The following is a 72,089-nucleotide window of genomic DNA, read 5'->3' on the forward strand; positions in this document are numbered from 1 at the left end:
TTTGCCTGGAGGAGAAGTGGGAAACCACAGAAAACCACTTCCAGGATGGCCGAGGTGGGAATCGAACCCACCTCTACTAGTTGACTTCCCGAGGCTGAGTGGACCCCGTTTCAGCCCTCGTACCATTTTTCAAATATCGTGGCAGAGCCGGGAATCGAACCCCGGCCTCCGGGGGTGGCAGCTGTTCATACTAACCGCTACACCACAGAAGCGGACCTTGTTTATGTTTAAAAAAAACCTTTTTGTAGCTGGGGTAGTGAATATGTTCACCGCACGCCAATGATTCTCTTCTCGTCCTACCATTTTCAGCTAAGCAGCTCACTTTCTCATATACTTCCCACCTGTTATCGCGAAAAGGAGCGGTAAAGGCGTGCTCGGTTCGCCCGGAAGGACGTGGGTTCGAATCCCCTTCAGGAAGTCGAAAAATTTAAGAAACGAGATTTCCACTTCTGGAGGTGTACATGGCTCTGAGGTTCACTCAGCCTACACCAAAAATGAGTACCAGGTCAATTCCTGGGGGCAAAGGCGGCCGGGCGTAGAGCTAACCACTCTACCCCAGCAAGTGCCGAGGTTACGTATAGTGGAAGCCTCCAAGGGGTACTTTACTTCGTTATCGCGAAAGGCTTTTGCAATAAGGCCGCGAATTGGGTGATGGACAGTAGTCCGCAGCAATGTTCAAATTACAAAAGCAAATAAATAAATAAATAAATAAATAAATAAATAAATAAATAAATAAATAAATAAATAAATAAATAAATAAATAAATAAATCATTTAAAGTGATATTTGATGGTAGATGTATGCATTTGCATTGACAAAATCCATAAAAATCATAGAGATTTGTGGTGGAATTTTAGTTTCAAATGAAAATTAACCATGCATACACTAATTATAATGTGTGTACTCTAACTAAAACATTGTGGGATGGTTGCATGATGGACATTGTAGAGAAAATTATCTCTCAGAAAAATGGTAAAAAATAAACAAAGAATTAAAACTTGTAACAACTTTTAATAGACATTGCTACTTTTTTGGTATACAAATAAATGGAAACATGGTAATAAATACAGAAAGGTAGAGAGGAGAAGGGCACTAGAGACGGATGCCGGGATTGGTAGAGGCTACGTATTGCAGCAGCTCGTCACTGTCCTCGCAGACGAAGGGCTTCTCATGGTAGCAAGCGACGTCGTGCCATGCAATGCCATCGTTGTACACGTTGTTGAGGACAGCCATGCAAGATTCGTTGGTCCCATTGATATCGAACTCAGCATTGTCAGGCTGACGGAATTTCTTATGACCTGTTTGACTCCAAGGGTTGAAGTTAAATCCTGATGGTACCTGGTTGGTGGGGGCCATCTTCTGACGAGTTGCAGACCAGAACCAACCATAAACACTCTTGGGTTCAAGATCACGGCGGTTTTCGCAGCCCTTGAAGTCGCACAAGCGGCCACTGGTCCAGATGTAGGGAACATCCTCTGTAAAGTATAGAATATTTTAGAGGCGAGCACAGGTTTAATAGTACATTGATTGTTCTGCGATTTCTTAGAGACTCGTATATGTAGGTTTTCCAACTAAACAAAGGAAAATTAATTGTGATTAACAGTATAAAGGCAATAGTGATCATGTCTAAAGAAATGAAAGAATGTTTGATGATGATGATGATGATGATGGTTGTTGTTGTTGTTGTTTTGAAGAGCCAAGCATTGAGCTCGTAGGTTACTGCATGCTGCAATATGCTGCATGTTCCTCCTTGTGGCTTCTAGAGTTATTGATCAATTAGATGTACAATAGACGTTTTCTGCAGCAGTACAATCCATGTTTCAAAACAAAGAGAGCATATGTTCTCGTTTGACTAACAGGTTGCAGTATTTGTGCCGTGCTGGGTAACTGCTTAGTTTGACACAGGCAGCCTAAGTGAGTTAAAAGAAGAACAAATACAATCAATAGTTCTTCATAGGGGATTTGGAGTTACGACCCTGCCTCTAGTTTATTACACCTATGAGCTATCCTAAATTCAGTTCTGAGCTGAGTAGCTCGGATGATAGGGTCCAATGTGACACGTTTGATTCTGGCTCAGTCCTGTGCTATTTGAAGGTGCTCAAATATTTCAGCCTCGTGGCGGTAGATTTACTGGCACGTAAGAGAACTCCTTCGGGACAAAATTCAGGCACTTTGACCTGACCTTGCACGTAAAACAAATAACGTTATTATTCATTTTTTCATAAAATTGAATCAGTTTGTGGAACATGTTGATATGGTGCCGTCAAGGGAACGAAGTACATCATAAGATTCTAGAACAAGAAGAGGCTGTTGATGCTCATGAAATGGGAGACCTACTGAGAGATCGACATAGGAACAAAGCGCCTGACTGGCTCAGCATGGCGAGGTTATTCCAGAGAAATGCCGTCGATTTTGGACAGATTGTTGTTATACCTATTCCCAAGAAAGCAGGTGCTGGCAAGTGTGAGAACTACCGTACTATTAATTTAGTATCTCACGCTTACAAAATGTTAATACCTATTATTTAATCTAGTATTTATTAGATCTACTTGTGTAATGAACACCAAATTTATTGATTCTAATTTCATGAAAATATGCTTTACGTATAAACCGTCCGTTTGTTGAGCTCTTCTTCACAAGACATTACTCGTTTACTGCTCTGTTCTTTGTATGATTTTTAATTAGTACTTTTGAATGTGAAAAATGAAAACCTACAACCTGTTTTCCAGTCATTGACCGGGTCAGGGATGTAATGAATGAAACATATATAGGCTGTTATTACAATGGGGTCGCCACTCCCAAGGTGATTTATTAATGAGTGATAAATGCTATGAAATGAGAATGAAGAGTCTTGCTGGAATGAAGGATGACAGGGAAAACCGGAGTACCCGGAGAAAAACCTGTCCCGCCTCCGCTTTGTCCAGCACAAATCTCACATGGAGTGACCGGGATTTGAAACACAGTATCCAGCGGTGAGAGGCCGACGCGCTGCCGTCTGAGCCACGGAGAGTTACTTTTGAATGTATTCGTTTTCAAAAATGTTAAATCAGATAAAGTTAAAAACCTACTGATATCGAAATGTCATCAGACAGGAGGAAAAGGTTTGGTTGAGATCTTGTGTTGCAGTTTAAATATATGACATTAGTTCACTTTAATTTGTGAAGATCTGTCCATAAACACTTTTACGCCTTAACTATTTCCAGTATTATTTGTTGCATGCAGGAAACAGAATTTCCAAATTCTAAAAATCATGAAATAAGGCAATAGTTTGAACTACTGGAAGTTATTTACAGCCAGAATTTTCGAAATACCTACCGAACTGTGTAAATAAGCTATTTATTACTGATTCCATTGCTTCAGTAAAGCTTAACTCAACTCGGTGACTCTAAGGATATAGCAACTAGTTTACCACTTTGGATGAGCCGGAAGATCATGTTGTTCTCTTCTTGAGTCTCCATGGACACCAGATCCATACAATGCTCTCGGCAGATGTTACGGCAGTCTAACCAGTCCAGACGAGAACTGCGGTACTGCGGCTGATGGCCACTGAAGAAATAATTGCGCCCACGGAACTGCCACTCCTTTGGTCCTGCAAACAGCATCAGGTATTGGTGTATCACATACAGATTTGATTAGAAGCGAGTGCAACTAAAACATACATTGTGACATAATAAAGATAACAGGAAGATTGCCATTTTTATGATGCTTATTGTTTAAAGGGCCTAACATCTGAGGTCATCGGCCCTCCTGTCATTTTAAAGTGACGAGAATGCTAAGGGAATTATCAGAAAACGAACATGTTTTCTCGAAAAACTCTCTACTCTTTACTAAAGGAAACTATTTTGATAGCAATATTTCTTTTGTTTGATTTTGCAGCCATTGAATTTTCAGTTGTAGTCAAGTAAATAATTTGGGCCTTAGTCTGATAGGATTTCTCGTTAGTTTCACATTAATAGTAGGAGATTAATCACTCCCAATATCTTATTTGCTTGTTGTTAAAGGGGCCTAACATCTAGGTAAATGACGTACTCCCAACATCTAGGGCATATTGTGTAGACTATTGCATGTCTGAGTATGAAGACCAAACCTTTAGGTGAAGCAGTATTGAATACTACAACCGATTATAAATGATTCGGCCGAGCCTGTTTATTTTTATGAGTTATTTTTCAATTTTTAATTCCTATTATGCACAAGAAAATAATTTTGTCTTAATGATTATGCAGTAGTGATTAATTAATATATCTGTTAACACATTAGGATTATATTTAAAATATACACAGTGCAATATTTAACCCTTTGGATCCCAAAAGTCGACGAAATGAAAAAGAAAATGTGCGCGTTTTGCATGTTGTAATTGTTGACCTTGCAGTTAAGGTTGCATAGCTGTGAGCTTGCATTCAGGAGATGGTGGGTTCGAATCCTACCGCCCGCAGCCCTGAAAACGGTTTTTTGTAGTTTCTCATTTTCACACCAGGTTGTACCTTAATGAAGGTCACACCAGGCTAAGTAGCTCAGCCAGTAGAGCGCTGGCCTTCTGACTCCGAGCACCTGGCTCAGTCCGGTGGTATTTGAAAGTGCTCAAATATGTCAGCCTCGTGTCGGTAGATTTACTGCCACATAAAATAACTCCCGCGGGACTACATTTCGGCACGTCGGTGTCTCCTAAAAACGGTAAAAGTAGTGGGACGTAAAGAAAATAACATTAATTACAGTATTTATTTTGCCAGATTGGTTTAAATATCACATTAAAAGAAAGAAGGGAGGTAACAGGAAGGCGGTCGGTCGAATCTTCGTAAAGCGTCCCACTAAACTACGTACATACATCAGGAGGAAACAACCAACGGCGTCTACAAGGAAATCTGATAATAATAATAATAATAATAATAATAATAATAATAATAATAATAATAATAATAATAATAATAATAATAATAATAATGGCGTGGGGCCTGGTGCAGGTATAGGCGACCTATGCGTACGTGAGAGTGGGACCCTACCTAAGGTGAAGTCTAATGCTGAAGACGTCACAAACACCCAGTCCCCGAGCCATACAAATTAACTAATGAAAGTAAAAATCCCCGACCAGACCGGAAATTGAACCCGGGACCCCTTGAACCATAGGCCAGAATAGGAGTCGGAGATGGAAATATGATGAGGCATATCGTCATAAATTCCAAATTGCTCCCGTGTGAAGCCGTCTGATAGACATTCTGAGAGACTGTGCCCCTGCTATTTATGCACACTTTCATACACAACCGTGGAGCGGGTGAGTGTACCTTGGCGTTAAAGAAGTTCATCCGTACCTCCTTCAAGCCTAAGAATTCGCATTCTGCAAGTGATCATACGCTGTCCATCTCCCTACTATTAGCTGCCGTCCTCGAAGGCCCAGCTTCGATTCCAGGTACCAACAGAAATTTAATGTTAACAAGAGGGCTGGTACGTGGTGGATGTGGCCAAAAAGAGCGTCCGGGCGATAATACGATTTTACATTTTTTATCATAAGCTGCGGGAGCTACATATTTTTGTGGAATACGAACCACGGGTTGTCGTTTTTCATTTCAAACATTTTACTTCCATTAGCCTGGGTTCGAGTCACGGCCTCCTTTGTGAGGAACTAGCTATCGCGCTTAAACATAGAACAGCGAGTAAATAAATGACCGTGGAAGAATTGGTCATAATAATAATAATAATAATAATAATAATAATAATAATAATAATAATAATAATAATAATAATAATAAATTTTTTTATTGCGCACAATGTGCATAGAGGTTCACAATTAGATAAAACAGCGTGGCGTCTAATGCGCTCTGCATAAGTGTTAGTCCTTAATAAATTCACTAATCGAACAGGACCTCGAGGAACACTTCTGGATATGATATCTTTCACATACTTGGTCACATAGCCTACACACACGGTTTATGTGTGGAATCCGTGCACAGCCAATCTCGTAACTATGTGTCTCGTTTGGTAGCCCGTTTCCATCCATTTCCGATACGTCATGGCCTCCGTTGAGTAGAAGTCTTCCCAAATGTCCCTCTTTTTTTCTCTAAGTTTATGCAACAGGTTATCGTATGCTGCGCCTCCTGGTAAACAAGATTGTATCTCAGGTCCTCAATCAGGAAAGTTTCTCTCGCGAGTTCATATACAAGCGGAGATTTTGTAGTCTTTGATACACTCAGGACTCGCTTCAGATATAATTTCGACGAAGTTAGTATAGAAACCTGATATCTCCCGAATTCAAACTTACAGCTAAACGACCTGTAGCACGTAGCCAGCTTACTCGGTCATGAGATTGTATAACCAGTGAGAGAAATCGAAAAATGTAATGTAAAGGGGATGGTTGAATGATAATAACACTGGAGACGAGGTGAAATACGAAGCTTGTATCTTTTATTTTCCTTTCTTGAATATCTGTTAGTTTGCTTGTGGGAGTCTGTAGTTATTACATGAGTTCTCTAAGCCTACTTACATGGAGTGAAGTGATTAATACGTTCACGTATTTTTGAATGAATTGCTATTACACACCTGATAATAAATGTGGAATACTAGTGTAGATTATTTTGACTATCGAATAGTACAACAAATTCTAAGTCCTATTTTACTAAACCCTTTCAAACCCAGTGTCCATTATGAAGTGCATAACTTTTGGTTCCTGTTCTAATATTACATCTCAATTTACAACTTATTGAAGGGCTTGTTCGTATTCATGGAATCGTCCGCGTCTGCTTTTTATAACACAGTGCTATACGAGTACATAAAGTGAAAGAGTAAATTAACAAGAGATTGCACCAGGCGAGACAAGCCCGACCTCATGAGTTTATAAAGATACACATATCTTAGATGATGTAAGTTACTTTCTTTACATCATACTGTCAAAAATGTTATGTTTATATCACATCTTGTACGTGAAAGTGGACATGAAGGAAATTTAATCAAAAGTTGAGAAAATACTTTCTTTAAGAATGGTATTCTTTTCGAGTCCTCTCAGAAGAGCAAATGTTATAAATCAATAATTTTTCTTCGTTATGCGAAAGAATTCAGGTGTAAAAGGGTTAAGTCCGTATTGACAAGTATGTCTTATGGATGGAGCTCATCTGAAAATTTGCGATACACAATGTGTGACGCGATGTTACGTAGCAACCGTGCAGGCTGTGATGTGAAGGATGGCCATGACTGAGAGACATATAGACGGCTCTTTTATCAAAGAGGCCACATCTCATCAAACTCTAGAGAACTGCTTTTTTATTCATAGACCTGGGGTAAGTTCCCCGCTTCCGATGCGCTGAATCCCACGCTTATGGACCTTAAATTCCATGTAGATGTCTCCCGAAAGGTATTCATTGTATATAAATAAATAAATAAATAAATAAATAAATAAATAAATAAATAAATAAATAAATAAATAAATAAATAAATAAATAAATAAATAAATAAATAAATACATTTAACATTAGGCAGGCAAAATAGATCTCAAAGTATCAATTGAAAAAACGAAATGTAGGACCAATATTAAGAACAGTCCATTTAAGATAAAAACAATACAGGGTGATGTTCAAAAGGTTGGAGTTTTCAAATATTTAGGAAAGTGGTAGATATGAAGAACAACGAAAACAGGGTGTGGAGGCGAAATTAATGAAAATGAAGGCAGCATTCATGACGAGTCGAGACATACAATAGGAGAGCATTATCAAGGGGAGCTACGATCTGACACTACCAGACAATTGTAAGACCAGAAGTTTTATACGAATCAGAAACACTGAGCTTGAGAAATAAAACCTCAAAACGATAACTGGATAATCTAGGACGAAGGACAGGGAGAAAGATCTTAGGATCCATTAAAAAGGAAGCAACGTGCAAGCTCAGAAAAATGAAGAAGAGCATAACAACGAGGGCAAAGAACGTGGAGGCTGACGTTCTCCGTATGTCTGACGAAACAGAGCCTAGCACAAGTAAAGGTAAATCGAGATGGCACCAAGGGGTGGCTGACGATTTGAGGGTGAGCGGGATACGTGAACAAGATGTCCTAGACAGACACGTCCTTAAACAACAACTCCAGGATCGGCGGGTACCTGAAGATGAGGTCAAACCAGCGAAACGTTTTCCTGGTCAGAGGACAGAAAAACCGCTCACATTAAGAGATTTTTTTCGTGTGGCTATTTCTAGCCGAGTGCAGCCCTTGTAAGGCAGACCCTCCGATGAGGGTGGGCGTTATCTGCCATGTGTAGGTAACTGCGTGTTATTGTGGTGGAGGATAGTGTATGTGTGCTGTGTGAGTTGCAGCACAAACACCCGGCCCCCGGGCCATTGCAATTAACCAATGAAGGTTAAAATCCCCGACCCGACCGGGAATCGAACGCGGGGCCCTCTGAACCGAAGGCCAGTACGCTGACCATTCAGCCAACGAGTCGGACATTAAGAGAATGAAGGACATGTGGGCAAGGATACGTAAACATGGTCGAATGAGGCCTAACATATTCGTTATCAATTTGACTTCCATTTATTGAAAGACATACTTACGATTATTTGACGAGTGTTTTCTCACGTATGTTGTTCGAGAATGGAGAACTGTCATGTCACGTATTGGGCTGGCGATGTCACAGGTCATGCTGTTGAGGACAGGCACGTTGCGAATTACTCAATAGCATCCATTGCCTCATCACAGTCGTCTTCTCGCATTGCTCCATCATATTCCTACTCTGTCTAATCGCCATTAATTACGCCAATAACTTACGGGAAGGATGGAGAAACTTCTCATAGTCGTCTGTTGCAAAAACTACAACATAAGCTCCTATTTTCGGCGTGTCAGACAATTCCGTGCTAATTTCATCAGTATTCTTCACTGTCTAACGCTTCCCGTATCAGAGCAGATGTCGAGCCATTGCGGGTCGTTCTGCGCTCACTAATATCTCTCCACCGAGCAAGCGGCGGTGAGGTGTGGGCCACGCCTTCCCGAGATAGTGGATTCGAATATCTTATTTCAGTTTGAATTTAGTGTAACCATGCTATTTCAGAAAGAAATCATCAAGTAGTCTTCTAACCAGAAAATCACCCGACTTCTACGGCTTCAAGTTAAACCTCATATTAGTCAGTCGGACTGTGATATGCGGCCTGACGTGGCAGCTGCGGGGTAGCCGCGATGCCGACGAGAGGAAAAGATCGAAAACATGTGAAGAGTTAGTGTTGAGTTGCTGATTATAAATGTCCTTTTAACCTGTAACATAACACGTATACCACCGCCATTTGCTGTGGAGCAGGCACACCAAGGACGCCGTGACGTACTTTGTCCTGGGCCGGTGTGCTGCTGTACACACGCACTTTTCTCTATCACCTTGGGATACTTAAAATAAAAGTAGTTTCGTTCATTTCATATTGCAGGTAAAATTAAAAAAATAATGTTGGTTCACATTTGAATAGATTTCACTTAATTTAATGTGATGTGAATAATAAGCATCCTTATTGCATAAATAATTTATCTCCCTCAAAATAATTACGGATTTAAATAAATACAAGATCATTTACATATTACTGTGGAGAAAGAGATGGGAAGACGAGAACTTGTGTATAAAGATACGTGTTTAAAATATTAAATTATATTGATCATACATCAGTAACATAAATATTTTATTTTACATACATTCAAAAGACACATCGTAAAGTTTCTCTTAACAAGCCATTAATGAATAAGTGGATTTCGTGAATAACCAATAAACAAGAGTTAAATTTGATTGAGAGTCATGTAATGGAAAACTTAAGTTAATAAAATATAATAAGACGTTGTAAAGATGAATAAAGAAAGTCGTGGTCTCGTTGCGGGCACACTCCCAACGGAGATGACCTGAACATACGAGTTGGCCGTGCAGTTAGGTTCGGAAGCTGTGAGATTGTTTTAAGGGAGATAGTGGGTTTGAACTCTAGTATCGGCAGCTCTGAAAGTGGTCACACCACCCAAATGCTAGGGTTGTGCACGGCTGTTTACTTCCCTGTCTGTGTCGGTGGGACGTTAAGAAAATTGTAAAAAAATTAAAACATTAAAAATTTCCTGTCAATCTTAAAGTTCTGACAGTACCGGAAATCGAACGCGCACCATCCAGGATGGCAGCTAATAGTTATGTATTGTTATTTTACATATTCAATTTCAATTGTTTTGACTCCATAAAAGCTGGCACCTTCTTGTCCCAATTCGAGCTGCCTATCATCCAACCACAGCACGGTTCAGTTTGTTGTAGGCTATCGCTATTCTAACTGATATGGCTCTTATATCTCCTTTAACGACAACTTATAAACACTGGAAGTTAGTGTTTTGGTACTAAACCACTCCATTACTCGCAACGAAGTCTTATCAGTCACGGAAGAGAATACTTGTGAATGGTAACCTCGGGAAGAGGACACTCGACAGAGATCCTCGAGGATCCCATACACTGTACGGAGACTGAGCCCCGCACCTTGCATCACGTGCTTGTGGGAATCGGCACGCGAGACGTCACACTGCATTGACTTCTAGCATTGAGGCCACCTTGCTTCCTCGACGATAACAACAACAACAACAACACTCTGGCGCAACAGCCCCGAAGGTCCATCGACTACCAAGCGACCGCTGCTCAGCCCAGAGGCCTGCAGATAATGAGGTGTCGTGTGGTCAGCACGGCGAATCCTCTCAACCGTTATTCTTGGCTTTGTAGACCGCTTCTGAATTGTAATCACGTAGGCTGAGTAGACCTCGAACCAACCCTCTGATCCAGGTAAAAATCGCTGACCTGGCTGGAAATCGAACCAGGAACTTGCGGATAAGAGCTAGGCATGCTATCCCTACACTGCCGTGGCACTTGCATATCTGTACCTAACGTACACACAGCACAATGAACTCCGAGCTCATGGGTGTTCCAAGAATTCGTGAGCCGAGTGCTCCTGACTCGCGTTTAAAGGTTGCTACGGACATGTACTGTACATTTTATGTATGAATGTTCTACTAATCGCTAATAGGTTGTTGAACAACCACAAGCATAGGGTTAGCAGGGAAGTTTCTAACAAATGCCATCATCGCGAATATCTCCGATATTATTCCTCGTACGGTAAAACGCTTGGAACATAAAAGATAAAACATTAAATTTTGCACAACTTTTATTATGTACAGATTTTATATATAACCGATAATAGCAGAGAAATTTGACATTTCCCACTCTAACCCTTTTACTAGTGCTACATCACTGTATATTAATCAAAGAATGGGGTATAGAATATCGCTGAACTTACATATCGAGTTTCAAGAAATTATTTTTAGTCGTTTTCCCATGATGTACCGACAATCAATCAATCAATCAATCAATCAATCAATCAATCAATCAATCAATCAATCAATCAATCAATCAATCAATCAATCAATCAATCAATCAATCAATCAATCAATCAATCAATCAATCAATCAATCAATCAATCAATCAATCAATCAATCAATCAATCAATCAATCAAACCTAAACGCAAACAGACCTGCAAACAAACAAATAAACAAGCAAACAAACAAACAAACAAACAAACACACTTGAACTGAATCTATTTTCGACCTTTGTACACCTGTCTGGGAAAGAATACGAAGTATGAGGCAAAACATGTGAAGTGCACAGACAACATTGTGATTTTAGGTTCGAGTATTCGCACTCATTTACAAATGTAAGGGTTACATTAGACAGTAATTAACCCATCTGTCACTTTGCAGACAAACTTACACACTGAGACTGCAAAAATAGCCTTCATTGACTTATCGACGCTATTAATTCTTTTAAACCCGAGTGAGTTGGCCGTGCGGCTAGAGTCGGACAGCTGTGATATTGCATCCGGGAGACAGTGGGTTCGAATCCCACAGTCTGAAACCCAGAAGATGGTTTTCCGTCGTTTCCCATTTTCACACCAGGTATCTTAATTAAGGTCACGGTCGCTACCATCCCATCCGCCCGTCGCCGAAACCCTTCGACGTGTTAGTGCGACGTTCAACTAATAGAAAAAAAGTGAAAACCGAGCCTAATTATCAATAGCTTCTTACTAAGGTGACCGTAGTTCAAATCCCGTCCAATATACTGTATGTGAGTTTTTGAAATGAAATAAACATGCCCTCGTGGTTTGGATTCCACGTAAAACCGCGAGCTACTTTCATTTAGAACGTTTTCCGCACAGTTCTAGGACAAGTGTTCGGCACTCCATGTACGGCAGCATGTCCATAATATGGAAACGAACTCAAGACTTCTGTGATAACAGTAAATAAATACTTAATAGTCCTACTCTGTAGTGTAGTGATTAGCTGCCACCCCCGGAGGCCCGAGCTCTATCCCTGGCTCTGGCACGAAATTTGAAAAGTGGAACGAGGGCTAGAACGGGGTCCACTCAGCCTCGAGAGGTCAACTGAAAAGAGGGGTGTTCGATTCCTACCTGAGCAATCCTCGAAGTGGTTTCCCGTGGTTTCCCACTTCTCTTCCAGGCAAATGCCGGGATGGTACCTAACTTAAGACAACGGCCGCTTCCTTACCTCTTCCTTGTCTATATCTCCTATCTTCCCATTACCTCATAAGGCCCCTGTTCAGCATAGTAGGTGAGGCCCCACCTCGGCGAGGTACTGGTCCTCCTTCCCAGTTTTATAACCCAACCGAAAGTCTGACGCTCCAGGACACTGCCCTTGAAGCGGTAGAGATGGGATCCCTCGCTGAGTCTGAGCGATAAACCAAACTTGGAGGGTAAACGGATTGAGAAAGGAAGAAATACTTCCGAGTGAATTTTATCTGTTCATCACTGTTCAAAAAACTAAAATTAAACCGTTTATAACAGTTCCTATTCCCACATGTAACCACACATGTTACGACAGAACCCGTCCTCAAGGCTGTATAACCAGCAATACGGAAGATCAATAGACTGCAAGAGGTGCCAGGGGCACACCCAAAGCTGAATGTTGACACTTCCGCATCTCTGCTAATAAATGCTAAAGGTCTTCCTTGTCAAGCACATCACCTGCCCAAACAGACTGATACCAGCGTCTCACGCTATCGTTTCATCTTACAGCGAATGTGTGGGCGTTCAACAAGAAAAGGCAGCGATAGCTTCAAGGATGAGTGAGAGGAGGAACAATGCCTGCAATTAGCATTTCAACTTCTCTGGGCGATCTGATACTAACTTCCTGTATTCAGAGGAAACGAAGAACACTGTATGTTTCGTAACCACCGGGCGAGTTGGCCGTGCGGTTAGAGGCGCGCAGCATCCGGGAGATAGTGGGTTCGAGCCCCATTCTCGCCAGCCCTGAATATGGGTTTCCGTGGTTTCCCATTTTCACACCAGGCTGTACCTTTATTAAGGCCACGGTCGATTCCTTCCCACTTCTAGGCGTTACCAATCCCATCGCCGCCACTAGAGCTATCTGTGTCAGTGCGACGTAAAGCAAATTGTAAAAAATGTTTCGTAACTGTGATAATAATAATAATAATAATAATAATAATAATAATAATAATAATAATAATAATAATAATAATAATAATAATAATAATGTGAATTTTAACGAGCGGCGGAAGGTCCGGATGGGGCTGGGATGATTGAGCGCAGATGTTTACGATGTTACGTTGCTGATAACATACAGGAGGGTGGCCAAAAGGCACGGGAAGCGGTGTCCCATTAGAAAATGACTCCTGAGCGTTGCGGCGTAGCTGAGTAGTCGGTCACACACAATAGTGTCTGAAGATGGCAACACGTCGCGAGTTAACCGATTTTGAACGTGGGGTGATCATCGGCGCACGGGAAGACCACTGGTGTTTTGGGCACGAACATGCCGGATAGATTACTCCTCACTCCTTTCTCTTCATACAGGAAGCTGAGAGACACATATTGTACTTCAATAGTGGCGTTCATGCCGGCACTTCACTCAACCCTCGTCCCTCAAGAATCAAATCAGTTTGATTTTGGAGCGATGTGCTTCTTGAGTGCTGTCCTGTGATTGGTTTCCATGGTTCATTGGCGATGTTCGCGGGCCAATACACGTCGTTGAGTTCTGTGTCGAGGTGTGAGCAAAGGCACACGAGTTGGGAGCGTAGGTTGCCTAAGTCCTGGCATTTACTTGTGTCAGGCTCCTCACTTTCATCTATCCTATCCGACCTCCCTTGGTCAACTCTTATTCTTTTTCGACCCCAACGGTATTAGAGCACTCGAGGCCCAGGGAGTCTTTCATTTTCATATCCTTCATGGCCCTTTCTTTGGCCGATACCTTCATTTGTAGAAGTGTCGGGCCCCTTCCATTTTTCTCTCTGATTAGTCTTATATAGCGGATGATTGCCTATTTGTACTTCCTCTTAAAACAATCATCACCACCACCTTTTAGCAAATATTGAAATATGTGCATCCTTCTTTTTCTAGCACCTTTTCGCACACCTGTGGGGTCGCGGGTGCGAACTGTGTCGCACATGTGAATTTGGTTCTGTTTTACGGCGGAATGCCCTTCCCGACGCCAACCATATGTGGAGGGATGTAATCACTATTGCATGTTTTTGTGGTAGTTGGTAGTGTAGTGTGTTGTGCGAATATGAAGAGGTAAGTGTTGGGACAAACACAAACCACAAGTCCTCGAGCCAGAAGAATTAATCACACACGATTAAAATCCCCGACCGGGTCGGGAATCGAACCAGGAACACTCTGAACCGAAGTGTGCATTGACATTCTTAAATTGTTGTGTAATTTCTGTGAGTCTTCACTTCCTGTTATAAATGGTGGAATTCACCGAATTTCTGCCTTCTCTTATTAATTGGACCCGCGCTGTGCCTTCTGTCAGAACTTGAAATTAAGTACAATTTGCTTGCTACCGTAAGTTCATCGTCACTGTATTTAACCATTATGTACACACATAACCACCCACATTTGCATTAAGACAAAATTAAATTTAAAGAACACAACGCGATCTTCTCGTGAATGATGCACAATCATTACTGGATGGAAAACGTTCCCTCTTTAATGAAGAGGGAGCGAGGGTCCCCACCGGTTGTGTGTGCCTGTGAATGAGCTCGGCATGTTCGTACCGTTACCAACGGACATCACGTCGCCTCCACAGAACCATACCGGGCGCTCGATGGGCTACTGTGAGTCAGATTACCGCGCAGTTGAATGTTGGTAGTCAGAAAACAATTTCTCCACGGTAAGGGGACTGCCGCACCGCATAGGCTTCACCAGTCGGCGACCAGCTCGTGTGCCTTAGCTCACACCTCGACACAGAACTGGGCCCGCGAACATCGCCAATGAACCATGGAACAGTGGCGCCATGTGGTATGGTTCAATGAATCCCGGTTCGAGTTGTCAGAGTGTGGCGTATGCCCCATGAAGCTATGAAGGGTTGTGCCCAGGAGGGAAGTGGCTCGGTTCTGGTCTGGGCGGCATTGTCATGGTCACAATTAGGCAGCATTGTCCGGCTGCAGGAAGCGCTGACAGGTGCACGTTAGCTGGACATTCTTTCAGACCATCTTCTGACTCTAGAGTACCCTGATGGAGATGCCATGTCACCGCTCTGTGGTGACACGAAGGTGGCTGGAGGAGCACTCCAGTGAAGATAGACCATGGATTGGCTCTCCAGATCCCCGTACTTGTGGGATGCTGTCGAAGCTGGTGTACGATCTAAGACCAGCTGCAAGATGCGAGGGTCCACATCCCTCCAGAACGCTTCCAACACTTTGTAGATTCGATGCCTCGCCGTATTGCAGCAGTTTTGAGGTCTCGCGAAGGAGCAACTCGTTATTAACATCACATTCCGTGTCTTCCCATGACGTGTGGCCACTCAGTGTATCTAGGCCTTTTCTGACCAACATATGCTACAAGAATTGCTCTTTGACAGAGCCATGTGTAATTGGTGAAAAGCTGTGGCCACGAATGTTAAAAGTTTCAGATCTGTGCGTGTTTATAATAATGTAATCTTCTTTACTGTAGCCTATATTTTCTCTAAATGAAATAATAAAACATGAGATTGAGTTAGTTGAAAGAAAACATGGTGTCGGATCATTCTTGTGAGTGTTGCTTATTGATGTCGTTGACAGTTTCATGTCTTGGTGCAAGAATTGCTCTTAGCCATGCCATACCAAAAAAGGCTTCCTACGTCCTGGACGTAAAATGGCTCCTTGAATTGTGTTCTCTACCTACCTTATGTACGTTGCCTAGCGACAGCGACTCTATGGATATAATCTTGGTAACAGCACGTTGGATTGTCATATCCCAATACACGTTTTCCGATAGTTTTTCGTTCATAACTCACCAACGAAAGTGAAAATGAAAATTCCGGCTTCGAAGTGCATTCGGACCCCCTTCCATCTACATATGTTCAAAATTTCAGATCTCTGTGTGCTGTAGATTTTACTGGGCATCGCGCACAGATAGACACACAGTTCCTTTTATTATTATATAGATTACGAAACATCAGGGGATGTTTTTACCCTTTGCTTTACGTCGCATCGACGCAGATAGGTCTTGTGGCGACTATGGGACAGGAAAGGGCTACGAGTAGGAAAAAAGCGGCCGTGGCCTTAATTAAGGCACAGCCCCAGCATTTTGCTGGTGTGAAAATGGGAAACTACGGACAACCATCTTCAGGGCTATCGTAGAGCGGAGCACCCTATGAGGAGTATCTGCCACCTAGGCGTCTGCTCTAAATGCAGACTTTACTTTCATTTATACCCAGATGTACTATTCCTACCCTGAATGCCAGCAGCTTCCGTACTGTCACTGCCGTTCAAGAATGACACGGCCCTGTCTTTGTGGTGTAGTGATTAGCGTGATTAGCTGCAACCCCGGAGGCCTGGGTTCGATTCCCGGCTCTTCCACGAAATTTGAAAAGTGATACGAGGGCCTGCACCGGGTACACTCAGCCTCGGAAGGTCAACTGAGTATAGGGGGGTTTGATTCCCACCTCAGTCATCCTGGAAGTGGTTTTCCGTGTTTTCCCACTTCTCAATCAATCAATCAATCAATCAATCAATCAATCAATCAATCAATCAATCAATCAATCAATCAATCAATCAATCAATCAATCAATCAATCCTGATCTGCATTTAGGGCAGTCGCCCAGGTGGCAGATTCCCTATCTGTTGTTTTCCTAGCCTTTTCCTAAATGATTTCAAAGAAATTGGAAATTTATTGAACATCTCCGTTAGTAAGTTATTCCAATCCCTAACTCCCCTTCCTATGAATGAATATTTGCCCCAGTTTGTCCTCTTGAATTCCAACTTTATCTTCATATTGTGATCTTTCCTACTTTTAAAGACACCACTCATACTTATTCGTCTACAAATGTCATTCCTCGACATCGCTCCGCTGACAGCTCGGAACACACCACTTAGCCCAGCAGTTCTTCTTCTTTCTCTCAATTCTTCCCAGCCGAAACTTTGCAACATTTTTGTAACGCTACTATTTTGTCGGAAATCACCCAGAACAAATCGAGCTGCTTTTCTTTGGATTTTTCCAGTTCTTGATTCAGGTAATCCTGGTGAGTGTCCCATACTCTAGTTGGGGTCTTACCAGAGACTTATATGCCCTCTCCTTTACATCCTTAGTACAACCACTAAACACCCTCATAACCAAATGCAGAGATCTGTACCCTTTATCTATAATCCCATTTCTGTGGTTACCCGAATGAAGATCTTTCCTTATATTAACACCTAGATACTTACAATGATCTCCAAAAGGAACTTTCACCGCATCAACGCAGTAATTATAACTGAAGAACTTTTCCTATTTGTGAAACTCACAACCTGACTTTTAAACTCGTTTATCATCATACCATTGTCCACCGTCCATCTCACAACACTATCGAGGTCACCGTGCAGCCGCTCACAATCTTGTAACTTATTTATTACTCTGTACACAATAACATCATCTGCAAACAGCCTTATCTCTGATTCCACTTCTTTACACATATCATTGATATATATATAAGAAAACATAAAGGTCCGATAATACAGCCTTGAGGAATTCCCCTCTTAATTATTACAGGGTCAGATAAAGCTTCACTCTAATTATCTGAGATCTATTTTCTAGAAATATAGCCACCCATTCAGTCACTCTTTTGTCTAGTCCAATTGCACTCATTTTTGCCAGTAGTCTCCCATGATCCTCCAGGCAAGTGCCGGAATGGTATATACCTTAAAGCCACGGCCACTTCCTTCCCTCTTCCTTGTCTGTCCCTTCCAGTCTTCCCATCCCCCATAAGGCTCCTGTAGAGCACAGCATGTGAGGCCGGCTGGGCTAGGTACTGGTCCTATTCCCAGTTGTATCCTCCGACCCAAAGTCTCACGCTCCAGGACACTGTCCTTGAGGCGGTAGAGGTGGGATCCCCAGTGAGTCCGAGGGAAAACCAACCGTGGACGGTAAACGGACTAAGAAAGAAAGAAAGAAAGAAAGAAAGAAAGAAAGAAAGAAAGAAAGAAAGAAAGAAAGAAAGAAAGAATGAGACCAGTGAAAGCTATATTTTGTTTTGGTTTGAGCCAAGAGATGGATTCCAAAATACTGTATGCATCAATAAATTGCAATAGGCGACAAAGAGAAGCAGTAATATTACATGTTCAGCATCGCAGAGGAGAGGTCTTTCGGTGATAACTGAGGCTCAAGTTCATCTCCTTGGCCTACTTGTCGGCTTGAGGGACCCCACCCAGACTCGGATGCCAGCAGGTGCCATCAATTTGTCCAAGGTAGCTTTCCTCTCCAGCGTGCACTGCATGTCATTAGGAGTCAGCTCACCTAGACGAGGTATCACATCCACTTTGCACCTCTCCGTGTCCACGTGGGGCTGCGTGCTTTCTCATTACATAATCATGCACTATATCTTCTGGTATGGGACTTCTTACTTTCCTTTTCTAGTCTCATCCTTGCCTTTGACGATATGAAAGTGACTGATGTTTGAGCGATACTATCAACACCATTCATTGCGCAGTCAGTCCCTCTGATAAATGGTGTCAAAGTGCCGTTGATAAGCTCGGTTAAAGTATGCATTTCAATGCGCTTAGCAGGTCTGCACTGGCTAGCTCGGTGAAGAAAGCAACGGGAAATACTCCCATTGCTCGCTTTCATATTGTGCCTCTTCAGTGACGCCTCGTGTATCTGTGACAGCTAATGGTGAAGCTGTCGTGGATCCAACCAACCTTCAGTCTGAGGCTGCATAGAAATCACAGTGTAGGAATATTATCTAAATATAATGTAACGCTCTTCCTAATGAATCCTCTCCTCCTACCCGGAGTAAAAGTAGTAGTCATCAGTTGATTCTGAACGAGTGCTAAACAAGTAGAAATAGTTCTACTCTTAATCTGTTTACCCTCCAGGGTTAGTTGTTTCCTGGGACTTAGCGAGGGATCCCACCTCTACTACCTCAAGGACAGTGTCCTGGGTCGGGGGAAACAACTGCGGAGGAGAACCACTACCTCACCTGCTGTGCTGAAAAAGGGCCTTGCCGGGGGATGCGAAGACCGTTAGGTACCATTCCACCATTTGCCTGGAGGAGAAGTGCGAAACCACTAGAAGATACCTGAGGAGGGAATCGAACCGCCCTCTACTCAGTTGACCTCCCGAGACTGAGTGGACCCCGTTCTAGCCCAAATACCACTTTTTCAAACTTTTTGAACCCGGGCTTCCGGGGGCGGCAGTAAATCACACTAACCAGTACACTACAGAGGCAGCGGAATGTACGTGACGTTGCGGTGCTTGTTTCACATGTCGCACCGACACAGAGAGATCTTATGGCGACGATGGGATAGGAAAGGCCTAGGAATGGGAAGGAAGTGGCGTGGCTTTAATTAAGGTACAGCCCCAGCATTTACCTAGTGTGAAAATGGGAAACCACGGGAAATCAAACATCTTTAGGGGTGTCGGCAGTGGGGTTCGAACCGACTATCTCCTGGAAGCAAGCTCACATCTGCGCGACCCTAACCGCACGGCCAAGTCACCCGGTAAGATTATGTGTGTTAGTGTGATTGAGGGGTGGGTTGAATGTGGTCTGAGTTGCGTTTATCTTGGGGATGGCATAAACAGCAAGTCTCCGAGCCAAGGGAATTAACCATTTAATGTTAAAATCCCTTAATCTGATTGGGAATCGAACCCCGGGCACCGAGGACTGAAGGCTAAGACGCTGACCTGTCAGCAACCGAGCCGGATAATCATGCAGTGAAGTTCTACTCGGATAAACTGATACAAGACCCCTAAATGGTACTAAAATATTATTCGAAATCCTAGCTCCATAGCTGAGTTGTCAGTCCTCGGAGTCCTGGGTTTAATTCCTGTCTGATTTCTGGACTCGGGACCTAGATATTTGTGATGTCCCCAACAGTTTTAGCTCCCATACAACATTGTTCTCCACCACATTAACAACCAGTTTCCCATACATAGCAGACGCTGCCCACCCTCGCCTAAGGGTCTACCTTACAACGGCTGCAAGTGGTTATGATATCTGCACGTAATTATTAATTGCTGAATATTTTAAAGAGAATCTGTGATGTTGCTTTTAAACATCATGAAATGCCACCGACCTCAGTCAGAATCGAACCTGCTATCTTGGGAATAGAACAGTGAGTGTTCCTGTCCTCGCAATCAATTGCTCTCTTTACACGCCAAGGCGGTAATTTGATTCCCATAACAACTGTAACCCGCCTCTGAGGTGTAGTGGTTAGCGCGATTAGTTGCCACCCTCAGAGGCCCGGGTTCGATTCCAGACTTTGCCACGAAATTTGAAAAGTGGTACGAGGGCTGGAACGGGGTCCACTCAGCCTCGGGAGGTCAACTGAGTAGAAATGGGTTGGATTTCCACCTTAGCCATCCTGGAAGTGGTTTTCCGTGGTTTTCCACTTTTTCTCCAGGGAAATGCCGGGGTGGTATTTAACTTAAGGCCACGGCCGCTTCCTTCTACCTTCCATGCCTGTCCCTTCAATCTTCCCATTCTCCACAAGGCCCCTGTTCAGCATAGCAGATAAGGCAGCCTGGGCGAGGTACTGGTCCTTCTTCTCAGTTGTATTCCACAACCCAAAGTCTCATGCTCCAGGACACTGTCCTTGAGACGGTAGAGGTGGGATCCCTCGCTGAGTCCGAGGGAAAAACCGACCTTGGAGGGTAAACAGATTAAGAAAGAAAGAAAGAAAGAAAGAAAGAAAGAAAGAAAGAAAGAAAGAAAGAAAGAAAGAAAGAAAACTGTCGTGAAGACGTCATCATTCTTTGGTTATTCTCCTCAAGCAATGGTTCACCTTATCACAGGCCGCCCCAAACCGTGTGTACTTCTCGTTGGCATTGCGCCATGCTAAATAAAACGAGAAGTTGCTGCAGGGGTAGGAAGGAAGAAGCAAGAAGTGGATTCTGGGCACCATCAACCACCCAGAGCGTATCAGAGCTTCCAGGAAAGAGCAACCCCTGTAGAAGGAAGCAGGTAAGCTAGAATGCTTCAGAAATGGAGAGCCGAGAACGATTACACTGAAGCGAGAGCTACCACCGGGACACAATTCGCTTTTCCCTGTGCGGAAGACTTTGAACCAACTCGACACAGAGATTTCAAAGTGCAAAAGTTTTTTAGAGCGATTATGGATGCACTCGGAAGGAGAAATCGCCCTGTGTCCCTGTGAGAAAATGCAAGACTCCCAGTATTTGCTGACTTGTGTAAATCTACGTCAAATTTTCACAAAGAAAGATCTTTTGCTAGCAATGAGGAGGCAGTTAACTTTCTTGATGGACATCGTGCACTCCGGACATGAACAGTAAAGTAAGCATTTACAGTTCAATAACCAGCGCTGTCTACTCCAAGACAAGGAATGACAAAAGACCACCCTGAACTTTACAGCTAGTTACATGAAACTTTCCACAATTCGGCATAAATCAAGCATATGGAAGACATTTTATGATAACAAAGAAGAAATGCATATTTTAATGGACTAGTTTAAACATCTTATTAATTTGCTTGCACAGTAGTTTTCCAGTGGAAATACTTTTAGCTATTTGTTAAAAAACAATCCGAGGTGCCTCTTTTCATTTGCGATGAAGCTTCTCACTGGAACAAAGTCTGAAACTGGTGTATGTTGCAGTGCGGTCGTTTTGCAGCCATATCTTCATATGCTTCTCAGGCTTAAATCGGTCAACTGGTGAGACATTTCAATGTATGAACGTAATGAACAGTAAGTGATGGCTGCTGTACACGACAGCGAGCGTAGCTGGAGAGAGAAATTATAAAGAAAAGCAACCAAAGTAGAAGGAAGAAGACATACTGTAATGAGTGCAGTTAACCACAGGGATCCGGCATACAGCCCTCTCAATAACGTCTCTGAGAACGGGTTTTACAGTCAAGAATTCCATGAAGGGCGATGGTTGAAAGAATGGGGTCACCGTGTTAGGCAGCACATCACATTAGCCACGGCACAGCGGCATGTAAATCACGGCTTGTTATGAAAGTAAAGGCCGCGGTCACTGAACGTGATCCGTGATCGTGAGGCTCACCCACGATCGAGTTACATCACTAACAGCAGACCCCACACCGTCGAGTACGTCAGAATAAAGCCTCACTTCAGTCATAATGATTTTCGAAGACAAATATAAACTGGATGTTGATGTAATACGTGAAGTTAAAACACGACAACACAATGGACAAGTCAGGGGTTCACAAATGTGATCTTAGAGATTAACTAAGAAACTGTTTTGGTTTGTTTGTCCAACCTTTATCACGTTTCCCGAGGTGAGTTGAATCTGTCGCGGCGGGTTTTTATGACAAAATGCTCTTGCTGACGTCAATCCCATCAGAGGAGTTCATGAGATAAAATGAATCACGTGATATACGATAGTAGGAAGGGAGAGAGTGAAACCCGGTGCCGGCACATAGCCTACTAAGGGGTCTGCTTAAGGCTTAAGGCTGGACAAATCACCATTAACAGCATTACATGACCTCCCTCCATATGAGCACCGCCGAGATGTTTGGAATTTAATCCAGACTTTTGGCTCGTAATCTACGTAATCTACTCTCTCGGCCAATATTCTGATGAAGAACATTTTTCAATGAACGGGACCCGAACCGGTCAACCATGGTGTCAGGTCATACAGATTTAACGGTTCAGCGATCATGGACACCAGGCGGGCTAAGAAATCAGCTGCAGGCTGTAAGCTAATTTTCTTCTTCTCCGCAAGCTTGGCTACCGCTAATGTTATTGGCTTTGCGTCCCACTAAACACTTTTACGGTATTCGGAGATGCCAATGTGCCAGAATTTTGACGCGTAGGAGTTCTTTTACGTCCCAGTAAATCTACCAACACGAGGCTGACAAATTTGAGCAGCTCTGAATACAACAGGACTGGGCCGGGATCGAACTCGCGAACTTGAGCTCAGACGGCCAGCCCTCTACCGCGTGAGCCACTCAGCCCGGTACATGCCGAGCCATTGTCGGGTAATCTTTTCCGCTCATGTCCTCGTCTTTCTACCCTTCCATGGTCGGCTGTATTTGTTATTTCGGAAAGTGTGCCATAAATATACTGTTTTCCTGTGTTTTTGTGACGGTTCCTAGCACGACGGCGTAGCTCCAGTCGGGTTCATTGACGAAGCCGTTAGTATCCAACCGGTGACGCATAAAGCGCTACCAGTAACGCATACGCCTCACCACACACCAACGAGTTTGGAACCGGAGGTCACAGTTACACACAAGAAGTTTTAATTTTAGAAATACCCTTCTTGCTATATAGATTGTGGTTCTGATATCTACAGCCAGATTCCAATTATGCGTTAACCAATATCCTGCATGTTCAGATACTCCACCATCAGACGTCACTACCAGCAAAACGAGGATGAGATAAAACCCTTCAAGCCTTTCCAGTAATTACTACCGTATCGCCCCAGTGTAGCCGTGGGATCATCAGTTGGATTGCTACACCTTTCAAGACGCTGGCGACTAGTGCGCCCAACCAACCCCATGGCACTACAGCCCTTGAAGGGCCTTGGCCTACCAAGCGACCGCTGCTCACCCCGAAAGCCTACAGATTACGAGGTGTCGTGTGGTCAGCACAACGAATCCTCTCGGCCGTTATTCTTGGCTTTCTAGACCGGGGCCCCTATCTCACCGTCAGATAGCTCCTCAATTCTAATCACGTAGGCTGAGTGGACCTCGAATCAGCCCTCAGGTCCAGGTAAGAATCCCTGGCCTGGCTTGGAATCGAACCCGGGGCCTCCGGGTAAGAGGCAGGCACGCGACCCCTACACCACGGGGCCGGCCATTGAGACACCACTACCTTTTTTACATTTACAATCGATGAAATTAAATTATGGTTTCCTTCTGGGAACTTAATTTTTGAGGATGAGGTAGTTTCCCGTTGCTTTCCTCACCGAACCAAAATTTGCTATTACATATCAGTCTGCCAGGTTCACTGAATACACGCATCAACCGATCTTATCAGCAACATTTCCGCACCTTTCATAACAGAGACTCGCTGCACAAAAAATGGCATTACGAGCATCGCTCATAGCTCAGTGACTTTCAAAGCCAACGATGAGACTGCACAAGTCAGTGAAAGTACCACCTGATGTAGCCCATAGCAGAAGACAAACTGCACTGTAAACACTCCTAGAAAGGCACTACCAGCATCCTAGGTACTTGAATCGGCACACCCTTTCAATGAATGAGATAACAGCGTTTGGCGATGGCGCGCCATGGCATGGTGAAACGCTTCATAGCTACGTTCAGTTCACTCAGTAAACTGTTCGAGATTTTCTGCTGGCTAATGATCATGAATTTAGTTTTGTTACCTCAATACAACGGTCTTAATTAATATCAACATTGATGTTGCGAGCTGTCAGGAGAGAGATGACGTGGAATGACATTAGTAGACAAATACGTTTGAGTGGTGTCTTTAAAAGTAGGAAAGATCACAATATGAAGATAAAGTTGGAATTCAAGGGGTAAAATTGGGGCAAATATTCGTTTATAGGAAGAGCAGTTGAGGACTGGAATAATTAACCAAGGGAGATGTTCAATAAATTTCCAAATTCATTGCAATTATTTAAGAAAATGCTAGGGAAACAACAGATTGGGGAAGTGCCACGTGGGCGAGTGCCCTGAATGCAGACGATTGGTGATTGATTGACTGACTAATGTGCGTAAGTGCTTGTGTTGTGTCAGGCCTGTTTCCAGTTGTGAACGTGATAGCGAGTAACTAACATCAGGCCAATGCTAAACAAACAGCGAAGTCCTCAGTCTATGTTAGAATGTTATTTGTGAGTAAATATTAAACTACTCTGAGGATATTGACGGAAGGCCACAGTCTCTTGATTGTTTACTGTTCAGGTCAATGCTAAGCCAAACTTTCTACAGCTGATGAATATTCTACGAGGGCGACATTGTAAAACAGTAGTTGTATAGTGATACGTAGCTCTGTAAAAGTGAAATGGCCATTACTTTCTTTCCTGTGAAAATACACGACTTTCTTTCATGGTTATTGCACCAAAAACCGTGTATTATGGTGAAACTACAGAACGTGGGATGTATAGCGAGGACTACGCCTGGCTGCTTTTCTAAAGAGTGATTCGAAAAGGTTGCGCAGAAACTGGAGGAGCCCGTGGAGGGATCGAAATGTAACGACCTTCGAACGGGAACGTATAGACTACCACAAGAAACCTGTCGCAGGGCAATTCTGGTTTTCCGTGGTTTACCGTTTTCACACTAGCCTTCGACTGTAACTCAATTAAAGCCAGGCTGCAGTGCTGCCTCTTACCCTGAAACCCCGGCTTGGAATCCTGGATAGTTCAAGGCTTTTAATTCTGGATTGAGGATTGGAATGGGGTTCACTCAGCCTCATGATACCAACTGAGGAGCTGTTTCATGGACCCGGTCGCGAAAGTCAAGCTGAATATGTTACACTGACTATCTGCAGGCCAGGTTTCTTAATAGGCTGTTGCACCATGGGTTTGTTTGAGGCCAGGCCGCTTCTATCCGTCGTCGTTACCGGTCATGCGAGCCTGGAGGCCCCGGATTCGACTCCCGGGCAGGTCAAGGACTTTTATTTGAATCTGACGGCTGGTTCGACGTCCGGCCAGCCTACGTGAAAACTGAGGAACAACCTGAAGGTGAAATGGTGGTCCTGGTTTGGAAATCCAAGAATAACGGCCAAGAGGATTCGTCGTGGACTACTGAAATTCCATCATTTCTTTACTGTAAAGTCAATACGGAAATGAAATGGCGCATGGCTTTTAGTGCCGGGAGTGTCCGAAAACCATTTCGGTTCGCCAGATACAGGTCTTTTGAATTGACGCACGTAGGTGATCTGAGGATGAAATGCTGATGAAGACGACACATAAACCCAGCCCCCGTGCCAGCGGAGTTAACCAATTATGGTTAAAATTCCCGACCCTGCCGGGAATCGAACTCGGGACCCCTGTGACCAAAGGCCTGCACGTTAACCATTTAGGCATTGAGCCGGACGTCAATACGGAATAATTATGAGATTCTTTAAACTGCAATTCATTTAAACACTCCCAAATGCCAGAGAATTCATTCTCTTGGAAACAGACAACGACAAACCGACTGAGCTGTTCTTCATCGCCTCGGGACCTCGAGTTTTACGCGGAATTGAACCGCGAGACGTGACTCCGAGTGTAATCTGCATTCATGTTGCGGCTGCATTGACGTTCTCACACGTCCCATATTTAGTTCTCTGAGTTGTGGTTTATATTAAAGAAGATTGTACTCACGTTGACTGCATTTTTGTGGCACAGGCAGTGACAGGAATCGGCCAGTCTTCTGGGCTCCAGGTCGTGCCTCACTGATGGCTGGCGACCCCACAGTTAAGGCACAGGCCAGCAGTACCAGGCATGGCACTACGATGAGCATCTGAAACATGAATTTTACAATAATAAGAAAAAGAGTACGAAGATGTTAGAATATGTTGAGTTTTCAGCCCCAAGGTAGGTTGGATCCCTAGCAACGTCACCATCAGCAATGCCAAATGGCGTAGGTGTTACCGGGGAAGCCTACTAGGGAAATGAGAAGAGATGTACTTTCCCGTTGCTTTCCTAGCTGAATGTCAGTCTACAAAAGCCACTGCAATGCATACACCACCCGGCCCTTCAGCACAAGGACTGCGTGCAGAAAGAATTACTAACATCATTCATACCTGAATCATTTTCATATTGCCAAACTCAAGGATGAGATAGATGGATCTATGAAAATAATACATTTAATAATGATAATAATGCTATTGGCTTTACGTCCCACTAACTACTTTTACGGTTTTTGGAGACGCCGAGGTGACGGAATTTAGTCCCGCCAGTAAATCTACCGACACCGGACTGACGCAGGATCGAACGTGACAAGTTGGTGTCAGAAGGTCAGCGCATCAACCGTCTGATCCACTCAGCCTGGCAGGAATGCATTTGTTCTCACCCATATTACAACTCATAGTGGGTCTAAGCCATCAGTTGCAGTAAAGTTACCATATGTTTCATTTTGATGGAAAGCTGAATGTGGTTGGTATTTTTAGTGTCGGCTCGCCAGATGCAATCTGTTTCATTTGACGCCCGTAGGCGTACGGTCGTGATCAGGATAAACTGATGAAGACGACGCATACACCCGTCCCCCGTGCCAGCGGAATTAACCAAGTATGGTTAAAACTCACGGGACCCCTGTGAGCAAATGCTTGTAGCCATGGAGCCGGTCTGCTTTGTAGTGTGACGTGCTATGTGTACAATTAACACGTGTACTGAGACGAACACAAACACCCAGCCTTGGAGCTACAGGAATTAACCAGATGTGACTAAAATATCACGCCCAGAAGCTAATTGAACCCAAGGCCCTCTGAATTGAAGACGACTACAACAAACATCCTCTCGATCGCCTTTGAATAGGCAATACTGAATGAGAGAAGAGGTGAAATGGAATAAATAACACAGTCCTGTAGTTCGTTTGCATTTCTACTTCCAGTCTGCCATTTTCATTTTTACATTATTCAATTCACAAGATGTAGTTAAGACAAAATACTTAGAATTTTCTACTCCAGAATCTTTCATTTCCTGTTAATCATTTATGATCTTATCATTGCACAGCTTTCTCCTATCCGGTCATAGGTAAGCAAAGTCTAGAACTGCAGATTGTTCATAACTTAATGCACATCATTTACGAATTCTATATCGTTTCAACCAAGCATACTTTGATGCAAATTATACTAGTTAAGAAACCGAGAAATTTAGTCGACAATTTCTGTAATATAAATGTTATTACAATAGGACAATAATAATCCACAACACAAGGAAATTATTTGTACTTTATTAGAAAATTAATGCTGAACTGGTATCATACATTTGGGAGATGGTTGCCAAACTTCCTCACGGCCATTCCCTCTCCTTCCGGGGTCAGAATAAATTCATAGTGATTTACATGTAAAAAAAAAAAGTAAATAAAAAAGAAATGAATAGTTGCTGTGATAAGGAAAATTGAGATTTGCCGATGATATTGTTTTTTTCCTCTGAGACTGTAGAACATGTACAGAAATCGCTGAATGGTGTGGACGGAGTCTTGGATAAGAAGTACGGAGCAAAACAAAAGTAATGGAGTGCAGACGAACGAAGTCAGGTGATGCAGGGAGGAAATGAAGTCTTAAAGAAAGTAGGTGAATGCTGTTACTTGGGTAGAAAAATAACTAACGACGGAAGAAGTAAGGAGGACATAGAATACAGACTAGCACAAGCTAGGCAGAGCTTTCTTAAGAAAAGGAATTTGCTCACTTCGAACATAGATATCGGAATTAGAAAGATGATTTTGAAGACTTTCGTCTGGAGCGGACATTGTACGGAAGTGAAACATGTACGATAACTAGCTCATAAAAATGAGAATATAGGTTTTGAAATGTAGTGTTACAGGAAAATGGTGAAGGTGAGACGGATATATCGAATCACGAATGAAGAGATACTGGATCGAAATGGTGAGAAGAATTCGATTTGGTTACATTTGACGAGAAGAAGAGATTGAATGATAGGACACATCTTAAGACACCCAGGAATTGTTCAGTTGGTTTTAATAATGATACTAATAATAATAATAATAATAATAATAATAATGTTTTTTGTTTTACGTCCCATTAACTACTCTTTTACGGTTTTCGGAGACGCCGAGGGGCCGGAATTTAGTGCCGCAGGAGTTCTTTTACGTGCCAGTAAATCTACCGACACGAGGCTGACGTATTTGAGCACCTTCAAATACCACCGGACTGAGCCAGGATCAAACCTGCCAAGTTGGGGTCAGAAGACCAGCGCCTTAATCGTCTGAGCCACTCAGCCCGGCTTCAGTTGGTTTTTGAAGGAAGTGTAGACGGTAAGAACGGCAAGAGTAGACCAAGGTATGAATATGACGAGCGAATTAGAGCAGATGTAGGATGCAGCAGTTATGTAGAAATGAAAAAGGTTAGCACAGAATAGGGTGGCATGGAGAGCTGCATAAAACCAGTCTATGGACCGATGACTCAAACAACAAGGAAAAGTTAAGCACTCTAACCAACATGGATTTTTGTATATTTAAATGTAAATTTATGTTTTCAGTAAGCAAAGCAAAGCAAAGTCACCTCCGTACAGGCCATAAAGGCCTTTGGAGGAGTGGAAGGTAAAGGCTTCCACCATTGTTAACCTCGGCACGTGAAGGATAGCTCTACGCCCGGCCGCCTTTGCCCCCACCTGGTACTCATTTTTGGTGTAGGCTGAGTGAACCTGAGGGCCATATGCACCTCCGTAAGTGGAAATCTCGTTTCTTAAATTTTACGACTTCCTGACGGGGATTCGAACCCACGTCCTTCCGGGCAAACCGAGCACGCCTTTACCGCCTCGCCCAGGCAGCCCCTTATTTTTTCAGTTCTCCAGCAAATTAGTTTCTTTCGGCTATTCTAGGTTATTTATTAGAGACTGAAATATGATCATGAGAAGTCTCTCTCTTAGATATCGAGAGGTCTATACTTCTTTGGAGCTTCATTTTAGTATTTTTCATATTTTCTTCTGGGTTGGTAACTTTTCTCTTAAGTTATGCTGTGACTTTATTGTAATTTTTTTTGAAGATTTTAAGTTATAATTAAGAAAACATTGAATTTGTTAGTAAATATATAGGGTCCGACAAATTCAAAAATATTATACCAGGTGAGGGTTGACAATAATCTGTAAAAATGCAGCTTGAAAACTTACCAATGGCAAGAAAACATCAGGACATCAGGTGATGCGTTTGCAAAAATTGTTAGAACAGTAAACAAGACCTTGTTAACTTCCTAATAAAGTAAAAAATATTCATTATGTGTCGTGTGGTTTTATTGTCTTATTCTAGCAAAACTCGTCGTCTGAAGTTCCCAGCTTACCTCTATAATATATTATTGGAATTTTAATAGAGGTGTGGTGAGTTAAAACGCCGCAGAATTCATCAAGGAATACCTCCTTAAAACGAGAAGCTTTCTCTGTGAATCAGTGGTAGAGGGTCGACCTAACTCAAGATTAGGGGTTCAAACCCGGCAAAGGTGGTTGGATTTTGAGGGGAAAAAGGAAGTCCTTGTCGTACGATGTCAACATATCAAGGATGTCTGGAGACACATGCGGTGTTTCTTTCTTCCTTTCTTAATCTGTTTACCCTGCAGGGTTGTTTATTCCCTCGGACCTCTACCGCCTCAAGGACAATGTCCTGGAGCGTGAGACTTTGGGTCAGCAGATACAACTGGGGAGGAGGATCAGTGCCTCGCCCACGCGGCCTCACCTGCCATGCTGAACAGGTGCCTTGTGATGGGATGGGAAGAGTGGAAGGGATAGACAAGGAAGAGGGAAGGAAGCGGCCGTGGCCTTAAGTTAGGTACCATCCCGGCATTTGCCTGGAGAAGTGGGAAACAACCGAAAAACACTGGGAATTGAACCCCCCTCTACTCAGTTGGTCTCCCGAGTCTGAGTGGATCTCGTTCCAGTCCTCGTATTACTTTTCAAATTTTCGTGGCACAGCCGGGAATCGACCCGGGTCTTTGAGAGTGGCAGCTAATCCAGTAACCACTACACGACAGAGGTGATCTTACATTTGGTGTTTACTCCATTAAAACTCAGGCGTATATCGTCCATCAGCGTTCCCTTGCGATATGGAAATTTTCAATATTACATCTCCCAGGGAATGACGGATGAATCATTGTAGAGAATTATTGAATTAATTTTTGGGTGCAAACCGAAAAACCAAGTGGATACATCTCTGCGCCATTCCATCCCGTCACTTCGTTTCGTACATATCGAATATGCAAATTTTAATCCGGGATGTAGCGTTGGAATGCCGACCAGTGCAGTGGCTTCCATAGGACCTGGTTAGTGCAGATGTAGTGTCTTCATCGGAGAATTTCATGCAATCTGTGAGAATCCTCAGCTACCTGTGCATAGACATGTACCCACTCTTAACATCACCCTGCCCACCTCTGTGTGATGGTTCGAGAGGTTTTAACTCCTCCAGAGAATGGAAAGAGGGGTGGGAAGTAGTGACAGAGGTGGACGTTCCCATCTGCACGCACGACCTGGACTGCCCTGAATAGAACTAGCACAGACCATGGCAGGTGCACTACCGACTCCCACGTGTGACGGTGGAACTTCAAGAATGTGTTATCCCGACATATCATGATAGTCAAGAAGAGTTTCTTATGTCAACTCAAGAATCTGTTCAGTGCAGTGAGAATCTTAACATTAGTTATAATGAATTAGAATGCTTGGCTATCATTGTTTCTTTATTGTACACAGATTTGTACATGTTCCATGATATTTACTAAGGTATTTACGCTGAATCTTAATAATGTAATAGGAATGTAGTATCTGACCGTACATTCATTTTCTTCTGGCAATTTTGAGAGGATTGATAGTATACACTATTGCGGAAATGAATTCCGTCGTTTTTGAAAGTTCTGTCTGTCATTCTGTTTAGATTAAATGAACGCAAAACTGCCAACCCGTTTTTGACGAAGATTGCCAGACTTAAAGAATAGACATCCAGGGTTTCCCTACATTTGATTTTTTAGCAATACGTTTAGTAAGAGCTGAGAAATAACATTTTTAACCCCCCGAGGATACCATGCGCCAGCCAGTGTGAAACGAACAATGAGTCAGCGACTTCTCTTGCCGATATCGCACCCAGATCAAGTGCTGGTTTGCTGCTAACAACAGCGATACTTTATTGCCCGTGTAAAATGCAAAGCCATACGAACTGAACTCTATAGTAAGTTATCTTCTACATGAGCACTGCCTGCGAGATTATTTATTTTTTGATTGTTGCTTCATTGAGATCTCTGAATTGTATTTTCTTACACCCGTACCTACGATCACTGTAGCGCCGCATACATTGTTGTGAGAAATCCTACGATCGTACGGCGTGGTGGCGCCCGTACAGTGTTCTATGGGCACTCTCAACACTGTATATGCTGTAAGCTCAGAGACATGACAATAGTGGACGGATACGTTTTAGTGGTGTCTTTAAAAGTAGAAAGGATCACAATTGAAGATAAAGTTAGAATTCAAGAAGACAAATTGGGCAAATATTCGTATATAGTAAGGGGAGTTGCACTTCTCTGCCAAAGTAGTATTAATATTTATCATTCCAAATAAAATTTATTTTGAATATTTGGTCCTTTCTTACTAAAATATTCATCCACTATAAAGAAAGAAACCTACCTGACTCACGCCGGTCAGAGATTGGAATAACTTACCAAGGGAGATGCAATCATTTAAGGAAAGGCTATCAGGGTGACTGGCCTAGATGCAGATCAGTACCGACTCACTTGTCTGCACTTTAATACTTTCTAGCAGTTTTCGTAAATTAGTGCGCTATGTCGCAATAGTTTCGTATCTTAATGGGTAGCGGAAACGTGAAGTTACGTCCTAGAAATGGTCACTGCTTCGAGCACGTATGAGCATGTACAGCAGGAGGACTGATCCCCCGGCGAGAAAGTTCCTCACAGATGATATTAACGCGAGCTGTGTAGCAAGTAGAATGTAGTCACCTCAGAAACAAGGAAGTACATTCCTTCCTCTTCCTGGCCTCAAACCCAAGGTCACTGGGGTTGGCATGTGTTTCGTCCGCTTGCCATTTCTGACGTCAAACCTACGTGGAGGGATATACCATACGTGAAATGCTTATAGAGGCTTATACTTCTATGTTTTCATTTTTCACCGCCAGTAAACCAATGAGTTTTGAAAATGCGATAACATGCGAAATTTACGAAAAATGCGAAATAAATACTAGAATGTGATATAAATGTCTACTTCTGTGGGGTAGTGGTTCGTGTGATTAGCTACCACCGCCGGAGGCCCGGGTTCGATTCCGGGCTCTGCCACGAAATTTGAAAAGTGGTACGAGGGCTGGAACGGGGTTCATTCAGCCTCGGGTGGTCAACTAAGTGGAGGGGGGTTCGATTCCCATCTCAGCCATCCCAGAAGTGGTTTTACGTGGTTTCCCAATTTTCCTAAAGGCAAGTGCCGGGATGGTACCTAACTTAACGCCACGGTCGCTTCCTTCCCTCTTCCTAGTCTATCCTTTCTGATTCACCCCCCACCCACTAGGCCCCTGTCCAGCATAGCAGGTGAGGCAGCCTGGGCGAGGTACTGGTCCTCCCTACTAGTTGTATCCCCTGACCCGAAGTCAAACGCTCCAGGACATTGCTCTTGAGGCGGCACAGGTGGGATCCCTCGCCGAGTTCGAGGGTAAAACCAACCCTGGTGGACAAACGGATTAAGAAAGAAAGACAGACAATATGATATAAATGCAAAACTGACAAATACGACTTTATTTATGTTCTTGAAACTTAAATAGGGAAGTTCGTGTCCTGCCTGCGAATGCTATTGGCTGTTAAGCTCAAATTCCCAGAGTTTCCCCAAGTTCCTCTGCAATGTATTTGGGTTCCTATGAATATTGCACACATTGAAATATATTTCAGTAGCCTAAATACATTTTCTTGCATTCGGAGATAATGGGTTCAAACCCCAATGTCGGCAGCCCTAAAGATGGTTTTCCATTTTCACACCAGATAAATGCTGGGCCTGTACAACTACATTATAAATTAATTCTATACAATTGTATTCACTCAACAGATAAAAATAACTAACACATCACTCTCGTACGTGACTGCGAATCTTCACTTAACTTTCACTCGCTCTGTTGACGAGCCAAGTGTGAGACAGACACAGCTGACCAGAGTCGCGAGGGATCGGAAAGGACGACTCTTCACTAGTTTTCATTTTAGTGAAAAAAATCGGTTTCCCTCGGTTGCCTCTCTTGCCTCTCCCTGCCTGTCTTCCTCAACTCGCTCACAGTTCTCAGCTTGCATGTGTTCGCAGAAGTGACAGAAACCACTAAAGAAATGAGTAGACCTAGCCCCACAATTAGTGTTTTCCATCCAAAGTATTTGATGGGTGGCGGTCGGGGTGTGGGGGGCGGAGGTGGTTGGTATATAAATTTTACTCAACCTTAGAGAATTATGAAAAAATCTTCTACCTGTTTCCAGTAATTCGAACGGGTTAGGAATGGGATGAATGAAGCCCCCCATCTAGCGGCGAGGATAGAAGTTGTGCCGGCTGCCAAAGCTTGTCATACTCCTCTGGGGCAATTCGTTAATGCCTGACAGATGAAATGAAATTGGAAAGTGTCGCTGGAGTGAAAGATGACAGGGAAAATCGGAGTACCCGGAGAAAATCCTGTCTCTTCTCCGCTTTGTCGAGGACAAATCTCACATGGAGTGACCGGGATTTGAACCAGGGAACCGAGCGGTGAGAGGCCGGTGTGCTGCCGCCTGAGTCACGGAGGTTCTTTAGAGAATCATATTGACCTTAAAAATAAAATGCTCTTCCTTTTCTTTCTTAATGCGTTTACCCTCCAGAGCGGGTTTTTCACTCTGACTCAGCAAGGATCCATCTTCTATCGCCTCAAAGGCAGTGTTCTGGAGTGTGAGACTTTGTGTCGGGGATAAACAACTGTGGAGGAGGACGGGTACCTCGCCCGGGCGGCCTCATCTGCTATGCTGAACAGGGGCCTTGAAGGAGGATGGGAAGATTGGAAGGGATAGACAAGAAAGAAGAAGGAAGCGGCCGTGGCCTTAAATTTGGTACCATCCCGGCATTTGCCTGAAGGAGGAATGGGAAACCACAAAAAACCACTTCCAGGATGGCTGAGGTGGGAATTCAACCCCTCTCTACTCAGTCGCCCTCCCGAGGTTAAGTGGAGCCCGTTCCAGCCCTCGTACCACTTTTCAAATTTCGTAGTGTTATGGCGACGATGGTATGGGAAAGGGCTAGGAGTGGGAAAGAAACGACCGTGGCCTTAATTAAGGTACATCTCCAGCATTTGCTTGGTGTGAAAATTGGAAACCACGGAAAGCCATCTTCAGGTCTGCCGACAGCAGCGTTGGAACCCACTATCTCCCGAATGCAAACCTCACTGACAGTTGCGCCTGTCTCCGTGATCATGAATGAAATGCGACGTGTAGAGCAGCGTGCTGTAACAATCCTCACAGCCTATCAGAGAGGAGAGAGGTGTTAATGTTGCAATCATTAACGGATTGTTATCGCAAAGCATGACACACGATCCTGCAAAAAGATAAACAAGTGAACTTTCTGTAGAAAGCAATGAATATCTTCCTTATTCCCAGTATGCAACACGTGCCTACTAGTTGCGAAGTAGGATGGGAATATTGTTCAAGACTTTTCTATTGTATCTGCTGCATTCAGAGAAACAGCAACAGTTTAGGTGTGACCTGTCAGACATTCTGTAATATATAATGGTGCTTAGTGTGATTAGCTGCCACCCCCGGAGGGGTATGCCACGAAATTTTAAAGGTGGTAGGACGGCTGGAACGGGGTCCACTTAGCCTCGGGAGGTCAACTGAGTACAGTGGGGTTGAATTCACACCTCAGCCATTCTCGAAGTGGTTTTTCGTGGTTTCCCAATTCTCCTGCAAGCAAATGCCGGGATGTTACCTAACTTAAGGCCACGGCTGCTTCCTTTCCTCTTCCTTGTCTAATTTTCTCAAATCCCCCCAAAGTCCCCTGCTCAGGAGAACAGTTGAGGCCGCCTGGGCGAGGCACTTGTCCTACTCTCTACTTGTATCCCCCGATCCAAAGTCTCACGCTCCAGGACACTGCCCTTGAGGCGGTAGAGGTGGGATCCCTCGGTGAACCCTGGAGAGCAAATGATTAAGAAGTAATGCTTCCAAATGATCACATTTCTGAGCTAATTATTCTCGTATCTGTTTCTTCCTCAAACGATCATTTTCTAAACAACATTTTAAAGAACTAGCTACTAAATATTATGACCCAAGGCAGACTCTGTGAACTCAGCCTCCTCAGCATCGAATGCCTTTGCTTCCCAGGAAGTTGCTCCAGTCTCTTTAGAATTAAATGTGAGTTCAGAAAAGTTTTAAACATTTCAAGACAAAAACATGTTTATTTACGACGTATTTCAACTAAAAACCAAACCCCATGGCACTACAACACTTGAAGGGCGGCCGCTGCTCAGCCCTAAGGCCTGCTGATTACGAGTTGTCGTGTGGTCAGCACAACGAATCCTCTCGGCCGTTATTCTTGGCTTTCTAGACCGGGGCCGCCATCTCACCGTCAGATAGCTCCTCAATTCTAATCACGTAGGCTGAGTGGACCTCGAACCAGCCCTCAGGTCCAGGTAAAAATCCCCCTCCTCGCCGTGAATCGAACCCAGTGCCTCCGGGTGAGAGGCAGACACGCTACCCCTACACCACGGGGCCGGCTTAATGTATTTCAACTACCGAAAATATTTAAGTTCCAATTTAGAAAATAAAAATATGTACTGGTTTTGTACTCTTAAAGTTAGACATTCGTGTATACTGAATGGATATAGTTTGCTGTAAAATATCTGCTACAGTTATCTTATGGATAGGTTTTATACAATGTTTATAAGGGGCCCAATTTTGATTCCTAAAGGCGGGCCCATCTCATATCCGTTATGCCTCTGGGCATCGATACTAAGTCTGAAAAGCTAATATAAGTTGTTCGAAACATAGGATGCATTTTCAGTCAGAAATCACAATTTCTCGTTTGATAAGGTTCCTTGAAACAGCTTTGCACTTTTCAGTTCCTCAACCTAAAAGCATGTCTGCCTACGGAGCGGCAAGTTCCACTTGTAAATCGCTACTTGCTTGAAAAAATTAACCTTCCTTGAATTATTAAAGATATAGACCTGAGACATTGAGACGTCAACGTAACTGAATTCTATCGATCGATTCTGGAGACATGAAAGTGAACAAGTATCTCTGTACAGGCCAAGAATGTTTCTGAAAGAGGGGAAGGTAAAAACTTCCACTCCCCATAGCCTCGGAAATGAGTGGTATAGAGCGTCTGCTCTGTCAACCTGACACTCGTTTCAGTTGTAGGCTGAGTGGTCCTCAGAACCTTGAGCCTCTTCTACGTCGTTCCAGGTGAACCAAGCACGCATTTACCGCCACATAAACAGTCTACTTAATAGTATTTTAGAAATCGAAATTAAATTGTTGAAAAATGATGTTGTAGAAATCACCTTGTGAATTGCAAAGTGGACGTAATGACTAAGCCGGCCCCGCCCGCGGTGTAGGGGTAGCTTGTCTGTCTATTTCTCGGAGGTCGCGCTCAGCTTGCGTGATTACAATTGAGGAGCTATCTGACGGTGAGATGATGGCCTGTCAAGAATAACGGAACCTCATAATCTGCAGGTCTTCGGGCTGAGCAGCGATCGCTTGGTAGGCCAAGGCCCTTCAACGGCTGTTGTGCCGTTGGGTTTGGTTTTGGATTTGACGTATTGACTAATTTAGTGTTGTGTGACCATGCTTCGAGTCTAATGCATGCATTACTTCAGGATGCACGTTCGTTTGGCCTTTTAGGGATAAGTCGGCATTTATGTAATGCTATCCAGTTCCTGGTGGTTATGTAACATCTTAAAGCAGCACGTTGAGCGAGTGATTTGTGGAATGCAAGTTTCTCTCTCTGTCTTTCGTTCTCGCATTGTCTTCCTTGAGGGGCTTGTCACTTTAAAGGCATAACTTTTGGATTGGACGAGAGCATTCTCCCTCTAACATACAGAAGGTTTCGGTGATACAAAGACGGGTAAGACTTAGCCCCGTTGCCTTTACAACTATAAAATATGCCTAGTGAGAAAATGGGAAACCACGGAGTAACATATTTAGGAATGTTGATGGGATTCGAACTCACCATCTTCCGAATACAGGCTCACACTTACGTGACGCGAACTTCGTGGTCATGTTGGTCAGTTAATCTGTTTTACTGCGGTGCTTGTACTGGTATGTGTATCTGTAACTAATTTGGAATATGATTCGTAATGAAGTCTGGGAATTTTGGATGAACGGTCAGCGTACTGCTGTTCGGTTCAGAGGGTCCCGAGTTCGAGTCCCGGCCAGGCCGGTGATTTTGTCATCTGGTTAATTCGTCTTGCTCAGAGACTGGGTGTTCGTTTTCGTCTCAACACACAGACTCATTTAAATACATCTCATTAGGCTGAGTAGCTCAGACATTCAAGGCTCTGGGTTTCTGAGCCCTAGTCGGTAGGTTCGATTCTTACAGCTACTTCAAAGTGCTCAAATACTCGGTAGATTTATCAGCATGCTAAAGAACTCGTACGGGGCAAAATTGAGGCACTTCGGCGTCTCGGAAAATCGTAAAGATAGTTTGTGGGACATAAAAACCAATACAATTATTATTAGTCTACTTATATTATTATCATCATCACAGTACCAATCGGCACAGAAATACGCTATAGAGAATATATCCTCTGCATAAGGTTAGCGTCAAAAAAGTTATTTGCCCGCTAATCTGGGCATAATCCGCACTTAGAGCCAAACCCAAGTAGTGAAATTCGGGTAAAAGCAGAAAGAAAAGCACGGGGCAAGCAAATTGCTCCTTCCGAGCAGGCAACCCGCACTGCTTACATTACGTCATACGACCTCGCGTCATGGTTACCTAAAATAACGTGCAGTCAACGACCGCATCCATGTAGGTGGAAGACGGCTGGATTAAAACAATTTTGTCCGCCTCCATGGTCTAGGAATTACCCTTCGAGCTTAATTTAAGTAGGCTGTATTTTCGGGAGAACGGGGCGAAATGCACTGATCCTCGTGTAACGTATATAGGGGGACAACTGAGTTAAGCTGTACGCCAAGTAAGGGGATGGTACCCAACATGTAAGCTATAACTCTTTCTTTAGTGATAGCCGAGTGCGGTTGCCACTAGCTTCTCACTATGGCGGCCACGGTTCTAAACCAGACAAGGGAAAGTAGGATTTTAAAAATTAAAAGTCAGATCGATGTGGTTCGGATTACATATAAAACTAGAGTTCCTGTTCTTATGATCATGACATCAACAGTCGCGCAAGACCAGAAGCTTGCTTTATACAAATTATAAATCCACACACATGTCAGTACAGACACCTCATTGGCATGGATTATGAGTAGCTCATTGCTCATACACCGCTGTACAACACACTATTGGGCAAGTTTTACACCCATACAGTTGCATAATGATTATTGTTTATTATTGTTTAAAATGTCCGTGAAATTATATGAGTCTTGTGACCAAGAAGTCTGTGTCTTCTACATCATCAAAACAATCCAAATATTAATTTGTATCGGATTACACAATGTGTTCCGCATGCTGTAATTTTAATAGCAGACCAGTTTGATGCTGGAAATACCATGACCTGCTGGCTTCTCTTAAGGCAGGACTGCGATGATTACACTCTTCACGGGTTAGGCCACCCTCATCGTATTTGACCGGATGTAATCGCTAACCTTTCCGTAAGAACGTACTTTGATTGACTTACATTTAACATTAGTGCACGGTATTTTACTGTATCTAATGCAGTCTCCACAAATTTGTATAGGATAAGAAGAACATCTCCCTACAGACCATGAAGGCCCATGGAGGAGTAGAATGTAAAGACTTCCATTACTCGTAACATCTGCACCAAGCGGGGTACAGTGGTTATCGCTATGTCAGGCCACCTTTGACTCCAAGGATTAACTTGGTAGGTACTCATTTTTGTTGCGGGCTGAATGTACCTCAGGGTGATGTGCGGATTCACAAGAGGAGATGTCATTTCTAAATTTTTAGACTCCCTGATGGTGAATCGAACCCATCCCCTACCAAGTGAACCTTGACTAGGCGGCCCCTTTGTTAGGATATACGTTCTTGTATTTTCACGGACATGAATATGACACGTTGCTGATATCTACAGAGATATGGTTTAAAATATTCTAGAAATGTTACGGTTTTTCGAACTCTCGGAACTAATTTATGCCTAAGCAAGGTTTTGCAAATACCTCAAAAAGAAACAATTAAATCAGAATTACATGGTTCAATTCATTTGTATCTTATTTTCTAAATTTCTTTTAATCCTAAATTAGTTTCGACATATTGTTTAATCTTATTCTATCACATATTTAGGGTGGAAGGGGCGAACTGCGGATTTGGGCCTGTTTTACGGCCGGATGCCCTTGCTGACGACAGCACCATGTGGAGCGATGTAATCACTATTGTGTGTTTCAGTGTAGTGTATTGTGTTGTTTGAATATGAATAGGGAAGTGTTGGAACGAAGAAGAACACCCAGTCCCCAAGCCAGAAGAATTAATCAGACGCGATTAAAATTCCCGACCCGGCCGGGAATCGAACACGGGACCCTCTGAACCGAAGGCCGCAACTCTGAACATTCATCCAAGGAGTCGGACAAATAACTTTAGACAAAATGAACATAGATTAGATGAGTTTAAAGAAAGGCTTACATTTGCATCTGAACTAACTGCGATGGCCAGTATTCGTCTGATACTATTTGATTGTTTGTGCTAGTGAGTGAATTCAGAGGGAGTTTAAGATGAAGTGCAGAAGAAACATTTTCTCGTACATGTAATTCAAGTGTATTCCCGCGACTTTGAAGGTGATGTCAAGATTCTCGATTGCAAGCTTTGTCCCATGGAAATATATACCATCAGCATTTTCCGTGCTTTCCCCTTTTCATACCAGGAAAATTCTGGGACTGTACCATAATTAAGGCCAGGGCCGCTTCCTTCCAATTTCTAGCCCTTTCCTATCCCTTCGTCGCCATAAGACTGACCTGTGTCGGTATGACAGATGTTATATTGTAGTGTACACCATCAGTTGAGGATAGTCGATCACCTCGTCGTTTATTCCGTTTATTGTTAGGTCGCCCAATTTATTAATCGATTAAAAGCTTCATGTAGTTGCCCATTGCTTTGGTATAAGTTATTACAACCATATCATCGACATATATTTCACCTGATCGATATTTACAGCTTCTACTACATCGCGTGTGACGATATTAAACAGCAAAGGGATTATTTGATCACCCCGCAGGACTCACACCGTCTGATCATCATGATATTATCACTTTCTGTTATGTAGTTCGCATTCCAATAGTCTGACAATATAAGATTGTACTCCAGTGCCTTTTAACTTAGCCAGTAGATTTGTTCTATTTATGGAACCGAATGTTTTTTTGAAGTTAATAAATACTTCATGCAGCTTCCTCTTCGACATTCTTAGTGTTTCCTCGATATCCTCAAAAATACATTTCGCTGCTTGCATAGTAGATCTTACTGCTCTAAAACCTAATTGCTTATCCTGGATAAACAGTTGTCTTTCCATCATCAATCAACTCTTGTGGAGTACACATTCCAACGCAATACCCCGGTAGGAATTTGGGTCACTTGTATCTCCCCCATGTATTGATGACTTTGAGCGTTGCTTCCGTCCAACGATATGGGACAGTTCTCTGCAGGAGACACTGATTCATGAGGTCCGTTATCACCTCCTTTGAAATTGGTCAAGCAGCCTTCAAATGCTCATTAAACACCTCATTCGGCCTCAGGATTTCCTTTCCTTACTCTGATGTACTATATTTACCACTTCTTCAATTGTGAAGAAAGATATGTTAAGTGGGTAGTTAGATGTGCTAGTTACCATATGTCTGGTCTCTTTGACTTGGAGAACAGAAATGAAATAACTCTCGTAGATGTCCAATGTTAGTTCTCTCGTGAACTTCGGTTGTCTTGATTTTAATATCGTGAAAGGTGACTTTTCAGCTATTCTACTATTTTTCTTTCTCCTTCTGATGGCATTTATCTTTCAATTCTTTTATTATGCTTTCTTATCGTCTTCACAACTCTGCATATTCCTGTAATATTTAGTTAGTTTGTATATGCTGTGCGATAAGCAATGCTGTTAAAGCTTCTTTCACCGGGCGAGTTGGCCGTACGGTTAGGAGCGCGCGGCTGTGAGCTTGCATCCGGGAGATAGTGGGTTCGAATCCCACTGTCGGCAGCCCTGAAGATGGTTTTCCGTGGTTTCCCATTTTTACACCAGAAAAATACTGGGGCTGTGCCTTAATTAAGGCCATGGCCGCTCCCTTCCAACTCCTAGGCCTTTCCTATCCCATCGTCGCCATAAGACCTATCTGTGTCGGTGCGAAGTAAAGCCCCTAGCAAAAAAAAAGATTCTTTCCTTGCATTGAAACATTCAGAGTTAAACCAACTATTGCGATGAGCGACATTCCGCACTTAAACCAGCTTTCTCCAAAAAAAACAGCGCTTAAACTCTGCAGGATTAAGATCATACCAGCTGTGACTTAAGGTCTAAGTTTGATATGGGATCACCTCACCTTGAGAGACGTGAAAAAATCGAAAATGTGCAGGAAAATATTTAAAGAGACGAGAGAGTCTTTCTTTATGAACATTTGAGATCCATGATAATGTTACCATCTAATTCACAAAGCGAAGTACTATTGCGAGAGATACAAGGGAAAAAGAAATTCATTTGGTTGCAGTTCTGTTCTCTTGAACGGACACAGACAAGACTTGAATTATCACGCATTACAGTGTTCAAAGAGGAAGTTATCAATGTGATTCACTTAGTTTATGGATGTTTCATGCTTTAGATTTGATGGTTATTTTAATATTACATTTCTTTCTGTTATATGTATTGTCGATGGCTATAATAAATATAAATAAATTAGATGAAGTGAGGAAGAAAATTGGAACCCATTTCTGGGATACCTAACGAAAGACAAAATGTTATTGGTATTGTTTTTACTTTCAGAAGATTGGTATTCGTGGATAATGGGTCCATATGCTTGGTGTGCTTGAAGTTTATCTGATAATCCATGCCAATGAGGTACGGTATCTGTGCTGGCATGCGTGCGGATTTATAATTTGTATAAAACAAGCTTGTGGTGTTCATATCGTGATCATAAGAACAGGAACTCTGCTTTTGTATGGAATCCCAACCACATCGATCTCACTTTTAATTCTAAAAATCCTGCTTACACGTGTCTGGTTTAGAACGGTGACTGCTGTGAAACGCTAGTGTAAATGCCACTCCACGTTACAGTTTGGGCTCTGGTTATAAAGGAAGAGGCTCTGGTTTACATGTTGGGTACCATCCCGATACTCGCTTGGATTTGACGTGGGGAAACCATGTTAAGCCGTGTGTAGAGTAGTCCAGAGAAGGAGTTTAGACAATTTGTCCCTCTAAATTACGTTACACGAAGATCACTGTATTTCGTCCTATTCTCTCGAAATATTCTTAAATTAAGTTCGAAAGGTAATTCCTAGACCATGGAAACGGACGAAATTATTTAAATCCACCCACCACCCACCTACGTGATCAGTGTGTGTTCTTTGAGATCACTCACAACTATCCCATCACTTGGGGAACAGTGGAGTGATAATGAGAGGCACCGAGCGAGTTGGCCGTGAGCTTGCATCCGGGAGACAGTGGGTTCAAACCCCACTGTCGGCAGCCTTGAAGATGGTTTCCTATGTGATTTCCCATTTTCACACCAGGCAAATGCTTGGGCTGTATCTTAGTTAAGGACACGGCTGCTTCCTTTCCTATCCCTTTCCTATCCTATCGTTGCCATAAGACCTATCTGTGTCGATGAGACGTAAAGTAAACAAATGATGAGAGACATTTATCCTCTGACTGACACAATTAGATCACTGTAAGTAAGCTATGCCTTCCGAATATGGAAGACATTATTTGAGAATTTGTAATTGATTATTGTCATTTTTCGAGTTTTAAATGGGAGAAATGTCACAACATCTTGCACAAGGTTCCATTCCAGGAACACCCGACTTTATAGCATTCCCGCTCTGAATATCCTTTATCAGTATCCTCGACTGTGGCACGAACCATAAACCTCAAACATGGTACCTGTAGATTCTCTCTCTTCCGCAGTGACTTGCCAAGCAAGTTATTTTAGAGGGTAGAAACTAACAAGAAGATGGGCGCGTCACCTTGACTGAAAGAGAAAACAGCTAAGATTCTGAACGAAAAGAGCACAAGTCACACTACCTTAGTAAAGAGTTGACTTTTAAAGAGAGGCCTCTTATGTTACGGGTATATATTGCACGTAGGATGACAAGAGGCCTTATATCATTTTGAATAGGGGAATATCATTTGGCGCTCAGCCAGATATGGAGGCAGTCGGAAAAAGAATGTGCTCAAACTTTGATTATTTGTATGATAATATATAGTGTGGGTCTGCTTATATGGGAATCCTATGGCCTTTTCAGCGATACCCACCATCTGGAAATATCTCTGAACGAAGACAGTGGACATCTGCATCATTGAACTTTCACATTTCATTCTTCGGTACCAGGCGAGTTGGCCGTGCGGTTAGGGGCGCGCAGCTGTGAGCTTGCATCCGGGAGACAGTGGGTTCAAACCCCACTGACGGCAGCCCTGAAGATGGTTTTCCGTGGTTTCCCATTTTCACACAAGGCTGGTGCTGTACCTTAAATAAGGCCACGGCCGCTTCCTTACCACTCCTAGCCCTTTCCTATCCCATCGTCACCGTAAGACCTACCTGTGTCGTTGCGACATAAAGTAAAACTGTAAAAAAAGGGAAGGAAAAAGAAAAGTGAATTTGTCAAGAAATGAAAGAATGTTTTTACATACTCTGTTTTACTACTGTCCACATGGGCCTACGACTTGTAAATAATCATAATGTCAGTTGTTCAGAGCCTCCGTGGCTCAGACGGAAGCGCCGTCCTCTCACCGCTGGGTTCCGCGATTCAATTCCCGGTCACTCCATGTGAGATTTGTGCTGGACAAATCGGAGGCGGGGCAGGTTTTTCTCCGGGTATTCCAGTTTTCCCTGTCATCTTTCTTCCAGCCACACTCTCCATTTCATTTGTCATTCATTAATCATTGCCCCAGAGGAGTGCGACAGTCTTCGGCGCGATTCCTATCCTTGCCGCTAGATGGGGGCTTCATTCATACCATTCCTGACCCGGTCGAATGACTGGAAACAGGCTGTGGATTTTCATTTTCATTTGTTCAGTCAGAAAATGTCAGTTGATTGTGCAAGGATGCAATTGCCCAAACTTCAGCGTAGGAGAGTGAGTACTTAACTACACTAGCAGTCGGTCAAAATATAAAATAGAGAAGATAATTTTCCCATTAGATTTCAATATTTTTTCAGAATAATAAAAGGCTATCCAAAAATAAGTACGGATTGTATAGGCCTACTTGATACACTCGTACTAAAATTACAATAACAATTCCCTCATTGGGAATCATAATAGAATATTATTATCGTGAAACAATTCACCATTGTGAGGTTTGCGTTCTATAATGTAGCTCTTCCTTTTTCTGTCTAGAATTCAATATAAGTCGTTGATATTACGTGTGCTATGTAGTCTGTTTTCCTAACATAAAACTTCACCTTAAATTTCGATTTCAGATCAAAACATTGCTTGTTAACGTGGAGAGATAACATAAGAACTTTTCTTTTGTAACTTCTGCGTTGGTTAATAAATCACGTAACAAAACGCGTCTTAGTAAAATTTAAAAGATGAATAATTAATTATTCTTAAATGTGCAAAAAAGTCAGGAAGACGGCTGTCTGTATGATTTATGCACGAAATTTCACGAGTTTCATTCCTTTTCACAAAACTTCATTCATTTACAACCGAAGTACTAAGTGCTAGCGCCTATTCAACTGTAAAAAGTGCATAAGCGCAGTAAAGAGAACGTTTAATAGTCGACCTTCAAGAACTCCCACACGACGTGAACTTTGAGAATTCTATTTAAAATCATTGTATTGTTACGTGAAACTGAACCCAAGAATGAGATGGTTTGGACATGTATAAAAAAAAAAAAATGTCTACTCCGTATAGGCCACGAAGGTTCTTGGATGGGTGGAGAGTAACCTCGACACTTTGTAGAGTAGAGTGGATAGCTTTACGCCCGGCCGCCTTTGCTTCAAGGAATTACCCTGTTACTCATTTTTGGTGTAGGCTGAGTGAACGTCAGGGCCATGTGCACCTCCGCAAGTGGAAATCTATTTTCTTAAATTTTTCGACTTCCTGACCGGGAATCGAACGCACGTCCTTCCGGGTGAACCGAACACGCTTTTACTGCCTCGGTCAGGCAGCTCCTGGCCATGTAGAAAGAAGGTCGAAATATTATGTGAAAGTTCTGGGAAGGAAGGGATTGCTTGACCTATTCTATGGTGGAGATATAACATTGCAGATCTGAGACAAAGTGATTGGACGAGAGAAGAAGCCCGAAATAGGGAGGAGGGGTAGAAAATAGTACGGGAAGAAAATACCGACCGCACATAGAGGTGGACTACAATTTGCTGTGCTGAGCGGCTCAGACGGTTGAGGCACTGACCTTCTGACCCCAACTTGGCAGATTCGATCCTGGCTCAGTCCGCTGGTGTTTGAAGATGCTCAAATACGTCAGCCTCGTGAGGGTAGATTTACTGGCACGTAAAATAACTTCTGCGGGACTAAATTCCGGTACCTTGGTGTCTCCGAAAAGCGTAAGAATAGTTGGTGGGACATAAAGCCAGTTACCTTATTATTGGAATACGATTTCATGAAAAGGACAGCATTATTCAAGTGGGAACTTCTTCTGAAGTTATTTCCTTCCACACATTACAATGATTTACTTGTATTTTGGATTTCGTGGATTGTAAGCAATAAATTAGTGTAATGAAATGTTTGAACCTTTGAAACAAACAACATTATTGTTAACTAAATAGAGTGATCAAATGTTGCCATACAGCTTGATTCTACCCAAATTATTATGAGAAGTTCAGCGTATGCCAAAAATGAGCACCAGATTAAAGCCCGGGAGCAAAGGTGGGCAGGCGTAGAGCTAACCACTCTACCCCACCAACTACCGAGTTTACGGATGGTGGAAGCCTTCATGGCCTGTATGGAGAGGACAGAAGAAGCAACTATGAAAAGTACATTGCAGTACTAAATTCACAGTGTTTCTTTTTCTGTCTTAATGATAGCTAATATTTGGAAACGATTGATCAGAAACGAACTTAAATCAATTTCTAAGAATACTTGTAAGATAAATGAATCGATTACCTACTCATCATCATCATCATGATCATCATGATCATCACAATCATCAATAATCAATAATAATACTTTAAAACATAGAAGACTGAACTTAATATGTCAGTTTATACTGTCAAGTTCTGAATGAAAGTTGCTGTCTTTTTCATGTATTGAAGTCTCCGTCTCGAAATTCCACGATGCTTTAATAATTCTTCAAAATATAACACAGTGATTTTAAATATTTAAACAAAGACTCTTAGTTATGTGTTTCAGAAGTATATCCAAGATGATTTGACGATAGGTTGATGATAAGGTTTCAAGGAGCCCTGGTTAGAGTTTTAAATTTGAAAGGATTGATTGTGTTCCACTCGGGGACAAATACAGTAATTGATATTGTTGGAGAACTTCACAGAAATTGTTGATGTTGAAGGTCTCCCGGACTATAGAATTATTTCTGAACACTATCTGAGTTGTAAGTTCCCAAAATCCTATTTGAAGGTTTAAATGAATCTTCTTTGCCAAGTATTGCGATCTGTTTAGAAGTAGCTGTTAAATTGAACAAATTCAACGGTACACAGTTTCCTATAATATATACCTTCAAAACACACAATAAATATATTAAATACTTGATGCACTGTGACTTACCTTTGCGGGTGTCGAGAAGATATTTGGAAATCCTTCCACGGTGGGGCCGCTCATGTTTATATAGTATGTAGAAGGGTGCCGCCTACTTGGCCAGGGCTCCGCATTGGCTGCGCTGAAAGCAAGAGTGAGGGGAACGAGAAAACCGCACACAGTCGCGTTGACCTTAGGTGCTCATCCTCTCCTCCTCCTAACCTTGAGTACTAACTGTACTTTCACTCTTCTTCAGTCAATGTCAATTGGTCTTCTTTTTACGGCGATTCGTCTTCATTGTTGTTAGAGGCCCAGACTTCCCGAAAGGCCCTTGTCAAGTGCAAGTCTTGTTGCTTGCCCAACACTTCCTGAGGAACTGGGTCAAGCCTCAGTGCATCCAGTGTCCTCACACAGGCCTGACTCCAGCAACACTTGTGGTGTCTTGTGCTGTACCATCGAGTCTACTTTTGCTACTACCCAGTGAAATTCCAAAATAAGTTTTAAGATACATTAATTGTCTTATAGTAAGTTTTAACTAACGAATTAATTGGTTAATAGTCCGACTCGTTGGCTGAACGGTCAGCGTACTGGCCTTCGGTTCAGAGGGTCCCGGGTTCGATTCCCGGCCGGGTCGGGGATTTTAACCTTAATTGGTTAATTCCAATGACACGGGGGCTGGGTGTATGTGTTGTATTCATCATCATTTCATCCTCATCACGACGCGCAGGTCGCCTACGGGAGTCAAATAGAAAGACCTGCACCTGGCGAGCCGAACCCGTCCTGGGATATCCCGGCACTAAAAGCCATACGACATTTCATTTCATTGGTTAATATATTAGTAAGTCATCAGCCCCGCTTGTTTTTAAAAGAGGTGATTTCGAGAAATTGTTTCTTACCTTCATAGAAGGCACTCGAAATCTTTGTAGCCAAACGCAGGAAGAATATTCTTTTCAACTTCACTGAATAGTTACTGTTTTATTACTTTATTGAGAGAAATCGCGAAAACTGTGGAAATAATTGGACGGACGAAAAACCTATAACATTCTTGTCTTATTGTTTTTATTAGAGATATCGTGGTATTTAATCTCATGCATGTGAATCCTCTTTGCTAACTTTTGACAAAAGGCAGGTTCGCTGTTTTACGCAACTGATGGTATGTACATAGTTTTACATATAATCCGAATCACACGGACCAGCATCATGATTCGAACCACGGCTCCCTTTTTGAGAAGTTAGTGACAATGCCACTCGTCTATCACCTCCTCACTTTGACAACTTCTTTTTATTTTTGGTTTTTGTACGCAGTAATGATGCCATTGGTTTTAAGGCCCACTAAAGACATTTACGTCTTCCGCTACGGCGTTTGTGTACTCGTGTGTATATGTATAATTAATAATAATAATAATAATAATAATAATAATAATAATAATAATAATAATGTCGTGTGATGATTGCTAGTCTGCTGCAGCCATTTTAAGACACACCTCGTTGAGGAAGGAAGGCATGGACCGTATATGAGACATGTGTGTTATTGTTGGGGTGGAAAGTGTTGTGTGTGGTGTATAAGTTGCATGGATGTTGGATACAGCACAAATAGGCTACCCAGGCTCCGAGCCAAGAGAAGCCAGTTTTGATTAAAATCCTGAACCTGACCGAGACTCGAGCCCGGTGTGCTCTCAACTGAAGGCCTCTTCGCAGACTGTTCCCTGGTCCCGAGTTGCTGCAGGTATATTCAGACACAGCCCACAATAGATGTGAGCTACATGCATTTTTTAACGACACGTAAGCACTCCTTACAATCTTAAATTTCTTGCAGTACTGGGGATCGAACCAAGGTCTTCGAGGACGGCAGCTAATAACGCCAACCGTTACAACCGGAGTGGACATTGGGAATGGTGATCCTGAACGTTGAAGATGGTACCAACGCAAAATCTTTACAAAGAGTACATGGATAGCCGCCAAACTCTGTGTATTTCTGAAATGTCACATTGAACTTTCATTCACTAGAACAGCTGTTGGACATAATGAAGTCCATGGTGTTGATTCTTGATAATTCCCGGCTGAATGGCTCAGGCCTTCTGATCCTAACTTGGCAGGTTCGATCCTGGCTCAGTCCGGTGGTATTTGAAGGTGCTCAAAAATGTCAGCCTCGTATCGGTAGATTTATTGACCCGTATAAAACCCCTGCGGGACTAAATTCCGGCACCTCGTCGTCTCCGAAAGTCGTAAAAGTAGTTAGTGGGACGTAAAGCAAATCACATTATTATTATTATTATTATTATTATTATTATTATTATTATTATTATTATTATTATTATTATTATTATTATTAATGATATCAGTGTGAGATCTACAAGAAGTCGTAACAGGTTTGTGTACAGTCCAGAGAATTCAAATCTAGGCTGCATTCCATTTGGATCATTTAGCCTTTTTCTTCACTTCATGACTGTACATCCTCAATTCAATGATCCAGCTATCATGTCAAATCTGCCTGCCTACTCTCTTCAACTGTAACAACAACAAAGGAGAACTTGGCAAACTATAGACCAATAGTGAATTTAGAGTGAAGTGGAAACCATCGTCTTGAATAACGACGGCTCGGCAACGACCACTGGTTTTGATCAGTATACTTGTTATATTTACAGTAGAACTTCGGACTAGGTATGGGTAGGACACTGGATTGTTCGGATAATCAAACTCAGAAGACACAGAATTAACACAATTTAATGTTTTTTTCTAAAATGAAGTTACCATTTAAATGCAGTACCGTATAGACAGATAGTAATAGAAGTGACACTGTGTCTCAATGCTTGAAGTAACCACTGATTTTGCGTTTTTTGAACGTAGACCTCTGTTTTGTAGTGGCGAGGTCTCGAATTATATTTAGCAGAAGAAATTGAGTAGAGCAACATTCAGGTTATCTTTCATACTCCATCATCGGCACCTGCAAGGCAACAAACTCTTCTGCGACCCGCATTATCGTCATCATCACCTCCGTAACATCCGACGTTTCTTGAACACATTTTATAATTTCATCTTCATTTAAAGTTTGAAATCCTGGGTCTCCATCACTTTGCAGCTACTCACTTGAATCTTCTTCACCAGTCTTCAAATCCTGAGATTGACTGGAACAAGCCTATAAATCAATTACTCTGTTGCTTTTCGAAGCAATTTTCAGGCATTGGCTTTACGTCGGACTAACTACTTTTACGATTTTCAGAGACGCCGAGGTGCCGGAATTTAGTACCGGAGGAGTTCTTTTACATGCCAGTAAACCTACCGACACGAGACTGAGCACCTTCAAATACCACCGGACTGAGCCAGGATCGAACCTGTCAAGTTGGGGTCAGAAGGCCAGAGTCTCAACCGTCTGAGCCACTCAGCCCGGCAGAAGTAAGAAGCAGCATACGTATGGGAAACGAAGCTTTCGGAAAATTGAGTGTGGTGTCGTACGGAGCTGAAACATGGACATTAGCAAGGAAGGAAAGAAAGAAACAAAGTATTTGGAAAGTTTTGAAATATGGTTGTGGAGAAGAATGGAGGAAGTCAAGTGGACAGATAAAGTGAGAAATGATGAAGTGCTAAGAAGAGTACGAGAGAAGACTACTGATGAAAACGTTAAGGACCGAGCTCGATAGCTGCAGTCGCTTAAGTGCGGCCAGTATCTAGTATTCGGGAGATAGTGGGTTCGAACCCCACTGTCAGCAGCCCTGAAGATGGTTTTCCGTGGTTTCCCATTTTCACACCAGGCAAATGCTGGGGCTGTACATTAATTAAGGCCACGGCCGCTTCCTCCTAGCCCTTTCCTGTCCCATCGTCGCCATAAGACCTATCTGTGTCGGTGCGACGTAAAAGCAATAGCAAAAAAAAAAAAAAAAACCGTTAAGGAAGAGAATAATATCCTGATAGGGTCAGATACTACGCAGAAATTGTCAACAGAGGGCGATGGATGGAAAAATATATGGAAGACGAAGAGGAAGAAAAAGGTTTAGAATGTTAAAAGTTGTCAAGCCAGGTAGAAACTATGAAGAACTGAAACAAAATGCTCACGACAGAAAATCATGGAGGATGCCCAGTTGATACCTGTCTAAAGACAGATTAACATAATAATAATAATAATAATAATAATAATAATAATAATAATAATAATAATAATAATAATAATAATAATAATAATAATAATAATAATAATAATAATAATAATAATAATGGCGTATGGCCTCCGGAGAGGCCTGGTGCAGGTCCTTTTCTAGTGGACGGCCCATGAGTCAGACGAATCAATAAATTAATGTTAAGATCCCCGACCCGGCCGGGAATCGAACCCCTACGGACCAAAGGCCAGAACGTGGACAGTTTAGCCAAGGTGCCGGATGATGTCTCGTAACCTGTATTACAGAAATGTGCGCAATCTGTCGGTCGTTGTTCTTCCGTTCTCGAGATAGAGTGTTCGATTTCACCTGAGATCGGTGGCGTGTCAGGGTGTTTAAATGCAACACACTGTTTCCTTAACTTCCCATTTCTTTCTTTCTTTCTTTCTTTCTTTTTTTTTCTTTCTTTCTTTCTTTCGTAGTCCGTTTACCGTCCACGGTTGTTTCTTTCCCTCGAACTCAGAAAGGGATCCCACCTCCACTGCCTCAAGGAACAGGTCAACACTGAAAGGCTTTGAAGGACTGTCATACTTAACGTCAAATATCTGAAGAATTTACACCACAGCAACCCTCATATATGGCCCTTATAGCGATGATAATAACAACCGACGCGCATATAAGCCATTGACAATCAATCAATCAATCAATCAATCAATCAATCAATCAATCAATCAATCAATCAATCAATCAATCAATCCATCAATCAATCAATCGCCCTCGTGCCAGGAAAATTAACCAGTGATGGTTAAAATTCCCGACCCTGCCGGGAATCGAACCCGGGACCCCTGTGACTAAAGGCGAGGACGCTAACCATTTAGCCATGGAGACGGACAATCACCACTGATCTGCATTTGGGGCAGTCGCCCAGGTGGCAGGCTCCCTATCTGTTGTTTTCCTAAACTTTTTAAAAAATAATTGCATATAATTTGGTAATGTATTGAACATCTCCCTCGTTACGTTATTCCAATCCCTAACTCCTCTTTCTATAAACAAATATTTGCCTCAATTTGTCCTCTTGAATTCCAGCTTTATCTTCATATTGTGATCTTTCCTACTTTTGAAAACACCACTCAAACGTATTCGTCTATTAATGTCATTCCTCGCCATCTCTCCACTGATAGCTCGAAACATACCACTTAGTCGAGCAGCTCGTCTCCTTTCCCCCAGGTCTTCCAAGCTCAAACTTTGCAACATTTTCATAACTCTACTCTTTTGTCGGAATTCACCCAAAACAAATAGAGCTGCTTTTCTTTGGACTATTTCCAGTTCTTGAATCAAGTAATCCTGGTGAGGGTCCCATACACTGGAACCATACTCTACTTGGGATCTTACCAGAGACTTATATGCGCTCTCTTTTGTATCCTTAAAACCGCTAAATACCCTCATAACCATGTGCAGAGATCTGTACCCTTTATTTACAATACCGTATACGTTATTACCCCAACGAAGATATATTCTTATATCAACAACTAGGAACTTACAGCGATCCCCATAAGGAACTTTCACCCCATCAATGCAGTAATTAAAACTGAGAGGACTTTTCCTATTAGTGAAACTCACAACCTGACTTATCATCATCCTTCCTAGTCCTAACGCCCACCTTCCCCAGTCTTCGCCGTACTGAGTGTGTCGGTGCGAGGAAAAAGAAACCTAAAGTAAATCTTCTTATCGAGAGTGTTCGGAACATCGCATTCTACAGAAAATGCAATTAGGCGCGTTTCATTACGTAATTGAATCGACAGCTTCAATCTTGTGTTAGTCTACTTGTAGGTACATTTGTACACCCTATTTTAAAATGTGACTAACTTTACTCAGAACGACGACTTGTCCATTGTTGGTGGTCTACTTCCACAATGAAACAATGGATTGCAAGGTTAGCTGACGCAACTTGATGGCGATATTGAGCCTAGGACAGTAATAGGGTCAAAACAAATCGGAAAACTATTTCTACAAGCCTGTTGATACCGTAATCATAGCTATGGGATATCCTGATTTTATGTCAATTCCGAATCATACGAATTCTCACCGCGCTCACTTTGGTTTGGAGACAGTGAGTCTAACTCCATCGTCCCGACTCATTATCAGGGGCTGTTGCTTAGGGAAGTTCACGAGAATAAGAATTAATCCAGAACTCTCATCTTGAAGATCGCTTGTCTAAGGCGGATGCAGACCTCATTTGGCTCGGGCATTCTTGTGTTGGCTAACAAAAGAGTCTTTTACACATGTTTAATATTCATCTGAAGGCAACGAAAACATTGCAATGTGTCTTCTGTATGCAGTAGTGAATGCCCCCGAGTACCGTACATTTCAACATAGAAGTCCGTGAAACACGTTTCTTAGTCTCTTGAAAACAATGAAGTTGTGTACATTTACGGAATAATAAGGGGCTGCTGTCACTGTTTCTTGTGATGGGCTGGGAGCGAGCGCAGTCGAATTGCATGTAAGATCCGTGTTGGTCAGAAAGGTAAACATTGAACTGTATGCAGGATCAGGAGGAGGTCAGAAGTCTAAACACTTAACTGTATGCAGGATCAGGAGGAAGTCAGAAGTGTAAAAACAGAACTGTATGAAGGATCGGGAGGAAGTCAGAAAAGTGAACATTGAACTGTGTTCAGGATCAGGAGGATGTCAGAAGTGTAAAAACAGAACTGTATGCAGGATCAGGAGGAGGTCAGAAAAGTAAACATTGAACTGTATGCAGGATCAGCAGGAGGTCAGAAAAGTAAACGATGACTTTGGCTGATGCAGCTCTTGTAAGGTAGAATCTTTGACATGGGTGGGAAGCATCTGTCGTTCATGAGAAACTGCTTGTTTTTAGTGGAGGACAGTGTTGTGTGTGTTGAATGAGCAGAAAGAATGGAGGAATCACAACAAGTTCCCGAGCCAAGTAAGATTAAAATCTCTCAATCCGGCGAGGAATAGAACCCGGGGCCCTGCTAACGGAAGACCTGTAGTTTAAGGATTAAGCCAAGGAGGCGTACTTCGACTTACAAAATACTTTAGTGGTATTAAGGTAAAGTGGCCCTGTTACAGGGCACTTTGCAAGCGCGTGTGAAAGTAAATGACCAGTGTTATAACAGAGTCAATGTTAACCGTTTGTATGAAAGAATCAATGAATAAACAGGCAAATATTAGACAAGATTCCGAAACTGAAGGCTGCTGAAAAATTCTTGTGCGAGACCTGCAAAAATCCTTTATGTTGTACTATCAAACGGAGATATTCAGGTATTCCATAACAGGTACTATAGACATATATAAAATTCGTATTGACGTGCAAGAGTCTGTGGCTGTCAGTCGGAACTCTGAAAAATCGGGAGAAAAATGTTGCACGATTTTTCATTCTTTATACTTGTTATACCCGTGAATGTGATGGACCACAACTAGGATACCTAATAGCAAACCTTGGCGAGCAACTCAGCCATTTCCCCGCCTGCCTGTCATGTCTTAAGCTCGAAGGCTGTTTGGATTCTCAAATAGCACGAGCGAATATAGCTGTAGGATAACAGATGCTGCCGCTGTGAGGTAGTTTGCCATTGTTTGTCTCACTAGACTCCGGGTTTTTAGGTTAGAATGCAAGTTAATTTCGTTATTAGGAAGTGTCGTCTAGCTCGTTCCTCCGTAGTGTAGCAAGAGTAACATCAATTCTAGGGGTTCTGATGGACCCTACCCCTATCGTTTATGCAAGCCTCATACCATAGGCGTTGTGTAGGGTAGACTATACTATGAGCAGCGAGACTGACACTTACTCTGGCCTGTGCCAATACTGTGTCCATGAAGAAATAGCAATGAGCAGATATTCATCCCCGAATGCAATATATAAACACCAATGGCAACTAGAAGTCACTAACTGTGCGTGATCGATCGAGCGGCTGTGCGGTTTGGGTCACGTAGTTTGCGTTCTGGAGATAGTGGGTTCCAATTTCACTGCTGGCAGCCCTGAAGATGGTTTTCCGTGGTTTTTCACTTTCACACCAGACAAATCCTAGGGCTGTACCTTAATTAAGGCTACGATCGCTTCCATCACACTGCTAGCCCTTTCATATTTGATCGTCGTTGTCAGGGGCTTAACAAGGGGAGGGGAGGTTACTGGGGGTTAGAAACCCCATATGTAGTTTTTACATCCGAAATTAAACGAAAGTGACAATAAACAAGTGTCAGACTTCTTGTTCCTAGAAAGTTGGATTTTAGAACTATTCACTTTGACCGTACTGTCCTTGTTCTGTATTTTACTCCAAGATTGTGCAGTGTACTGCAGTCTGAATATCAACATAATTCACTTGTTGGTGTCTTTATAATGACACACATGCACAAGTTCTATCAACATTCCGTAACTAATACCGCCCCTATTGATCGATCCTGGCTACGCTACTGGTCGTCACTATCGGTGCGACGTAAAGCGAACTGTGAACAAAAAGCGCGTGTGAGGGTGCAGTACATGGAGTGCGTTTGCTATTAACTGCGATTACGATTGGGAGCGAAGCAGAGTAGCTGTGGTGGTGGGGGTTCACGAATTAACAACATTTCGAAGATTGTTGGAAATTAAATTTTAACCTTTGTACCTTTTTACTTGTGTTATTGAGTCTGAATTCACAAGCTTTCCTGAAGTTTGACAACAGGGCCAGGGTTGCAATAGGGGCCAACCGGATGGGAAGATACTGTCTTAATCTCTAGACTTTACTCTTTCACAACTTTGTTTTGAACTGTTGGAACAGACAGACAGACAGACAGACAGACAGACAGACAGACAGACAGACAGACAGACAGACAGACAGACAGACAGACAGACAGACAGACAGACAGACAGACAGACAGACAGACAGACAGACAGACAGACAGACAGACAGACAGACAGACAGACAGACAGACAGACAGACAGGTGTCACGGCAGCGGACTACAGCAATCACTCGTACACAGTTTCTTCTGGACTTCAAGTGTAAAGCAGTAGTAGCGATGTCACCTGCACCTAGCTTCACCTTGTCACTGTCGTAAAGTACAACACTACTCGTTTACCTTCATGACGTCATTTTCTTCAAATTCTCTAGGCTCCATTCATGAACAGTCTCTGTAGTTGCACTGACAGACCATTCATCGGTAGAGCTCCAAGTTCGATTTTCTGCTCTATGAGCAGTTCAAACACGTCGCCTCTTATTTGCTACCTGCTTGATGGCGCTGTAACTGGCGGTGGTGGACAATTACTACGTAGATAATAAGATCTCTCGAGCCGAAGTGGTAAAAACGTACTCGTTTCTCCACCAGGAAGTAGAAAAATTTAGAAACTACCAAAAGTGAGTACCAAAGGTGTTCGGCCATAGAAATAACCACTCTTATGGCCGAGATAGCGGAGAGACTCTACCCTGGACATTCACGACGTGTGCCGAGATGAGCTTTATTTTCACATCTAGATAAGATAAAACACACCGATAGGGTTGGCCGTACGGTTACGGTCACGCAGCTGTGAGCTTGAATTCAGGAGATAGTGGGTTCGAACCCCACTGTTGGCAGCCCTGAAGATGGTTTTCCGTGCTCGAGCTGTACCTGCTCACGGCCGATTACTTCCCACTCCTAGACATTTCCTACTGCATCGTCACCAAAAGGCCTACCTTTGTCGGTGCGACGTAAAGCAAATAAGAAGTTCCAACAGAACTGAACTTCAGTATATATGAATTGGCATACACTTCGTTGAATAAAGTAAGTTACGTTTTCAGATTTAGAATAATTAGTGTAGCTGTTTGGTCAACTTGTCCCGATTTAACACCTCGAGGCTTTCGTTCAGTCAGTAGTTTAAGGGCGTAGAAGCGTTCTCCGCTCATAGAAGGCGTGAACATTTAGCAATGGAATGTTAAAATACGGGAATTAGAGAATAACGTGGTGGTGGTGATGATTATTAGTAGTATAATTGGATGGTTCTGGCGCCACCTCCACCTCAGGCTCCCAGAGGCCCCCTCCACCTCCACCTCAGCCAGAGGCCTCCCAGATGCCTCCTCCACCTCCACCTCAGCCAGAGGCCTCCCAGAGGTCTCCTCCACCTCCCGCGGGAAATTTGAATTTGTAAACAAAGCCACGTGCTTTTTGACAGCTGTCATCGACAACAGCGCATCGCTAACCTCAGTACTGCCATCTTGACGGGCCTAAACCTCAGTAGTGCCAACTTAACCTAACTAGCGCGTGGTAAACAAAGCCACGTGCTTTTTGACAGCCACGTGCTTTTTTGACAGCTGTCATCCGCCATCTTTAAACCACAAAGCACTGTGCCGCCCTCTATATCGCAGTAGCTGCAAAATTCGTCACCTGTCATCGGCAGTGCTGCCATCTTGATGGGTCTAAACCTTAGTGCTACCAACTTAACCTAACTAGCGCGAGGTAAACAAAGCCACGTGTTTTTTGACAGCTGTCATCCGCCATCTTTAATCCATAGAGCACAGTGCTGCCCTCTTTAGCTACTTACCTTTGAAATGTGGTGGCGGATAATTTGAAAAATGCTTTTTGACAGCAGCCATCTTGCATCGCAAACCTCAGTGCTGCCCTCTTTAGCTAGATACCTGTGGTAGCAGACAATTCCACGTGACAGCAGCCATCTTTAATCAAGAGAGCACCGTGCTGCCCTCTATGTGGTGGCGGCAAATTGAAAAATTCCACGTGCTCTTGTTTGGAAACAAACTCACGTGCTTTTTTGACAGCTACCATCCACCATCTTTAATCAACAGAGCACAGTGCTGTACTCTTTAGCTAGATACCTTTGAAATGTGGTGGCGGCAATTTGAAAAATTCTATGTGCTCTTGTTGGGAAACAAAGCCACGTGCTTTTTTGACAGCTGTCATCCGCCATCTTTAATCAATAGAGCACTGTGCTGCTATCATGCGGGCAATTTCGTTAGCTGTCATCCGCCATCTTTAATCCAGAGAGAACAGTGCTGCACTCTATGTGGTGGTGGTAAATTCCATGTGCTTTACAAACCTATGTGCTTTTCTGACAGCTGTCATCCGCCATCTTTAATCCAGAGAGAACAGTGCTGCCCTCTATGTGGTGATGGCAAATTCCACGTAGAAACAAAGCCATGTGCTTTTTTGACAGCTGTCATCCGCTATCTTTAATCACCGTGCTGCCCGGTGGCGGAAAATTCCACGTGCTCTTGTTTGGAAACAAAGCCATGTGCTTTTTTGACAGCTGTCATCCGCCATCTTTAATCACCGTGCTGTCCCCTCTTTAGCTACTTACCTTTGACAGCTGTCATCCGCCATCTTTAATCACCGTGCTGCCCGGTGGCGGCAAATTCCACGTGCTCTTGTTTGGAAACAAAGCCATGTGCTTTTTTGACAGCTGTCATCCGCCATCTTTAATCACCATGCTGCCCCCTCTTTAGCTACTTACCTTTGACAGCTGTCACCCGCCATCTTTAATCACCGTGCTGCCCGGTGGCGGCAAATTCCACGTGCTCTTGTTTGGCACTGCATTGCAATCAAACACTGTTTAGAAAAAAAATCTCTTCTCAACATGAGCTAGACAATAACATACTTACGAATCTGCTCATCACCTTCTTTCTTCTTCTATGAGTAATAAACAAAAACTCTATCTTGCAAATAAGGAGCGGGAGGAAGGTGATACCTAACCTAAAATAAAAGAATATGCTAATTCTACATTATTTATTTACATCTTGTATGTACAAGTTTTATCTTGAATCATTTTACCCCAGTGATGTTTGCGTACTTCTCGTTGCAATTCTTGAATGTACAAGTTTAAACTTGCCGTACTACACTCTCAGCGTACCTCTCCCGAATTGTGATGTAAGACAGCGTAACGTAAGTACACACACCTCTAGCATAATGTTTATGTAAAGTAGTACTTATCAATACTACTATGCCCCCAGGCTAGCGTGTTGGTAGAATTTGGGATGACAAACCGTTTACAATCATCGCTATTAAGGGCTACCTTACTAATTAAATGAGTGTACAACTGGTGCTTCTTGCTTCTAATGACAGACATTTGCTTATGCAAAACAGGTGGATTACTTTTAATGCAATTGTTATAGTTTTCAAAAACTTAGCTGATTCTGAACGACATTCTTTTTAACCCCCTTCAATCTCTTTATTTGTAATTCATTTAAGAGTTTTATGCAATATGACTTGGATTTAGTACCTACAAATGAATCGATAATATTCCCAGCACATTCATCTTTCATTTTACCTAGAACCTTTTTGTTCAATAGCGGTAGATGATATTGATTATCTGCAGGATAGTTACTCGTATCAAACCTACCCAAGTCTGGCTTTATATCATTGTAATAGTCATCAGTTTTGATTTGATAAATAAACGAATCGGTATCTGTGTAGAGCAATTGCGCATTATGCGCGTACTTCTTCATCATATAATCGTAATGGAATTCATACATGAGTGTTTTAGCCAATTCAAGTACTGTGAAGCCGACGTAGGTAGGTTTGTCATACTTAACCTTGACACGATTCATCTGTATAATAACTAAATTCTCATGTATGATGGTGCAGCTGTGGAAATTTGGTTTACTTATTAAATAGTTAGCACCATACCTTTTCTTAATATTATCCCAGTTTGTAATCAATTTTACATCAACGCGTTTGTCAACATTCTCCATAGTCTTACCAAACACACTGTTATTCATGAGCTTGTAGAAATCTTTTTCAAACTCGTTAACCGCATTCGTTCTTAAATTATTGTTCAGATCGATATATGGCTTTAGCCACGGTGACTGATTAAATTCTAGTACGCGATGAATTTTGGATAACTTCAAACCATGCTGCAAACACTGTTTTAAATTTCGGTAATGAATGATATACTTAGATTTATCGCATAAATTAGCAATGAGCATTTTCGTCGTTGATGCAATGTACGGGGACTTCATATTTTCAGGGCAGAACGGTAGGTCATTATGAGAAGTGTGTAACTCTTTAGGATACTGTAAGTCAACTTCGAGGAAATAACCTTTATCAGCTTCATCGTCTAGGGCGTGTAGCTGTAAAGCATCAATTTCGCACTGCGTCAGCCAGCGGAAAACACTCACCGGTAGATGCTGACTCATCGCCCACCCATACTTATTATTAGCATCGAGGTAAACGATATACCGAGATTTCTGACTGGAATCGAAACTCGGCATGTACTTATTATTAGCCCTCGAATACCGGCCGCTGCACTGACTCAGACCGCCTCGAATGGATGCTTTTATAAAGTGCACCATATCAATATCAGTTAGCAGCTCCAAATTCACACGCGTGTATTTTAACATCGCGTCCCAACTTAACCCAGGTGCAGTAAAATACTGACATGGGTCAAGGCTGTAGGTGTTCATGCAAACACAGCGAAAATTTTCAAAAACATCAGCTAACAAAAGTACATCTGTCTTTAAATATAAATCGGAGTATTCACCTAGCGTTTGAATGTGGAACTGCTCCCTGATATGTTGTGCATGTAAATAGTCATCATCACTAATATCTGCTGAATTCAGCGAGCTGTAAAAGGATTGTTTCGATGGCAAGGCACGTTCTTCGAGGCGGTCTAAGCAGTCGAGATATTCGTAACAAAAAACACCCTTACGCCGAAGTAAATTAAACTGCGTTTCTTCAGGGAAAACGCGTCGAATTTCTGTAAATTGTTCAGGCTGTAAATGACTAGAAAGTTTATCGAGGCTACTCGCCATAAAGCGAAACGAGTCAAGGAATCTCAGTTTTATAGAATGCTCAGCATCTACTTTTACAGACTTTGCAAACGCAATGTACCGCTCTTTATTCTGAGGGATTATATCTACTTTTTCATCCGAAGCTCCAAATTGTGAAATGATGAAATGAGAGTCGTAACCAGATAAGTTATGAAAAATTACAGGGATAAATTTAGGAACTCTATACTTAAGATTACAGCTATAATGAGCGGCACATCTGTAGAAACCAGTTAAATGATCATGATCAAAACTTTAGGGTCATTTTCGGAAAATTCCCCATCACAAATGCTACACTTTGTAGCACGTTCATGATCATTTAACTGAATTTCGGTGAGTGGCTTCATAGGAATATTACTATTCAGAATACGACCGAGACGAACTGCATCACTTTCAAGTCTTTCTAAAAATACTTTAGCAGCATCATGTCCTCGATACAGCTCTAACTTGTTAAGCGTACTATCGTAACTACACTTGATGTAATACGCGAAGCTATACGGGACATGCATGTGCGTAGTATTAGTGAAAGAGTTGTCAGGATTAGGTGAGCATGTGTTGCATGGCGTGAGGATGGCTTCAAAGTCTGAATAAATCACGAACGGTACCCACATCTGCTTGTGAAAATTTGTAAATTTTAAAACATTATTGCCTGTAGTAGGTATCTCTGTACGTACATGATTGCAGTCATTCTCGGAATGCTTCGTTAACTGATCTTCATTTCTGAAATACTGCAAGCATCCATCACATAGCCACTTTTTGTTACACCTGTTTGACAACTGACTGCCAACAAGTCTACTCAGATTTTTAATCCAGCAAAAGTGGCTATTCTCACTGTTTTCAATATAGAGTAAATTAACGTGAGTACTCTTCTTATGACATGTATAATACAGAGGACCTACTACAGACTTTTTCTCTACACCATACACATTGATACTAATGTTATTTAGTTCCTCAAAGCGCTTAATATCCTTTATCTGCACAGGAAATTCTATACTATCGAAATTTAGCTGCGTTGAATAGTGTGGATAGGATGATGTTCTATTCGCTACATTCCGTTTCACAGGATTTAAAGCCGACATCACCGCCCATGCAAAACATGCTTCGTCATTGTTTTGGATGTTTACAACAGCTTTTCTTTGCTGAATCCATGTCGGCAGCTCGATGTGCGAAGATCCACGCATAGGATTGTACTTATTGATGTTAACTTCTAGATACATTATCTCAACTAAAGCCCACCCTGATTCCTTTTCCTGAAATTCCTCGCTCTTAGTTGAAATAATGTTAGAGACATCCCTAAGTACATCACCAAAATTAGTCGACTCACTTATGACAAAATTCTTCGTATTAAATGATTTAATGTCCGTTATTTCGGATTCATCCGTGCTTTTAATGTACAAGGCGAAAAGTTCAAAATTAACTTTAAATAAACTATGATTGGACAAAGATTTAGCAAGAAGCTGTTGTACATCCGGTTGAACGCAATTTAAAAAGTTTGAAGTGCTCTGAAACTTTTGACTGGTGCGAATTCGGTAACTAGCAATCCTACTTTTAAATGCTGTATTAATTTCCTCGATGTTTGCGTTACTACCACTTCTACACGCATTATTTTTATGCGCATTACTCCGTAAGTGTCCCTGAAAATGTGAAGATGGTACATCAGTGTTACAGTGCTCGCAGTGAATAGTTTGAAGTTCATTTTTCCTAGGTTTTTTTACTACTAGTACTTTCTACAGCTACATCAGTAGCTGCACGCTTTTTCCCTACTACTACCTGAGGGCAAGTAGATATTTGATGTACCTCTGCTAAGTGAGCCTGGTATTGCTGTACATTAGCGAAGTACAGCCCGCAAACATCACATAAAGCAGATGTTATGCTAGGGTGTTTTGATTTCATATGGCGCATGAAGTTATCTCGCCTTGTAAACGATGCCTCACACTGGTCGCAGGTGAACGTAGACGCTTCTCCATGTTTGATTTGTAAATGCCGTGTAAGGGCATCTCTTCTTGTAAAAGTTATATCACACTGCGAGCAGGGAAACATCTGAAAAGAGAACAACCAATAGAGATTAGCCTAAAGTTGCGATGTTCAACCTATAGAGGTTGGACATGGCTGTGAGTTAGGCCTATAGCATGAGGATTGAAGAGAACGACTAAAGTTACGATGTTCGGAAGAAACCAAGTTTCAACCTGTTGAGGACAGACATAGCTACGTGTGCGTGTTTGAAATTATACCACGTCTATAGTATGAGGATTAAAGAGAACAACTATTTATGATTAGCTTAAAGTTACGATGTTCGGAAGAAACCAACTTTCAACCTGTTGAGGGCAGACCTAGCTATGTGTGCGTGTTTGAAATTATACTACGTCTATAGTATGTAGATTAAAGAGAACAACTATTTATCAATAGACTAAAGTTACGATGTTCGGAAGAAACCAAGTTTAAGCCTGTTGAGGACGGACATAGCTATGTGTGCGTGTTTGAAATTATACTACGTCTATAGTATGTAGATTAAAGAGAACAACTATTTATCAATAGACTAAAGTTACGGAAGAAACCAAGTTTAAGCCTGTTAAGGACGGGCATAGCTATGTGTGCGTGTTTGAAATTATACCACGTCTATAGTATGTAGATTAAAGAGAACAACTATTTATGATTAGCTTAAAGTTACAGAAGAAACCAAGTTTCAGCCTGTTGAGGGCAGACATAGCTATGTACGCACCTCGTCTATAGCGTGAGGATTAAAGAGAACAACTATTTATCAATAGACTAAAGTTACGATGTTCGGAAGAAACCAAGTTTAAGCCTGTTGAGGACGGGCATAGCTATGTGTGCGTGTTTGAAATTATACCACGTCTATAGTATGTAGATTAAAGAGAACAACTATTTATGATTAGCTTAAAGTTACAGAAGAAACCAAGTTTCAGCCTGTTGAGGGCAGACATAGCTATGTACGCACCTCGTCTATAGCGTGAGGATTAAAGAGAACAACTATTTATCAATAGACTAAAGTTACGATGTTCGGAAGAAACCAAGTTTAAGCCTGTTGAGGACGGACATAGCTATGTGTGCGTGTTTAAAATTATACTACGTCTATAGTATGTAGATTAAAGAGAACAACTATTTATCAATAGACTAAAGTTACGGAAGAAACCAAGTTTAAGCCTGTTGAGGACGGGCATAGCTATGTGTGCGTGTTTGAAATTATACCACGTCTATAGTATGTAGATTAAAGAGAACAACTATTTATGATTAGCTTAAAGTTACAGAAGAAACCAAGTTTCAGCCTGTTGAGGGCAGACATAGCTATGTGTGCGTGTTTGAAATTATACTACGTCTATAGTATGTAGATTAAAGAGAACAACTATTTATGATTAGCTTAAAGTTACGGAAGAAACCAACTTTCAACCTGTTGAGGACGGACATAGCTATGTGTGCGTGTTTGAAATCATACCACGTCTATAGTATGTAGATTAAAGAGAACAACTATTTATGATTAGCTTAAAGTTACAGAAGAAACCAAGTTTAAGCCTGTTGAGGACGGACATAGCTATGTGTACGTGTTTGAAATTATACCACGTCTATAGTATGTAGATTAAAGAGAACAACTATTTATGATTAGCTTAAAGTTACAGAAGAAACCAACTTTCAGCCCGTTGAGGGCAGACATAGCTATGTGTACGTGTTTGAAATCATACCACGTCTATAGTATGTTGATTAAAGAGAACAACTATTTATGATTAGCTTAAAGTTACGATGTTTGGAAGAAACCAACTTTCAACCTGTTGAGGACGGACATAGCTATGTGTGCGTGTTTGAAATTATACCTCGTCTATAGTATGTAGATTAAAGAGAACAACTATTTATGATTAGCTTAAAGTTACGGAAGAAACCAAGTTTCAGCCTGTTGAGGGCAGACATAGCTATGTACGCACCTCGTCTATAGCGTGAGGATTAAAGAGAACAACTATTTATCAATAGACTAAAGTTACGATGTTTTAGAAGAAACCAAGTTTCAACGAATAGAGGTCAGACATACCTTAAAATCTTCGCGCTGCAAACTGTTACTCGGATGAATAAAATGCGTGCGTTCAAGCCTGAAACTTGAATGATAATATTCTGGTCGAATCTAAAAAGAAAAGAACAAACATATATGAATGCAGTGTAGGGTGTGTCAGCTAGCCTAGTTATCTTTACAACTCAAAGTTCGAAAACATACCTTAAAAAAAATGAATGTGCTGCAGACTGTTACTCGGATGAATAAAATGCGTACTTTCAAGCCTGTAACTCGAACGGTACCTAAAAAAGAAAAGAACAAACATATATGAATGTAGTGTAGGGTGTATCAGCTAGCCTAGTTATCTTTACAACTCAAAGTTCGAAAACATACCTTAAAAATGCATGTGCTGCAGACTGTTACTCGGATGAATAAAATGCGTACTTTCAAGCCTGTAACTCGAACGGTACCTAAAAAGAAAAGAACAAACATATATGAATGTAGATGTCTATTACCTAGCGTAGAAGTTGCTTTGCAGACAGTAACTAACAGTTCTAGCTTACCTTAAGATAAAGGCTGAAGAACAATATTCACAGCAGACAGTACTTAGACGGGAGATGTGTACGTGATAAACGCATACAGAGAACTGTGAGCACTTCACGCAGACTGTAGCGAGTAAATATGCTGCTTGTTACCAAGCGGATGTGAAAATCGCTGACAACTGCAGTACAGTCGGAACGAAGTGTTTATGCAACAAGAGCACTCCTGTAGTCCCGCAGGCTGACGTATTTAAGCCGGAATCGAACCTCCTGTTGATGCCGAGGTGTCAGAATTTAAGAGTTCTGCAGTGGATCGAGCCTTGGAAAGTTAGCGCGCGATCCTCGACTTCTGGACTTAAACGGGAGGGTACTAAGCTACATCCGGGGTATTCCTTACCTGTAGGCACTTAAAGGTATTGGGCTAAAACTACATTTAGCTAGATCATGTAATGACGATCGCGCAGGCCCCTCGCCTAGCATTTACGGCTTCTAGTTCGAACCCGCTATCTTCCGAAGTAGCGAGAATGATTGAAGAGTGTTTGAGGGTGATTCATTCGTCGGATGGAGGCGTTAAGCTATGTGCAGGCTTCTTCTAGTCGGGGTACGCGATTCAAATCCTGGCAACTTATACCGTCGGGAAGGGCATCCGGCTAGATCATGCAATGACGATCGCGCAGGTCCCTCGCCTAACATTTACGGCTTCCAGTTCGAACCCGCTATCTTCCGAAGTAGCGAGAATGATTGAAGAGTGTTTGAGGGTGATTCATTTGTTGGATGGAGGTGTTAAGCTGGCTTCTTCGGTAGGAGTAGGCTATGTCGGGATATCGATTTAAAATCCTAGTCAGGAAGGGCAACCGGCCGTATAAAGCTATGGTGTGAGGCGGGGTGTGCAAAAAAGCTAGCTATAAGTAAGGGCTGTTGATGGGGACGTTAAACCTTGTGCAGACTCCTTCGAAAATGATATTTTGAGTACAAGACTTGACGGTGATTCATTTGTCGGATAGAGGCAATAAGCCTTGTGCAGGCTTCTTCAGCGGGAGTAGGCTATGTGTCGGTACCGGGATATCTAGTTATAAAACCCGCTACAACAAATTTATCACGTATACTGCGATTTAAAATCCTAGTCAGGAAGGGCAGCCGGTCGTAAAACTATGGTGTGAGGCGGGGTGTGCAAGAAAGCCAGCATTAAGTAAGGGCTGTTGATGGGGACGTTAAACCTTGTGCAGACTCCTTCGAAAATGATTTTTTGAGTACAAGACTTGACGGTGATTCATTTGTCGGATGGAGGCAATAAGCCTTGTGCAGGCTTCTTCAGCGGGAGTAGGCTATGTGTCGGTACCGGGATATCTAGTTATAAAACCCGCTACAACAAATTTATCACGTATACTGCGATTTAAAATCCTAGTCAGGAAGGGCAGCCGGTCGTAAAACTATGGTGTGAGGCGGGGTGTGCAAGAAAGCCAGCATTAAGTAAGGGCTGTTGATGGGGGCGTTAAACCTTGTGCAGACTCCTTCGAAAATGATTTTTTCAGTACAAGACTTGACGGTGATTCATTTGTCGGATGGAGGCAATAAGCCTTGTGCAGGCTTCTTCAGCGGGAGTAGGCTATGTGTCGGCACCGGGATATCTAGTTATAAAACCCGCTACAACAAATTTATCACGTATACTGCGATTTAAAATCCTAGTCAGGAAGGGCAGCCGGTCGTAAAACTATGGTGTGAGGCGGGGTGTGCAAGAAAGTCAGCATTAAGTAAGGGCTGTTGATAGGAAGCGTTAAACTATGTGCAAGCTCCTTCACCAGGAGAAGCCTACATGCCGGTACCGTGCAGGTTCTTTCGATAGGAGTAGGCACTGTGTGTGTTTTAACCTCTCCGTACAATCATGATATTTTACGTTAGGAACTTACATAGGCTAAATGCTACACATTCCGTGGCAGAGCCAGCAATCGAACTCGGACCTCCGAGGGTAGCAGCTAATCACACTAACTACTGCACTACAGAGGAGGACTATTTCAGAATATTTTACAACCTTAATTAGTACTGTGTTTTAAGAGCTTACATGCTACTCGGCTAAGAAGACGTTCGCAAGTTACAAGCCGCTGATCAGCATGCCGTGTCCTCGTTCAAGGTCGAGCCGGAAGATACGTGTACAATTTCAGCTAACACACGCATTCCACACAACTCGCTCAGAATGACTGTGCCGATACTTCGAGGACTGTAGAACAAATCTATAGCCTACAGTATGCCTGCCTCTCACCCGGTAGTCTCGGGTTCGATTCTCTTGGGGATAAAAATGTGTTTAAATCACATGAATGTGTTGAGTTGTCCTTCCTGATGCAAAACTAGCAGTATATAACCTCATACACCATAGTTTTACGACCGGTTGCCCTTCCTGACAACTCGGATTAAGAACCTGTTTTACAACGTCTAACACGGGGAATCGGGGATTTACAGCTAGATGCACTTCTTAGATTTTAAATCACGAACTATTGTTTTACGGCCGGATGCCCTTCCTGACGCAAAACTAAGATTTTAAATCGCAAGAATTTGTTTTGAAGACTAGTCGCCCTCCCTGATGCAAAACTAGCAGTATCTAGCCTCATACACTATGGTTTTCGACCGGTTGCCCTTCCTGACGTCAAAGAACTCGGATTAAGAATCTGTCGAGAATCGAGGGATTTACAGCTTAAAGATGGCAGATGACAGCTGTCAGAAAAGCATATAGGTTTGTAAAGCACATAGAATTTACCGCCACCACATAGAGTGTAGCACGGTGATTAAAGATGGTGGATGACAGCTGTCAAAAAAGCACATGGCTTTGTTTCCAAACAAGAGCACGTGGAATTTGCCGCCACCGGGCAGCACGGTGATTAAAGATGGCGGATGACAGCTGTCAAAAAAGCACATGGCTTTGTTTCCAAACAAGAGCACGTGGAATTTGCCGCCACCGGGCAGCACGGTGATTAAAGATGGCGGATGACAGCTGTCAAAGGTAAGTAGCTAAAGAGGGGACAGCACGGTGATTAAAGATGGCGGATGACAGCTGTCAAAAAAGCACATGGCTTTGTTTCCAAACAAGAGCACGTGGAATTTTCCGCCACCGGGCAGCACGGTGATTAAAGATAGCGGATGACAGCTGTCAAAAAAGCACATGGCTTTGTTTCTACGTGGAATTTGCCATCACCACATAGAGGGCAGCACTGTTCTCTCTGGATTAAAGATGGCGGATGACAGCTGTCAGAAAAGCACATAGGTTTGTAAAGCACATGGAATTTACCACCACCACATAGAGTGCAGCACTGTTCTCTCTGGATTAAAGATGGCGGATGACAGCTAACGAAATTGCCCGCATGATAGCAGCACAGTGCTCTATTGATTAAAGATGGCGGATGACAGCTGTCAAAAAAGCACGTGGCTTTGTTTCCCAACAAGAGCACATAGAATTTTTCAAATTGCCGCCACCACATTTCAAAGGTATCTAGCTAAAGAGTACAGCACTGTGCTCTGTTGATTAAAGATGGTGGATGGTAGCTGTCAAAAAAGCACGTGAGTTTGTTTCCAAACAAGAGCACGTGGAATTTTTCAATTTGCCGCCACCACATAGAGGGCAGCACGGTGCTCTCTTGATTAAAGATGGCTGCTGTCACGTGGAATTGTCTGCTACCACAGGTATCTAGCTAAAGAGGGCAGCACTGATGTTTGCGATGCAAGATGGCTGCTGTCAAAAAGCATTTTTCAAATTATCCGCCACCACATTTCAAAGGTAAGTAGCTAAAGAGGGCAGCACTGTGCTCTATGGATTAAAGATGGCGGATGACAGCTGTCAAAAAACACGTGGCTTTGTTTACCTCGCGCTAGTTAGGTTAAGTTGGTAGCACTAAGGTTTAGACCCATCAAGATGGCAGCACTGCCGATGACAGGTGACGAATTTTGCAGCTACTGCGATATAGAGGGCGGCACAGTGCTTTGTGGTTTAAAGATGGCGGATGACAGCTGTCAAAAAAGCACGTGGCTGTCAAAAAGCACGTGGCTTTGTTTACCACGCGCTAGTTAGGTTAAGTTGGCACTACTGAGGTTTAGGCCCGTCAAGATGGCAGTACTGAGGTTAGCGATGCGTTGTTGTCGATGACAGCTGTCAAAAAGCACGTGGCTTTGTTTACAAATTCAAATTTCCCGCGGGAGGTGGAGGAGACCTCTGGGAGGCCTCTGGCTGAGGTGGAGGTGGAGGAGGCATCTGGGAGGCCTCTGGCTGAGGTGGAGGTGGAGGTGGCCTCTGGGAGCCTGAGGTGGAGGTGGCGCCAGAACCATCCAATTATACTACTATTATTGTTTTAAGAGAAGATAAATGGTGTTCAAAAAGTAACAAAAATAATGTAACAAGAGTTAACACGGATAAATATTATTTTGCTGGCAGATATAATGCACCCGTCCACCTCCCGAGTCCCAGACTAGCATTTATCTCAGGGGTGTCGGTTCATTATTTTAAGTCCACGAATATATAAATATAGAGGCATAATAGAACACGGGAATGAACGGAGCAATTAAAATTAAAATGGGGAAAGCTCGGTTGTAAACTTGAATTTAAGGACTCCATGATAGGACTAGGAAGTGACTGTTAACTTTAAAAAGGGTATCATCTAACTACAATAAAAAGATTATGAGAATGGTTTCCTTTGAAATAATTGCCAGAAGGAGCAGTTTATTACGCCATCCGACGTACGAAACTTTGATACATTTGGCAATGATATTTAAATTTCCACACAGGTTACATAAACAAATCACTTGCTATACCGCAGGTGGTATCAATATATTGCTGGGTTGCTTCTGAAAGAAATTACAAGTGGAGTATAACTTACGGATCGATTCCATTTGAATCGAACCGTTGTTCAAGGATATAGCTTCCTTCTATCGGGAGCCCGAGCATAACCCATGTTACGGTCGGCTTCTCGATTTAACTAAGATGATGTACCCCGGCTATATACATTTTTCCGAGACCGGTACTCGGACTGGGTAATGTTTCTCGTGAATTACGAAAAATGGATTACACGGACAGTTCCTATCTTACGATGTCCAGCTGGTGCCATACCACTGAATTAGCATTTATATTTTATTTACACATGATTTGAATTGTTACAAAGTAGCCTCAGTAGACTACTGCCACAAATGAGATAACGAGAAGCGGTGGGAAATACCGTGCCGATGACCTCCCCTCGCATCGCCAGCGAAGTAAACAAACACACCAAATATTACTGTAACTCGTCCCGTGCGGAAACCGTACAATAACGAGGTAACAAATGACTATAATATTTATTATTCATATTATTCAAACATATGAGTAGAGGGATGTGGTCACCAATTAATTAATTCACTATCGTCAGAATATTTTTTATTATTATTATTATTATTATTATTATTATTATTATTATTATTATTATTATTATTATTAGTCAACGGTTCCTGGCACTGTCACGTTTGATTAATATCGTCATTATTATGCGGGACGCAAACACAAATGGTTATTACTGTTATTATTATTATTATTATATCCCTCTTGTTGTTATTATTATTATTAATGAATAGGTGACTCCAGATTTTATTATTATTATTATTAATGTCACTCAAGATTATTATTATTATTAATGAACCGGTCACTTCCGCCAAAATATATTAAGATATCGGTCGCAATTACAATTATTTCGCTGATCAACCAACGATACCATTACTGTTATTATTATGACAATTATTATTAATCTGACC

At 42.4% G+C, this 72,089-nt stretch overlaps 1 protein-coding gene across 1 annotated transcript; it reads right to left on the reverse strand.

Annotated features, from left to right (window-relative positions):
* Positions 1-996: 996 nt before the first annotated feature.
* Positions 997-48,094, reverse strand: slf (C-type lectin domain-containing protein slf). Its single transcript, XM_067150970.2, has 4 exons — positions 48,001-48,094; positions 26,686-26,824; positions 3,409-3,588; positions 997-1,474 (listed from the first exon to the last, which is right to left on the reverse strand). The coding sequence occupies exons 1-4, from the start codon at positions 48,052-48,054 to the stop codon at positions 1,092-1,094; spliced, it is 756 nt and encodes a 251-aa protein (XP_067007071.1). The 5' UTR covers positions 48,055-48,094; the 3' UTR covers positions 997-1,091.
* Between the last annotated feature and the right edge of the window lie 23,995 nt (positions 48,095-72,089).

Source organism: Anabrus simplex, chromosome 7, assembly GCF_040414725.1.
Source record: "Anabrus simplex isolate iqAnaSimp1 chromosome 7, ASM4041472v1, whole genome shotgun sequence".
NCBI lineage: Eukaryota > Metazoa > Arthropoda > Insecta > Orthoptera > Tettigoniidae > Anabrus > Anabrus simplex.

Bases quoted from the DNA above. Each gene is read 5' to 3' on its own strand.
- slf (XM_067150970.2), bottom strand. From the start codon at position 48,054: ATGAGCGGCCCCACCGTGGAAGGATTTCCAAATATCTTCTCGACACCC. The intron at 26,825-48,000 runs GTAAGTCACAGT...TTCATGTTTCAG, and splicing joins TCTTCTCGACACCCGCAAAG to ATGCTCATCGTAGTGCCATG. The intron at 3,589-26,685 runs GTGAGTACAATC...TGCTGTTTGCAG, and splicing joins GCCACAAAAATGCAGTCAAC to GACCAAAGGAGTGGCAGTTC.